At 63.5% G+C, this 68,405-nt stretch overlaps 1 protein-coding gene across 1 annotated transcript; it reads left to right on the top strand.

The window, feature by feature from the left end:
* Window positions 1-34,169: 34,169 nt before the first annotated feature.
* Window positions 34,170-67,534, top strand: ADGRD1 (adhesion G protein-coupled receptor D1; the record flags this gene model as incomplete). The annotated part of the gene is made up of 26 exons (XM_084253160.1): window positions 34,170-34,249; window positions 34,837-34,892; window positions 35,740-35,823; window positions 37,390-37,485; window positions 38,806-38,928; window positions 39,544-39,723; window positions 43,511-43,765; window positions 46,304-46,368; window positions 46,846-47,001; window positions 49,319-49,378; window positions 50,918-51,035; window positions 51,586-51,699; window positions 51,853-51,928; window positions 52,973-53,114; window positions 55,384-55,457; window positions 58,138-58,261; window positions 61,757-61,860; window positions 62,616-62,727; window positions 63,090-63,243; window positions 63,758-63,824; window positions 64,274-64,340; window positions 65,013-65,104; window positions 65,675-65,801; window positions 66,659-66,700; window positions 67,116-67,208; window positions 67,439-67,534. 26 exons carry the CDS (start codon window positions 34,170-34,172, stop codon window positions 67,532-67,534), a joined length of 2,757 nt encoding a protein of 918 aa, XP_084109286.1.
* Between the last annotated feature and the right edge of the window lie 871 nt (window positions 67,535-68,405).

The raw sequence follows: 68,405 nt of genomic DNA, 5'->3' as shown, positions 1-68,405 counted from the left end.
GCGGGACCTGAGGAGGGGTCGTGGGGACCGGTCAGAGGCCAGGTGACAAGCTGGACTTCTCTGGCGTGGGGTGAAGGACAGAGCTGGGGGCAAGCCCTGAGCCCGCGGCTGGTGCTGTCTCTGGCAGGCAGCGTCAGCCGGAGACGAATGCTCGGGGCCTGCGGGCTGCTGGACGGTGTGGGGGAGGCCTCCACACACCCATGGGCCCGGGACCCTGGAACACAGGCCAGGCAGGCGGCGGCGCGCCTCTGATGAGAGCCAGCGAGCTGGCGCTATTGTAAACGCAGGATTATTGTGAAGGGAATCGCGTTCTACATTGACTCTTCCAGCATCTTTGCCACCGGCATGTAAGAGCGGAACCAACTCCTGTGCTGGTGGCTCCACGCCGCACGCGGCCCCCGTTGCTTTCCCTGCTGGGGGACACAGCTGGACACCGGGGTTGTCTGTACCCGTCTTCTGAGCCACCGGCGCAGACACCGCTTCTCCTTTCTGCTCTCGGTCTCGGGCCGCCTCTCGCCTCCCGGGACGCCAGCACGCCCGGCTCACGGCCGCGGTCCCCGCACCTGCTCTGGAGCTTGGGAGTCACTGAAATACTCAGCCACCTGATAGATCCCTTCACCTTCACCGCCATAAAGGGGACTCAAAGTTTAGCAAAGGAGACGTTTAATTTTTGGAGAGATTATTCAGAGCCAGCCGGAGCCCCCAGGCCCGGGACCACATCACGTTTCTCTGGGCGACCGGTCCCCGCCTTTGGGTCAGTTGCACACACAGACAGAACAGCACTGTTTTATCTTTTGAAATTTTCCTTAAAGATTTATTTATTTCTGCACACAAGAGCTGGGGTACAGGCCAGAGGTGGGGGAACGAGAGGACTCCCCAGAGACAGAGTGGGGAGCAGAACAGGTGGATCCACTGAAATCCACTGCTGAGGGGAGCCGCGGGGAGTCCGGAGAGGTCTGCCGCGCCCTGTGGGCAGCTCCCTGGCCTGGGATCACACTCAGGCCGCAGAGGCCGCGGATTGCTTCCCAGTGCTGAGTCTTAACCCCTGCGCCACCAGGGAGGCCCATCACTGTTTTTCCTTAGCAACGGAAAGACTTCCCAGTCGTCCCGTCCCAAGGCTTCTAGCAAACCTAGTTAGTTGCTAAAGGAGGATCACTGCTCCCCACTTCAGAGCCCCCTTGATCTTCCAGAGCCGCTGAGTCTGGGGCGATGTGGGGGCCGGAGGGTCTTTCCTGCTTGTCCCGCGCGCCCGTGGCTGCCGGCAGCCTCTCCCCGCTCCTTCCCCTGGACTCGCCCTCGGCCGCGCTTGGCAGGTAGGCTCTTTGGAGGCTCCCCAGGTCCCGACCAGGAGCGAGAACCCTGGTTCCGTGACTCCCATCCCGGGGAGTCCTGACCCACGAGGTGGGCTTCTCCAGCCCAGCAGGACGGGGTCCCCCCTGGGCCCGGGCAGGGGACGCCCCAGCCTCCCCTTCGGCACAACTCAGCTGCCTGTTGCCAGCGTGAGGACAGTCCCTCGGGGTCTCCGTTGGCAAAGAGGTTAGTGATCCTTATCAAAATGGATTTTGAGTCGTGGTAAGTGATTTCCTGCACCTTTGCAGTCATATTGTTCTTTCACTCTATTCTCTCAACGCGGCGAGCCACCAGTCCATTTCGGATGTCGAGTCTGCGTGGCCAGGAGCCCGCGTGGCTGCGGTGAGGGGTGTGGGTCTTTTTGTGATGTTGTCACACCTCAATAGCCGGGCTGTTACCCGCATAGAGCAAGGGGGTGGTCTCGCTGTTCTGACAGAAGGGGCATCAGTATTGGGTTGCTGCTTCTCGGATAGGTCATGGAATTCTCCAGTGAAATCAGCTGGGTCTGGGTTTTTACTAAGTTTTGTTTTTATACATTCTTTTAACAGGCATCGGGCTAGTGAGATTTTCTGTTTCTTTTTATGTCCTTTTTGGCAGGTCGGGTTCCTGAATTTCTAGATTTTTAACAGTTTTGCCTCCTTTCAAGGCATTATTTGCTATGTGACTTGTTCAGGCGATTTTTGACTCTTTATATCGGAAATTCCCCTCATTCTGTCATTGCATCTCTGATGTTTTATAATTCTAATTTGTATTTTTGGTGTCTTGAATATGTTCAGGGTTTCCCCTAGCGTGTTCTGTGGGGCTCCCTCCCGCCAGCTGCGTGTCAGAGGATGCATCTCCCCGCAGGCCCGCCCTCCCGGCCTCTGCTGCTTGCCTTGGGGGCTAGTTCTTCTGAGCTTCTGGGAGGGAGGGTGCAGCTGGGGCGCTCATGCTGTCTGTCCTGCCGCGGGCGCCTGCCCCTCAGACCCTCCCACTGGGACTGTCCCAGGGCCGCCCTGTGGCCGGGCCGTGCCCTGCAGCTGCCACAGACTGGCGGCCTGAACGCGGGCGGCTCCTACCTCCAGCTCAAGCCTGGAAGTTCCCGTCACGGCTCAGGTAGGGCTGGGCTTAGGTGAGGACTTGCAGGTCTGTGGGCGGCGCCTGGGCCTCGGCCTGTGGAGGGGCAGTTCTTGATCTGCCTCTCCTCATGAGGGCACCAGACCTGTCCCATCCGGGTGCCGCCCCGCGACCTCTTTTAACCCTAATTACCTCCCTTGTGACCCCTCTCCAAGCATGCTACACAGGGGCTCCGGCTTCTAGTATGGGTTTTGAGGGGATGGATGCCCGGCGCTAAGCTTGCGCTGTGTGTTTGGGAACGTTCTGTGTATGTCTTGAGCCAGGGACTCCTGGGGGGCTGTGCGTCCGTGGGGACACCCCACGAGCCTCCTGCATTGGAGGCCAAGGGCCTCCTGGAGGACCTCGGGAGGACACCCCCACCCACCCCAGCATCACAGGCAGGGATGGGTACAGGGCGTGCTGCTCCCTGGCTCGCTCGCCTTCAGCCTCCCGGCCGCGGCTCTGCCGGTCTCTGCAGCGGCGCGCTCAGCCAGACGCCCTGTGGACGTGGACGTTGTTTGGATTTTGATTTTGACCAAGTCTAAGAAAACGGTCACTGGCTAAGCGAGCCAGATGGCTGACTGTGGACGATCCCTGGACGGCGCTGAGGAGCTGCTGTCAAAGCCTTTGGCCTGGTGGTTCTCGAGCGTCCGCCTGCTGTGCAAGCGCTGGTGCGAGGGCCTGGCCCTGACGACGTGATTCGCAGCCAGCGCTCAGTGTTGGGCCTTCGCCCCTGTGTCTGGCACAGAACTCCCGAGCCCTTGGAATGTCCTAAGTGAGGAGACACCGTGGAGTCTCTCGTTAACAAGGTGACTCTGGGCACCGGAGTGGGGACCGGCCACCAGGGGAGCAAGCCGCCCCATCCGCGGGCTGGAGCTTCAGTCCCACGTCCAGACGGCCGGGAGGAGGGAGGGGCTGGGGCCGACTCAACGCTGTGATCGAATCAATCCCGACCTTAATGAAGCCTCCAGGAAAGCCCGAAAGGAGAGGCTTGGGAGGGCTCCCCGAGAGTGCGCGTGCGGGGTTTTGGGGACAGTGGGATGTTCCGACAGAGCCGGGGCCTGGCCCGTGCGTCTCTCCTGTCCGGCTGTCCCTCCGCGTCCCTCCCGCGCCCCTGCACGAGAGCTGGCAGCGCAGGAGGTGAGCTGAGTGCTGTGAGCCGTCCTGCAAATGGATGGAGTTCAGGGAGGGGTGCGCGGGTGGGGAACACCCCACACTACTGGAAATGGGCCCAGGGACCCGCTTACTAATTAGTAAAATCTGCCTCAGCCTCTCACCTTCTGGCGCGAGCAGCGCGGCCGAAACCGGCCTGGCAGCCGGCGTCCCCTGCTGTGGCTCCACCGATGGATGCGTCGTCGCCGAGTGTGACCCCTTCGGGAAGAGGATCTGTCCTTCGGCAATGATTCATTGTCCTGAAACGTGGTGCTTGTGGGACAGAAATACTTGTCCGTCCGCCATGAGCTTTCTGAGTAAGGGTGTGATGTGCTTAGCGACGACCAGCGAGGCTTTGCTTCTGTATGACAGCACGTGCTCTCATTTGGGTGTCTTGGGTGCACCTTGGCAGCCGCAAACAAAAGCGCCCCGTCACCCCAACAACAAACGGGCTTATTTAGAAACAGTAAAGTAGAGGGGGCAGATGAATGTGCTCCCCCGAGCCCAGGGGCGCACCCACCCGCTCCCCTTCCTCCTTCCCCCAGCCGAGGGGCGGGACTGGGCATGGGGCTCGCTGGCCCGGGTGTGGGGTCCTCCGCTCTGCTTCCTCTGTGCTCCCGGCCCTGTGGCCGGACTGCGGTGGAGTGGGGGCCCCCGTGACTTCTGGTGTCCCTCTGGGGGACATGCTGCTCTTGACGTGCTGCTCTGGCAGGTGGGACAGGACACCCAGGTCTTCCTGGCCTTCCTGCTCCAGGCCAAACGTCAGGATTTGTCTGGAAGCCCTGGCTCCGGGCACCAGAGAACGTCCTCGTCACGTGTGGTGGTTTCTGGCCTCTGGGCTCATGGATGAGAGCGCGTGGCCACCAAGAACAAATAAGGCGCCTCTTCGTGCTATTATTTTCAATTAAAAATTAAGAATCTGGGCCTCCCCGGTGGCGCAGCGGTTGAGCGCTGGGTTGCGAAGCTGCCCGAGGCCTCTGCGGTGCCGGTTCCATCCCCGGCTGCTCCCCGGCCACCGGAGGAGGGTCCCACATGGCGCGCAGACCTCTCCTGCCGCCCGCTGCTCCCCTCAGCAGTGTCCTTCGGTCCTTCTGCCTGCTCTGCTCCCCGCTCTGGCTCTGGTGACTCCTCTCACCCTCCCGCGCTTCTGACTGTCCCCAGTGCATGTATAAACAAACAAACAAATAAATAAATAAAACATGCCTCTATAAAAAAAATTAATAAAAAAATATTAAAAAAAATTAAGAATCTGCTGCTTTTACTTCTTTGATTTTATAGGGATGTTCTATGCTGGAATCTTGGTTTTTAATAACATTGCTGTATTCACTTAATGGCTTTACGTGAGCTGTCACGGTTCTAAAATATCAGTGTTACATCACCTCTCAGAACAGCGAGGCTGGGGCCTCCCCGGTGGCGCAGCGGTTGAGCGCTGGGCTGGGAAGCTGCCCGCAGCCTCTGCGGCGCCGGTTCGATCCCCGGCTGCTCCCCGGCCACCGGAGGAGGGTCCCACATGGCGCGCAGACCCCTCCTGCTGCCCGCTGCTCCCCTCAGCAGTGTACCTGGGTCCTTCTGCCTGTTCTGCTCCCCGCTCTGGCTCTGGTGAATCCTCTCGCCCTCCCGCGCTTCTGACTGTACCCAGTGCTTGTATAAATAAATAAAGAAATAAATCTTTAAAAAAAATCTTAAAAAAAAAAAGAAAAAGGAACAGCGAGGCTGAAGAAGTTTAGGATTCCTGTGTGCACCCACCCAGGGCCTGAGTCAGAACAGTTTTAAACTCACCTGAGCCTACTCTGCTCCATGTGGCCATGCTACCAACTTGGCACGTAGCCGGGTTCATTTATTTTAGCCTTTAAAGATTTTTTCTTTTTTTTTTTTTTTTTTTGAGCAAAGAATTTTTTTTTTTTTTTTTTTTTTAATAGAGGCATGTTTTTTTTCTTTCTTTCTTTCTTTGTTTATACATGCACTGGGTACAGTCAGAAGCGCAGGAGGGTGAGAGAATTCACCAGAGCCAGAGCGGGGAGCAGAGCAGGCAGAAGGACCGAAGTACACTGCTGAGGGGAGCAGCGGGCGGCAGGAGAGGTCTGCGCGCCATGCGGGACCCTCCTCCGGTGGCCGGGAAGCAGCCGGGGATCGAACCGGCGCCGCAGAGGCCGCGGGCAGCTTCGCAACCCAGCGCTCAACCGCTGCGCCACCGGGGAGGCCCAAGATTTTTTCTTTTTTTATGTACTTTTTTTTTTAAAGAGGAGACACATTTATGATTCTCAAGCTGGAGTCATTACTGAGGTCGCCATCTTATTTCTGTAGCTTCCCCCTACTCTTTCTCCCTCCTCCCAGCTAACCAGCTTTATTGCTTTGTGGCTCATCCTTCCGCTGTTATTTTCCTGGAGAGGAAAATAAAAATGCAAATTTTTACCTCTTTTGAAAACATCAGCACAGTGTGCATGAGATGGTGCTGGTGCGTGAGGTGCTGCTGGGGCATGAGGTGGTGCCGGGGCGTGAGTGTTACGTCGTGCAGCACCACACTGATGAAGACATGGGAGTCGTGGAGCGGGCTGCACAAGGCAGGATGCTGCTGAGAGCAAGATCCTGGCCATTTTTATTGATAGAATAATCATAGAGCATCAGCTACGTGCGTTAGGAGGACAAGGAGAAAAAGATGGTGAGACTCAGGATGTCATCTAGGGCTTGGGGGACACGAGTCTGCTGACCATGTCATCAGCTTAATGACCAAGTGTCGTCATCGAAACTAGACCCCAGACCCCAGTCCTAATCTTATCAACAAGGCCTTCCAGGGCCTCCCAGGCGGCGCAGCGGTTGAGCGCTGGGTTGCGAAGCTGCCCGCAGCCTCCGCGGCACTGGTTCGATCCCCGGCTGCTCCCCGGCCACCGGAGGAGGGTCCCACATGGCGCGCAGACCTCTCCTGCCGCCCGCTGCTCCCCTCAGCAGTGTCCTTCGGTCTTTCTGCCTGCTCTGCTCCCCGCTCTGGCTCTGGTGAGTTCTCTCACCCTCCCTCGCTTCTCACTGTGCCCAGTGCATGTATAAACAAACAAACAAACAAATAAATAAATAAAATACGTGCCTCTTTAAAAAACAAAAACAAAAACAAGGTCTTCCACCGATCAGCTTCTGGGGTCCCTTGTCATACATGGGTCCTCGGCACCCCGGGCGCCCCAGTCATACCTCGTGATCACACCCTTCCCAGGGGGCTCCGGCTTTCTGCTCTTGATTGATATGGAAGCTGCCTTGTAAGGTTTGGCTCCTATGACTGTGCCGGGACAGTTCTGACCCTTGTATAGGAGCGCAGAACTGCAGGTGACCACACCGGTGGCTGAATGGGCCGCTTAGGTCTGGCAGCCCCGCACGCGAGGTGGTGCCGGGGCACGTTGGATGCGTCTCTGTGCCCTCCTTTCCTCTGTGAAATAGAAGTCTGAAGAGACCGCGGCCCGCTCCACAGCAGGGCAGTCTCTGTGTGTGCCCCCAACACTGCCCATGCCCTTGGGGGTGCCAGGGTTCTTAGGGCCGGGCCCTGTGGGGAGCCGGGTCCTCTGGTTGTGTGTCGGGAGCTTGGCAGGTGGGACTCCCTGTCCGAGCACCTCGGTCAGCGGGAAGGAGAAGAGTGCCCGGCAGGGGCGAGCCCGGTCCCCTGCCACTGCCCGCAGCGCCTCAGGCCCAGGCCCAGGCCCAGGCCCAGACCTGCCTCCATTTGTACCACCAGGGGACCATTAGCCACAGTAGTTTAAAGAAATTCCACGTCTTGGGAAATTCCACATCAACCCTCAGCTTCCACCTCCTCTGGAGAGGGGCGGTCTGGGGTCCCCCTTCCCAGGGCGGGAGGGGCGTCCAGGTGCAGCCCCCCTTGTCGCGCGTCTGGTGGCGAGTTGTCCTTTGGGGGTAACGTTTCATGACCCGTGAGCACGTGTGTGCGCGTGTGAGTGCGGGGTGGGGGCTCAGCACAGCTCCTGCAGCCTTACGCGGTGCAGAAACTCCTGTTGCATCTGTCCATCTCTCTCCAGCTCTTTGCCCGGTGCTATTTTCACTACAAAAACTGAGTCGGTGGGCCTCCCCGGTGGCCAGTGGGTTGAACGCCGCGCTGTGGAGCTGTCCGCAGACTCTGCAGCGCGGGTTTGATCGCCGGCCGGCCAGGGAGATTCCCACATGGCGCGCAGACCTCTCCTGTCCCCCCGCTGCTCCCCTCGGCAGTGGGTTTCTGCTCCCCGCTCTGTCTCTGCTGAGTCCTCTCACCCCCACACCTCTGGCCTGTGCCCTGGTTCTTGTATAAAATAAATAAATCTTTTTAAAAAAAACAGCTCAGAGTGAAGAGTAAGAAAGATTAGGACCTTCACTGGAAAATGAAGCTCAAGATGATGACAAGTTTTGTGTCTGCTGTCGCTGAGTTCCCGGGGGAGCCACGTGCTCCTCCTTGGAGCAAACCCCAAAGAATCCCGCCCGTCGCGGGGGTGCTGGCTTTGCGTGGAGGGCCGAGGCGTCCTCCCAGCTCACCTGGCTTCCGAGCATGAGCATGAAACTGTTTGTGTTAAACATATTCGAGGGCTCCGAGCTTCTCACTCGTGTTCCTCCCCGGCGCGCCCGCAGCCTGCTCACGCTCTCGTCCAGGTCGCCGCCCAGTCCTCTGGGGGTCACGTCCCTGGCAGCTGCGGGGAGCCCCGGCCTCTCACCCGCCTGGTGGCGTCTGACGTCTCTCGCCGAATCGCAGCCTCTCTCGGCTGCGCGTCCTGCGTTCCCAGGCATCAGAGCGGGCCGGGGCGGCTGGAGATGGAGGAGTCAGAACTGATGGCGGGAACCTCCGAAGGGAGTGGGAGGCCGGGGGACGGCGCCCCGGGGGACGCAGGCAGGCGCAGGCGGCGCCCAGCCCGGTGGCGCGCCCACCCGCCTCCGGCAGAGCTGCCACGCGCGCGAGAGAGGACGACTGCCCGCGGCGGCAGCCTGCACCGTGCTCGGGGCCCACGAGGGGAGCCCCCCCGGGTGAGAGGCGGCCCCGCCACGAGCCTCTGTTGCCTCGCCGTGCGGGGTCTTCGTGGCGGGGAGCAAGGCCTCCCCAGCCCCGCTGGTGGTTCGTGCTTCGGGTTACGTTTCCCTCCCGCGAAGGCTGGCGGCGCCGCGCGGGTTGGAAGCGGTTCGCGGGGGCGTGAGGCTCGTGGGCGCCCCGCGCGGTCCCCGCGGCCGGCGACACGCCCGCCCCCTGACGTGGCTGCTGCTTCGTTTCCTTCATTTCGAAGCGTAGATGAATCGGTGGGTTTCTAGGGCATTGGACTCCGGTCTACAAAGGCCTCCCCTCCCGAGGCTGAGAGCCGCTCGGCCGTCACTGTCCCTGTGTCGCCTGGAGTGTCTCCCGCGCTGTCGTGGGGGCTGTTTTGACGGAAGGCGGGAGACCCGGGGCTCCAGCCTCGGCTCCATCCCGCGGGTGTCGGCGCCGCTCGGAGGGGCCGTGGGCTTTCCCGCGGCGGCGTCCTGCCTGGCGCGCCCTGCGCCTGCCGCGGGCCGGTCTCCACGCGTGCGGAGCCGGCCAGGAGGTCTGAGCTCTGATGGACGACGCGGCCCCTCTCCGCCACACGTTTCCTCTGGCCACTCTCTCTCCGCGTGGCTTTGAGACTCAGACACGGCCTCGTCCCGACAGCGCACCAGACCCTGCCTGTGGCCCCTCCCGGGCCACGGGTCCTTTACGGGCCAGCGCGCGGGGCGTCCGCAGATCGGCCCGTCCTGCCTGGGGCCGACTTGGAAGGCTCCGGACTTGTGGTGGGGTCCCGGCCCAGCCCCTGCGCGGCGGACTATGTCCATAGACGGGGCCTTCGAAGGGGTGACTGGGTGAAGCGTGGCCTGGCAGGCGACTCACAGGAAGGGCCGTCTGGACGCAGAGGGTGCAGCATGGGCGCTCGCGGGGACCACGATGGGGAGGGCCCGAACTGACAGTGTCTGCAGAGAGGGCCTGGCCTGGGGCGTGGTGCTGAGGGTGTCCAGCCAGAGGGGCGCGTGCTGCCTCCTCCCCTCCGGGCGTGGGGTGAGGGCGGGAGGCCTCCCCTGCTTCCGCACAGCCCCGCTCTCCTCTGCACACCGGCCCCCTGGAAAAAGGTCGCCCCCGTCTTGAAAGCGCCTGTATCCAGTTGGCCCACTTTTTGGTGGGTCATGGAATGGCAGCGCATCCCAGGAAGACGGCTTCTCTTATTGAAGCTCAGAGGGTGCGTCTCCCGCGTAGCGGACTTCAGTCTCTGAAGTGAGCATGCTGGCCAAGACAAGTTTATTTTTAAATTTTAAATTTTCTTTTTTCTTTTTCTTTTTTTTTTAAGATTTATTTATTTATTTATTTGTACAAGCACTGGGTACAGTCAGAAGCGCGGGAGGGTGAGAGGATCCACCAGAGCCAGAGCGGGGAGCAGAGCAGGCAGAAGGACCGAAGGACACTGCTGAGGGGAGCAGCGGGCGGCAGGAGAGGTCTGCGCGCCATGCGGGACCCTCCTCCGGTGGCCGGGGAGCAGCCGGGGATCGAACCAGCGCTGCAGAGGCTGCGGGCAGCTTCGCCCAGCGCTCAACCGCTGCGCCACCAGGGAGGCCCTAAATTTTTAATTTTCTGATGTCGTTCACTTTCGGTCAGCATCTGAGGGCTCCCCGCAGGGACCCCCGGTTCTCCCACCTCCACACGTGACCATCACCTCTGTCCCTCCCTCCCCTGCTTTGACCCATCCCCCCCTTGTTGGATGCCTCGGGTCTATGGTCAGCTGCTAGTTTTGCCTTTTTCTTGACCTTTTTTTGTCTCTATATTCCATGCATCGGTGAGACCACCTGGTATTTATCTTTTTCCTTCTGACTAATTTTGCCCAGCAGAATCCCTCCCAGCTCCATTCAGGTTGCTGCAGGTGCCATGAGTTTGTCTTTTTGAAGGCTTAGTAGTATTCCCGTGTGTATAGACCAGAACTTTTTGATCCATTCGTCTGTTTGGGGGCATTTGGGCTGGTTCTGTATCTTGGGACAGTGACCAGCGCTGCGGTGCGCGCAGGAGAGCAGGTTTCCTTGCCAACCTGTGCTTCGTGTCCTTCGGGTAGACTCCGAGGAGTGGAACTGCTGGGTCACAGGGCGGATCCATTTTCAGTACTTTGAGGGCCCTCCACTCGGCTTTCCAGGGTGGCTGGACGGGTGGCTGGACGGGTGTGCGTCCCAGCAGCTGTGGGAGAGGCTCCTTTCCTCCGCAGAAAGGCTGTTTCGTTTGCCGAGCGCTTCTGCGCACCTGTGAGGTGACCGCGCGGTTTGTTGTCCAGTTGTTAGCGCATCCGCCACGTTGACCTGCGAACGTCGGGCCACCTCCCGCCCGGGTGAAGCCGCTGCACCGCCCAGTGTGCTGGGCAGTTCCGTTTGCTGGTGTCTTATGAGAGTTTCTGCATCCGTCCGCCCGGGATGTGGGCTCCTGGCTCCTTCTCGGGGGTGCCCTTGTCCGGCTCTGGTGTCGGGGGGTGCAGCCTTGTGAAGTGATTGTGGAGGTGCCCCTGCCCCTTCTATTTCTGGCAGAGCCTGAGCAGAATCGAGCTCTCCATTCAGTGTTTGGTGGGACTCCGCAGCGGAGCTGTCTGGCCTGGGCTGAACCGGCGCCCACGGCCAGTTCCGCCTCCTCCTTACTCCGTTCTGCTCAGATGCTGAGCCCTGCGCCGGGGCATCTGTTCACTGCGGACGTTCCAGGCCCGACCCCAGAACTGCGAGCCAGTTTTTGGGCCCCGGCTCTGGGGATGTGATTAGCAAGCCTCTGAGTGACCTGCCCGCATCAGTCAAGTCTGGAGACCGTGGCCCGATGTGGCGAAGGGGTCGCCTCGCCAGGCGGCTCCTGTCCCCCAGCGGCTGTGCCCTCACGTGTCTCCCCGCCCGGCGCCACGGTTTCCCTGCGCTCAGAAACAAAACTCTGTTAAATAAAAGCAACACTTGCAAGTGATCCTTTGAAAATCTGAATTATTTATATGACCACACTACCTACAACCCCCTGGGAATCAAACCTGGCCTCCGGGTCACGAGCAGCCCCCTCCCCCCAGCACCCCTGGGCCAGCTGGGCCTCAGCCCTGCCAACCCCCACACCTCAGGCCTGGGCTGCCCCGTGTGCTCCCTCCCTCTGGCCCCTTTCACTGGTTAAAAAACCCCACAGAACTCCAAAACGGGGGGCTTGGCAGGGCTGGTTCCTTCTGAGGCTCCCGGGGAGCCTCAGTTTCCTTGCCGCTGGACTTCCAGGAGCTCCTGGACCCTCCTCACAGCTTCTTCTCAGACCCCCTTCTCCCTGCTGGAAGGACCCTGGCCCCAGGTTGGCCCTGCCCCCATCTCCAGACCCTCCTTGGGCTTGCCTTGCGCCCCTTTGCTCCGGGAGGTTCTGGGTTCGGGATGGGGCATCTTTGGGGCCACGGGCTGGGGGGGACACAGGGTATTTGGGGCTGCAGGTGTGGATGGGCAGGATCTGTCCCGCCCCGGGCTCCACTCCCCGGAGGCCGAGGGAGTCGACCGGCAGGCCGGCCCCAGGTCGCCAGGAGGCCGGGGGGGGGGGAAGAGCCACCGCAGCGTGGTGGGCAGGGCGGAGGCCTGTGCTGGGCTCCTGGCTGTCAGGCACTGCCCCCACCCCCGGGCGCTGGTGGGCCGGGCCCGCGGGCTGGGGTGGAGCAGGCCAGGCGGAGCCATCCCCTCCTCGCCACACGGGGGCGCGCGCGCTCCACGCAGCCTGCGCCGGGGCGGCTGGGCGGGCTCCCTGGGGTCTCCTTCTGGGAAAGCGGCCTGGGCGAGCACCTGCTGACGCGCGCGGGTCTGAGGGGCCAGGAGAGGAGCCACGGCAGGGGCCAGGAGAGGAGCCACAAGGCCAGAGCAGACCCTTGGCTCCGGCCGGACCATGGTCTCCAGCGGGTCTGCCCTCCGTCGAGGCCTGGACGCCCCCCCTGGGGCCGGGGCGCCCACCGGCCAGGGCCGGCCGGGAGGGGCTGTGTCTGCAGGGGCAGCGCTGCGGCCGGGAAGCAGGGGCGGGGAGGGGCGCTTCTGGCCAGGCCAGCGCTGCCCGCCGGGCACTTCCGCGGGGCTCCTAGGAAGCTCCTAAGCGCGGGCGCCTGGGGTCCCGGGTGTCTCGGCGCCCACAGGCCAGTCCTGGAGAATGTTAACTCCCGGTGAGGCAGACTCAGCCGATGCTGACAGGCCCGCAGGCCAGTTACCTGGGGGAGCCCCGGGAGTGCCCTCAGCTTGGAAACATTGGGGTGTCCAGGTGGTAAGAGTGTTAGGGGAAAGGATGTCCCGAGCAAACTCCGTGCAGGCTTTGTGGACTGCACCCCCACGCCGGCAAGTCACCAGCAGCTACAAATCCCAGGATCCCCAAAGGGAGGGCTGCGAGGACCTGAGGGTGGAGTTTCATCTCGGGGTTGCCCTGTAACAAAACCATGCTGCATTGGAGCTCCTGGGGCTCAGGGGGCGTCTGGATTCCATCTTGGAGCGAGGTGGAGGCCGTCTGCGCAACTGCGCGCCCGGCGAGAGCCGGCCAGGTCCGCCTTTCTGGGCAGTGCCTGCCCCAGGCCGGGCTTCTGGCCGCACCTGACCAGCTCCTGCAGGGGCGGCACTGCTGGTGTTAAGGGCGGCACAGGGGACCCTGTAGGCTGCCGCCCTCCTCACCTCTGCGGTGCCTGCCGGGCCTCTCTGCAAGACAGCAGAGCGCCCGCCAGTGCCCGGGGGCCTGACCAGATGGTGGCCAGAGAGACATGATGAGTGAACTTGAACTTGGTCCTCTGAAGCTTGTTTCTTAGTTTGGGAGACAAATGGCCTCATAGGTTGGCAGCTCCTGGCTGGGGCATAGAACGGGTGTGTGTGTGCGGGTTCAGACGTCGGGAGAGCAGGGTGCTGAGGTTAGCAGGCCCGGGGGTTCGCTGCCGGAGGGGTGGGGAATCCTGCCCAGGGGCACCTCCTTTGAAGAGCGGCAGGGCCTGGCAGGGGCTGGCAGGGGCTGGTGGTCCTGCTGGGCAGCTGCTGGTGCCCCACACGAGGCGAGGACACTGGCGCGGAGCCCCCTTGGGCGGGTGTGGGGCAGCCTCGCTACGCAGAAGCACAGGTCTCCACGCCTAGCCGGAGACGCGCCGGAGCGGGGCCTCCAGGGGAGGCAGCAGGGGGGACTTGGTGGCTTCCTGCTCGCGAGCCTGCAGGGGAGCCAGGCCTGCGGGGGCAGTGGGACCCTGGCACGCAGCCCAGCCGCTCTCTTTCTGGGTGGCCAGCCTCCTCGGAGCTAACTCTCCCCGCCTGGCTCTCTGCACAGGAGCTGGGGTCCTCCGGGGTCCGGGCAGGCCCACCTCCCACACGAGTGTCTCAGGGGCATCTGCATGCAGAGGGCTGGCCGGGGGCGACGTGGGCTCCTGACTGGGTGCTGAGGGGGCAGCAGAGCCTGGTGGTGGCTTGGGGCGGCCAGCTGGACAGGCACGTGCTCTGGTCTCTAGGCGCCGGTCTGCCCTTTGGGCTCTCTGGTCTTTTCTGGGCTCAGGGACGGTGCTGGCGGCACCCCAACCCCGGGGGGACAGGAGGAGCAGCTTCAGGGGGGCCGACTGCCTGCCTGTACCCCTGTGGAGATGTGGGGGGACCTGCTTGAGTCAGGTCCAGCAAGGCTGTTGTCTTTGTTCAGAGACTGCAAGGAGGCTGGGGTCCCCATAACGCCCGGCTGGGAGTTGCTGCGTGTCGGCGACATGATGGTGCAGAGTGAGGCCCAGCCCTCACCCATGCCTGTGCCCGCCCTGCGCTGAGCTTGGGAGACTGGGGCTGACTGCAGGGGCCGAGAGCTGGGCTGCCGTTGGGGACCCTCGCAGCTGCTATGTGCTGCCTCTCCCCTTGCCTCCTGGGCTCTGGGGTGAGGCCCGGCCTCCCCGGTGGCTGGGATGGCCAGAGGGATAGGCCTGCAGGGGAGCAGAGCTCCCCACGTGACCAGCCACTGCTGGGCCTTTCCACGGCCTGCTGTGAGCCGGGGGAAGGCACGGGTTGGTCGGCCAGTGAGGGCTGCCCGCGGGGGGTCTCCCCTCAGGGAGTGGGCTAAGGAACCATCACCCTGCTAGGGAGAGGGGTGCTGGTCACCCGCACAGGCCCCGCTCTCTTTCCTGCCGGGGTGGGGCGCCCCTGTGCAGAACCCACCACAGAGCAGCTTTGCAGGGCTGCCCAGGTGACAGCTGTGTCCCGGGGCCAAGCCTCAGCTTCCAGATGCTTCCCGGCAGCCTCCGGGCACTCATCTCTGCAGAGCTGCTTCCCGGCGCCCCGGCCTCCTCGCTCGCGCTCCCAAGCCGTGGCTGCACTGGGATCCGGCACCGCTTCCAAGGCCAGCCCTGCCAAGGTGTGTCCTGTGGCCAGAGGATGACCAGGCCTGGCGGTCTGGGCTGTCGTAAATTCACAAAACGTCTCCCGCAGGCCTGGCCAAGGGCGGGCCGCTTGGCCGCCGCTCCCCTCCGGTTGCGGGCGGGGCTGGCCGGCTCGGCGGACGGCGGGCGAGTGTGTGTAAACATTTTTCCCCGCTGATATCAGGTCTGTTCGTCAGGCCCCTGGCCGCCAGCTGTTGTCCTGCTCCCCCTTTCTATGTGAACGGGAAAGTTTGGGAAAGACGTGTGGGGTCTGCTGCTTCTCAGGGTCTGGGGGGGCAGCCTGGGAGACCCCCGCAGCCTGCACCCCCCGGCGGGCGCGAGGGCAGCTTGCCCGGCTTGCTTGGTGCCCCAGGAGAGGCCCCTGCATGGGCAGGCATCACGGCTCCCCCGACTGTCTCCTTCCTCTCCAGTGTGGACAGCACCACACGCAGGCGCCTCCCGGGCGGGGCCCTGCCATGCAGCGCTTCAGGGTCCAGGCCCGGCCAGCCCGGGCCGCAGCAGTGGCAGAGTCCGGGCCTCCCAGCAGAGGAATCGCCTGGATCCGGGTTCTGAGCAGCCCTGGTGGGGCCGCAAGCCCACGTTGGCGGGCTCACTTCTGCTCACGTCCCCCGACGGTGAGGGGCTGGCACACCCCGGAAGGCCGATCACAAGCGCTGGCCGCGGAACCGCCCAGGCCCTGCTGGCGCGTGGGCACAGGGCGGGAGGGGAGGCCCTGGGCAGACAGGCCCGACTTCCAGGTCTGGGGCCCACTCGCTCTCCAGGGAGGTCGGCGCGGGCTGCCGGCGCTGTCACGCCTCAGGCCTCCCCAGATGCTGTCTCGCTGTATCGCCCCAGATGCCAGCCCTCCCTGCACAGAGGAGAAGGCCCCGCCGCAGGCCCAGGGAGCAGAGCCGCATGTGCACCTGCGGCCCCCTCCAAGCCCTCCCCCTCCCCGGGACTCCCCCGTTCCAGGGCCTGGGCTCCAGGCTGGACTAGAGCTGGACCCCTCCTGGGAGGCCCCTCCGCCCGGCTCACGGTGCCCGGCAGTGACGGGAGCTGAGGTCAGGCAGCAGGGCGTCGCCCTGGAGGGGCAGTTTTGGGAAAAGCCATGAGGTCTGGAAGGGGGGGGGGGCTTGGCTGCAATCCCCGTGTTATCTTCGTCAATATTCGCCTAGTTGCAGAAAAAGCAGAGGGGCCGGGGGAAGCCAAGAAAAAAATGCCAGCTCCCTGGGCGGGCCCTGGCAGAGCAGACTCGCTGGATCAGTTAGAGAGGGAAGGCGTCGCCTCCCCCAGCTGCCAGCTTTTATCTGTGTCTGCGGAAACCCCGCATTTTGAAGGGAGCAGAATTAACTGAAGATGGTGATTTCGCATTTTGAAGGGAGCAGAATTAACTGAAGATGGCGATTTTGTCTCTTAATTGCTTTCTATTACAAATCTAAGCAGCATTTAGCACCACTAGGGAGTGCGAAATTATCAAGGAAGCTCAAAGTAGACGGTGTCTTTTTGCGAGCTGAGTTGTCTTCCTGGCCGAGGAGGGGCTTGACTTTCGCAGAACCCACTGGAATCACTTAGCGAGATTGTGGGAGCGTGAAGGCAGGGCCCCCCAGGTCCCCGCTGGCCCGAGCCAGCCCGGGAGGCGTGGAGGTGGCTGGGTGGGGCAGCTTGAAGAGAGGATGACTCGCCAGTGCGGAATGGGGGGCGAGGTCCCCTCTTGGCTGGGAGGACGTTGCCCCAGCTGCTCGGAGTTTCTTAAATCCCTCCTGGAAGTCAGTCATCGCTGTCCACAGACCCCCGGGCTTCTTGGCGCACGTCTCCGCGGGACGTCGGCATTAGCTGTCAGTGTGGAAAACCGCAGCGTTTACAGTGTCACCTTCTCTGAGAGGCCCGGGGAGAATCTGGAATCTTGCAAAACCGAGCTCTTTCCTCTGCCGCCGAGACCGTGTGCCCACTCCCACACGGAGGGCCCTGGGGACGCTGACCGCTGCCCTGGCGGGGTCCTGCTGCGGCCTCCGCCTCTGGGGTGCCCGTTTTGTGCCTCTCTGCGGCCCGGGGCGCGTGTAGTAGGGGAAATGCCGGTTAAAGTCAAGTGATCCTGTGTGCTCGTGGGACGCGTCCACTCTTCTGTCACGCGTCCTCTCCCAGACACGGCCTTCGACGTTCCAGCTCCTTCCTGCACCCCAGAACTAGCCTCCGAGCCCCCTCCCAGGAACGTGGGCCCCGCGGGGCAGCCCCTCTCCCCCACAAGCCTGAGCCGGCTCCTGGGCCCGCAGCTGGGTCGAGTGGCTGGGCCGTCCCAGCAGCCGCGGGCCTCGCGGATGACCTGGGTTTTGCACGGCTGAGCCGCTGGGGGGCTTGGGGAGGGTGGGGCAACCCCGACTAGCACTGGGGCTGCGTCATCGTGTGGGGCAGTCCGAGGACTGCCACCTCCACAGACACCCTTACAGCTCCTCCGTCCCCGCGTCCCTCTGGGCCTTCCAGGCACAGACCAGGGGCTCGAGGGGTGGGCACGGGCGGGTGGCCTGGCTCCTGTCTGAGGGGCTCACGTCGCCATGGAAGCCGGGAAGCTTTGGGAACGCGCCCTCCCGCCTGCTGGCCTCATCTTCAGACCAGAAAAGGATGGTCTTTGTTCCTGCTTCTGAGCCAGTGGAAGCCGCGAGGCTGGCGGTGTGGTCTGGGAGGGTGGCTTGGCCCGACCCCGGGATCTCAGACATTGGGATCACACGACGGTGCGGGATCGGTGGCCTCCCCCTGCGGGCCTTAGAACCAGAGGCCCTAGTGTGCGCTGAGCCCCGGACCCAGAACTTTGGCCGTGGACCGGACTTCTTGTGAGGAAGCACATCCCGCGGAGGGGAGAGGTTTCTGGCGTCCAGACCTCCCTCCGATCATCAGAGGCATCTTCTCTTCTGAGCTTGCTGTCTGTCCTTCCAGAACCTTCCTGTGCCTCGCCCTACATTTTAACAAAAAGCTTTGCTTACTTATACAAGACCTGGGGTACAGGCCAGAGGTGTGGGAGGGTGAGAAGATTCACCAGAGACAGAGCAATGAACAGAACAGGCAGACTGACCCAAGTACACTGCTGAGGGGAGCAGCGGGGAGACAGGAGAGGTCTGCTGCACCTGTGGGATTCTCGCCAGCCAGTGGGGATTGAACCAGCCCTGCAGAGACTGCGGACAGCGACACAGCACTGCGCTCAACCCGCTCTGCCACCGGGGAGGCCCTCTCTCCCTATATTTTTATGTCCCCAGAGAGAACGTGGCATGTGTGCGCCCATGTTGCGCCGGCTTCCCGTGTCTCCAGCAGCTCTGTCACTTGTCCTGCTCACGTGTCATGTGGGCGACCCTCTGTGGCGGGGCCTGTCCGTCCTGACCTCCCCACGGCCCTGCAGAGCATGTCTTAGCCACGTCTGCAGCATTGGGGGAAATTCTGGAGCCCCCACACTTCATGCCGTTTGGCAGCTAGCTTCTGTTACCAGGAAATACGTGATCTTGGGTTTCTTTACGCTTCCTAAAAACCCTTATCATTTTCAGGATTTCCCCTGACTCGGCAGCAACTCAGGGCTCCTCATGGGGAAGTGGCAGTGATTCCCCGACAAAGCCACCTCTCCTGTGTTCATTTGCCTGAATTAATTGGTCACTTCCCCTATCCTTGAGAGCGGAGCTTAAAGCGATCGCCACTTTTCAGCCGTGTTTACTGAAACTGGTGTGAAGAGCCATCACAGTGACTCAGAGAGGAAGCGCAGGCCGGGTGGTGAGCAGTGTCTCGTGTCTGTCCCTAACAGAGAGGGGCTGAGAATGAGGCCAACCCTGGGAGGGTCTGCTGAGGCTCGGGCTCCATCCGCGGGCCTGGATCCAGCCGTGCCTGCAGCTGGCCCTTCCCTTCAGTGAACCAACACATTTTCCTTCTGCTCCCAGCAAGGGCCGGTCAGGCCGTGGTGCTCGCGGACAGGGCTCCTGCAGCAGACTCTGTTGCTATGCTGGTTTGTTTATTTCTGGTTGCATTTTCCTCCCTGGACGCCTTCCTTCTCTCTTTATTTCAAAAGACCAAAAAAGTCAGCTGCCGCTGCACAGCCTAAGCCACCGCTTGCGTGGCGACAGGCTGGTCGCTACGTGGACCTGTGTGCTAGTTCCCACTCAGCTCGGGCCACGAGGCACAAATGTGGATGCTGCTGGCTTTCTGGGCCCCGCCTGTCCCCTGGTGCTTCGCAGACCTCCACTCCGGGGGCGCCGTGGAGGAGGGGGCTGTGCCTTGTCCCATTTACAGTCTCCTATTTGTCATTCTCGAGTTCCTGCCAGGAACTTGCGTCTGATGGCCTCTCCATCACTGCTTGGCAGATGGCAGCCCGCGCGCTCTGTGAATTGTTATGAGCACTTCATTGCACATTGATTTTGTTTTCTTGCTCCACAAGGACTCACAAATTTTAAAGTCTTATTTCAGGCACAGCAAGTGTGCACGGACCTGTTTCTCTCTGGTGAGAGGACGGGCGTGCTGGCCAGCCAGCTCATGCTCTGCTGCCGTGGTGAGCAGGAGGGGATGTTGTCGGCAGCAGCAGCGGGGTGACAAGAGGTTCTTGTGGGTTCGAGAAAGAAACATTCTCTTGAGAGGAAGGTGCTAAGGGCGGGGAAGTTTCCAAAGTCTTTCAGAGCTCATGTCTCCATGGTAACTTAAAAACAGCCGCCATGTGCACGTGAGCATGAGCCTGTATGCACGTCTGAGACTCGTGTGCGAGAGCACGAGCTAAGGGTCACCAGAGGCCATGTGTGGGGCTGCGATGTGTCTCTGCGCACGAGCAGAATATAGTGTCAGGAAAATGAGCATCATTTCTATAAAACGCTTCTCTTCTGCAAGGTTCCGAGCACAGCCAGGCTGCGCGGTGCGGGGTTCAGCTCGTGCTGCTGGGTAAGAGCCCCTAATCCGCCCACTCCTACACGGTTTGACTTTGGGGGACTTACCTCCCCTCTCTGAGCATCATTATCTTCGTGTGCAAGGCAGAGATTAAAAATAGCACGCGTCTGCTGGGGTGTGGAAAGGGCTCGGTGGATGACTGCAGGTGGGTGCTGAGAACCCCCTGCGGGCGCTGCTTCCAGGAGGATGGTGGGCACGAGAAGGAAGAGGATGGAGGTGCTGGAGGCGATGAGGGAGGTGACGGTGACTGCGACGGTGAAGGCGACGCTGATGAAGACCGTGGCGGTGATGAAGGAGGTGACGGTGAAGATGGCTGCCGGGGAGGGGTGATGATCGCGTTACCCGGCAGGCGGCCTCGAGGCCCTCACTCTGTGAGCACAATTATCTTCTTTGGGGTAAAGCAAGATGGAAAGGGCACATCCCAACCCTGAAGAGGCGACCGTGCCAGAGCAGAGTTAATGGGTTCCTGCCCCCCACCCCACCCCCGGCGGGTGGCCGGGTCTCAGGGCCTGCAGAATGCCGAGCGCCGCCCCAGGCCGTGCTAGCGCTGATGTGGGGCTGGCGGTGCCCTCGGGTCTCGGACAGGGGAAAGGAAGACACGTGTGTTCTGGAAAACGAGCAAGGAAAACAATCGGGAAGAGAAGCCGGAGGGCGCTTCCTCCTCGCTCTTGAGTCACCGTTAAGGAATTGACCGTGGTGTCAGCTGCCTCCTCCCTGTGCTGTTCCAGCTCCCTTGGCAAGGGAGGCGAATTCCACGGACACTTAGCAAAGCCCCACACTGAAAACAAATAAATAGGGTGAGCCTGGGATGGGGTGAGGGAGCGACGGGGCCGAGAAGGGGTCTGGTTACCCCCCCAGCGCGGCTGGGGGGAGCAGTGGGCCCTCCGCGGGAGGGAGAGGCGCGCGGTGCAGACGCCGAGCGCAACAGGCCGTGTCTCCCGCGTAGGGACAGGCCCAAGGCAGACGAGGATGCTCCTGGTTATGCTTGTGCGGTGTGAGGTGATTCCTCTGGCCAGGGTGGCTTCCCAGAAGCCTCTAGCCGGGGGCCAGGGGGAAACCCCTGTGGCCCACACATCCCTCCTCCTCACGGCCCGGGTGTTCTGGGTCCCGGAACGACTTGTTCCCAGCAGTGTCCACGTTCCTGAGTCTTCACCATCCCAGAGAGCGTCCTTGGTCCAGTCCCCTCCGAGGGTCCCGGCATGGTGGCCTCCAAGGGGCCCCCGAGGAGCCTGCGCCATCGGGGAACAGGGGTCACCTGGGTCTGGAGGCCCTGGGCCCCATGCCCCCGCACCCAGCCTGCTCCCCGAGTCTGAGCTGACCACTTCTCTCCACCCTTCGCCTGGCACCCGGCTCCAAGCCGCCGTGTCCCTCTGTCGAATGTGCCCCAAGCCTTCTAACAAGACGTCCTCCTGTGGGGCCTGCCCTCGGGTCACTGCTGTCCCCGCCACACCAGCGCGGCCCCCTGAAGACACAGAAGGCCCTGGAGGCGCCTCCCTGACCCCTCCCGCCGCGGGCGCCAGTGCAGCTCAGTGCTCTGCTCCCCGCACCCCCCTCGGGTGCTCCCTCTGCCCACCGTGTCCGGCCTCCCCAGCTTTCCTAATTCCTGTGAGCGCCAGCTCATTTTTGCCTTTGGGGAATTTGGGGTTCTCACCTGGCAAGGCCTCCCGTGGAGCTGTGTGTGCCTGGGCCCCTCTGTCGCTCGGGGCGGTGGGGGTTCACGGTCCAGCAAGGACGGACTCTCACGGCGGCAGCCTCCGCCCTCCCGTCTCGCTGGCCGCGCTGCTGTCGCCTCAGAGCACTTGGCACGAGTTGCATTTTCCTGACTTTCTGTGGCCTATGCGTGGTGTCTCGGGCCTTGGCCCTCAGGACCCTGGGGAAGACCCTGCTCTCCCTGTCCGGCGTGGAGGACGGCAGGTTGGGCGGGGTCTGCGGGGCCGAGGGCTCGTGGGTGCTCGTGGGGTGCGTGGGCACCTGACCGAGGTCTCCAGGATTTTAGGGAAGTCAGAGAGTTTTCTGTGCTGGAGAAGGCTCAGCGTTGCCGGCACCGAAGTTCTTCCCGACCCCGGGACGTGAGCCCCTGTGCTGGCCGATCCCTTGTCGGCTCCCATGCCGTCAGCTCCCACATCGGCTGGGCCCTCCCAGGTGCTAGCACATCCTCTGGGCGCATCTGCGAGGGGGTCTGGGCGAGTGGATAGGCCCAGCGAGCAGATCACCCCCCCCCCAGTGCGGGGGCACCTCAGTCTGCGGGCCTGGAAGGAGGGAGTTTGTCCCCTGGCCCTGTCCTGGGAGTGGGGTTTACCCCACGGCTCCCTGGCTGTCAGGCCCCCGAGCTGGGCTGCAGTCACACCACGGTCTCCTCCATCTCTAGCTTGCAGGAGGAGGCTGAGGCCTATGCATTCCGCGTGTCCGTGCATTGGCGCTGTTCCCTGGAGGCCTCACTGGCTCCCTCGCCCTCCCTCTCGCCCCCCCACGGACATGCATCAGGGCTGAATTTGACCCAGGAGACAGGGGATATGGCCTGGGAATATGATGCACAAGAGAGCTCAGGTAAGGACACACACTCAGAATCCAGGGTGCGGTTTAGCGCGTGCCGTGACAGCGTGGAGCGGGCCTCGCGGAGTGTGGGCAAGAGGAGGCGAGACACACTGATTTGCTCTCCTGTTACTACTTGCGTGATCTTAGGCAAGTTAATTCATGGCCCGTGCCTCAGTTCCTTCTGAAATGCAGAAAGAGTGCCGACGTCATGGAATCGTCAAGAAGATTAGACAACATAATGCACATGAACCGTCTAAAGCTGCATCTTTTATTAAGCATTTACGATGCAGGGCGGAAATGGAGGCCCTTTGTCCAAGACGGGGTGGGACGAAGGTCAGAGGATGCGGGCGAGGAAACCCCAAGAGGGTCAGTGGGCTGGGGGGAGCGCAGAGAGGGTGTGTGGGAAGGCGAAAGGGAAGGAGAACGTGGTCAAGCTGGGAGCTTAGGTGGCACGTCATCGAGAAGAACGTGACTCTATGATGGCAACGAGTTACATGTTACCGGAGATTTCTAAGCAGAGACATTTTTGAGATTCCGTAATTAATTAATTAATTAATTTTTAAGATTTATTTTATTTATTTATGCAGAGGTGGGGGTGTGAGAGGACTCCCCAGAGACAGAGTGGGGAGCAGAACTGGCGGATCCACTGAAACCCACTGCTGAGGGGAGCAGTGGGGAGACAGGAGAGGTCTGCCCCGCCATGTGGGTAGCTCCCTGGCTGGCCGGGGATCGAACTCGTGCTGCAGAAGCTGCGGACAGCTTCATAGGTTGCGCCCCAACCCCTGCGCCACCAGGGAGGCCCTCATACGTTGTATTTTCATTCTCACTCAATGCAAGATATTTTCTAATTTCCCTTGAGAGTTCCTCTTCTAACCATGGATGAACAGAGAGTATGTTGTTGAATTTCCAGGTGGTTGGAAATTGGCCTGTTATTTATCTGGGACCGATTTCAGTTTCCGGATGCGCAGGGCGCATCCGTTGTATGTGTTCCCTTCTACTGGTGCGGACTTGCTCCGTGGCCTGGAGCTGGCCTGTCGTGGCGACTGTCGTGGGCGCGCGTGAGAAGAATGTGTGTCGGCTGTGGTTGGGTGGGGCGTCCCGGGGTCGATGAGATCCAGATGGCTGATCGTGTTGTTCATTTCTTCTCAGTCCCTTGCTGATTCCTGTTTCCTGGTTCTCTCTGGTCAGAGAGAGCAGTGTTGAGGCATCCAAGTCTAATCGTGGGTTTGTCTTTCTCCTCTCAATTCTGCCAGGCTTTGCCCCGTGTGTTTAGAAGCTCTGTCGCTAGGTACAGACACATGTAATATTGTTACGTCTGGGGTGAACCGACTCTTTTATGTATGACTTTTTCCGTTCTATCTTTGATAATTTTCTTTATTCTAAATCTGTCTTTTCTGATATTCATATAACCAGTCTGGCCTTTTTAAAAATATCTATGCTTGCCTAGATAAAGAAGAAATAGAACACCTAAACAGACCAATTACAATTAGCGAAATTGAAATGGTAATCAAAAACCTCCCCAAAAACAAAAGCCCAGGACCTGATGGATTTACAAATGAATTCTACCAAACATTCAGAGACAAATTAGTGCCTATCCTTCACAAACTCTTCCAAAAAATTGAGAAGGAAGGGACAATACCAAACACGTTCTATGAAGCCAACATTACACTAATACCAAAACCGAACAAGGACAACACAAAAAAGGAAAACTACAGGCCAATCTCCCTAATGAACACTGATGCAAAAATCCTCAATAAAATTTTAGCTATCAGAATCCAACAATGTATCCATAAGATAATTCACCATGACCAAGTTGGATTCATTCCAGGGGCACAAGGATGGTTTAACATCCGAAAATCAATCAACGTTATCCAACACATCAACAAAAAGAAATATAAAAACCATATGATAATATCAATAGATGCTGAGAAAGCTTTCGACAAAGTGCAACACCCATTCATGATAAAAGCCCTTGAAATTCTTGGGGTACAAGGAACATACCTCAACATCATAAAGGCCATCTATGACAAGCCAACAGCCAGTATCATTCTCAATGGTGAAAAGCTGAAAGCATTTCCATTAAGATCTGGAACAAGACAAGGATGTCCACTCTCACCATTGCTTTTCAATATAATACTGGAAGTCCTAGCCAGGGCAATAAGACAAGAGAAAGACATCCAAGGAATCCAAATAGGAAAAGAAGAAGTCAAACTATCACTATTTGCAGACGATATGATATTATACATAGAGAACCCCAAAAACTCCACAGAAAAGCTAATTCAACTCATCAATCAGTTCAGTAAAGTGGCAGGATACAAAATCAACACGCAAAAGTCAGTAGCCTTCCTATACACAAACAATAAATCTGAAGAAGAAGAAATCAAAAAGACCATCCCTTTTGTTATTGAAACAAAAAAAATCAAATATTTGGGAATAAATCTAACAAAAGAGGTAAAGGACCTATACAAAGAAAACTATAAAACACTGTTAAAAGAAATAGAAGAAGACACAAAGAAATGGAGAGACATCCCCTGCTCATGGATTGGAAGAATAAACATTATTAAAATGGCCATCCTTCCAAAAGCAATATACAGATTCAATGCTATTCCAATCAAAATTTCAATGTCATTCTTCAAAGAAATAGAACAATTATTGATGAAATTCATATGGAATCACAAAAAACCCCGAATAGCCAAAGCTCTCCTGAAAAAAAAAGAAGGGAATGGAGGCATCAGACTCCCAGACTTCAAACTATACTACAAAGCCATAATCATCAAAACTGCATGGTATTGGAACAAGAACAGACATACAGACCAATGGAATCGAATAGAAAATCCAGAAATAAACCCACAGATTTATGGTCAAATAATCTTTGACAAAGGAGCAAAGACTATGCATTGGAGCAAAGAAAGTTTGTTCAATAAATGGTGCTGGGAAAACTGGGTCGCTACATGCAAAAGAATGAAGCTTGACCACCACCTCACACCATACACAAAAATCAACTCAAAATGTATTAAAGAACTAGACATAAGACCTGAAACCATAAAATATATAGAAGGAAATATAGGCGAAACACTACGTGATTTGCACATCAAAGACATCTTTACAGACACATCACCCAAAGCAGTGATAGTGAAGGCAAAGATAAACAGCTGGGACTACATCAAATTAAAGAGCTTCTGCACAGCAAAAGAGACAATAACAAAAACAAAGAGAAACCCCACCAACTGGGAGAACATTTTTGCACCCAACACTAATGATAAAGGACTGATCACAAAAATCTGCAAAGAGCTGATGAGACTCAACAACAACAAAGAAAATAATCCAGTCCAAAAATGGGCAGAAGAGCTAAAAAGAAACTTCTCTGAAGAGGAAATGCAAATGGCCAACAGGCATATGAAAAAATGTTCAACATCACTTGTCATCAGGGAAATGCAAATCAAAACTACCATGAGATACCATCTTACACCAGTGAGAATGGCACATATTAAAAAAACTAGCAACAACAAATGTTGGCGAGGGTGTGGAGAAAAAGGAACTCTTCTGCACTGTTGGTGGGAGTGCAAACTGGTCCAACCACTGTGGAAAGCTGTGTGGAGATTTCTGGACCTACTAAACATAGAGCTTCCATATGATCCAGCAATTCCACTCCTAGGTATTTACCCAAAGGACACAGAAACATCAATTCCAAAGAGCACCTGCACCCCTATGTTTATAGCAGCACTGTTTACAATAGCTAAGCTTTGGAAACAACCCAAATGCCCAAAAATAGATGACTGGATCAAGAAGATGTGGTACATATACACCATGGAATATTACTCAGCATTCAAAAAAGATAAACACATGCAATTTGCTGCAACATGGATGGCGCTGGAAGGGATCATGCTCAGCGAAATAAGCCAAAAAGAAAAAGAAAAATACCGGATGGTCTCACTCATAGCAGGAATCTAGAAAACTTAAATAAGGGACCAGGAAAATGAATAACTATAAGAAAGTGAAAATCAAAATCAACAAAAAACTATGAACCAGAGACACTTTTAGGGGGGCGGGGGCGGGAGGGGAGGGATTGGGGTCAGAATGAGGGGCTGCAATTGTATGGGGAATGTAACAATAAAATTTATAAAAAAAAAAAAATAAAAATAAATAAATAAAAATATCTATGCTTGCATTATATATATGTTCCCATTTGCTTACTTTTAACTTAGCTATATCATTGTGTCTGAAGAGAGTTTCCTGTAGACAGTGAAGGTCATTATATACAACCTGACTGACGATGTTTGCCTTAGAACGGAACTGTTGTATTTAGTTTAGTTCTTGATAATTTTGGGAGTTTGGGTTTAAAGCTATCTTTTTTTTCTGTTTGTTTCATTTTTAAAAATTTATTTACTTATTCAAGAGCTGGGGTACAGGCCAGAAGCGCGGGAGGGTGAGAGAATTCACCAGGGCCAGAGCGGGGAGCAGAGCAGGCAGAAGGACCGAAGGACACTGCTGAGGGGAGCAGCGGGTGGCAGGAGAGGTCTGCGCGCCATGTGGGACCCTCCTCCAGTGTCCGGGGAGCAGCCGGGATGAAACTGGTGCTGCGGAGGCTGCGGGCAGCTTCACAGCCCAGCGCTCAACCACTGCGCCTCAGGGGAGGCCCCTTACCTTATCATTTTGATTATATCACTTTGCATAATTTTTAGTGGCTGCTCTGGAGACTACAAATTACATTCTTAACTTTTCGATCTATTCAGAATCAACAATTAACTCTTGAAGCGAATGCTGTGGTCTTGTCATGCTGTGGTTCCGTCCCCCACCCCCCACGCCCTTCGTGGCTACTGCACACACCTGAGGGCCCCGGGCGTCCACAGTCCTCCCTTATCTCCTGCTCCACTTTGCCTGCCCAGCTGCCTGCCGTGAGCTGTGTCTGAAAATATGATGGACAACAAAATATTTTTGGAGAGAGAAAACGTTCATGTAACTTGTGTTATGGGCAATGTTACAGTTATCCTGATTGATAGTTAGCTATTGTTGTAATCTCTGACTTGCCTAATTCAGAAACCAAACGTCATAGGTGCACAAGAAAGGACAGCACCTTTAGGCTCAGTGCTGCCCCTGGGCTCAGGCATCCCCCTGGGCTCTTGGGACGTGTCCCCTGGACAAGGGGGGACCACTGTATGTTTGTGGACATTAAAAACGCCAGTCAGGGCCTCCCCGGTGGCGCAGCGGTAGAGCGCTGGGTTGCGAAGCTGCCCGCGGCCTCTGCGGCGCCGGTTCAATCCCCGGCTGCTCCCCGGCCACCGGAGGAGGGTCCCACATGGCGCGCAGACCTCTCCTGCCGCCCGCTGCTCCCCTCAGCAGTGTGCTTCGGTCCTTCTGCCTGCTCTGCTCCCCGCTCTGGCTCTAGTGAGTCCTCTCACCCTCCCACGCTTCTCACTGTACCCAGTGCTTGTATAAATAAATAAATAAATCTTTAAAAAAATAATAATAAAAAAATAAAAATAAAAATAAAAACGCCAGTCAATGTCATGGGTGCATTTATTTGTTTGTTTGTTTGCTTTCAACTGTCAAGCGTGTTTCAAAGAACTTTGGAGGGGAGGAGAGCACAGTGAGTTTCCCACATGTCTGCTTCTTTTCCCGCAGGAGACACCGGCAGGACAGCGTGCTCAGAAAGGAAGCAGAGACTGAGAAATAGAAACTAAACTCGGGGTGACACTGGGTCCTGCAGTAGCCAGGCCATCCCTGGAGTTCCAGCAGCTTGAGTCGACACAAGGCTCTCCCCGCTTTGCCCCAGGCTGTCTCTGTCACCTGCAGCTGACAGGTCCCCGAGGGCCAGGGAGGGGCGAGGGAGGCCAGGCTGATCTCTCGCTGGTCATGGTTTAAGTCATATGCCAAGTTCAGAGACAGAATTGTCAAATTCAGTGGGATTTCAAGTCCAAGCACCTTTCTTTTCGGTTTTTGATCTCTAGGTTAATTCCATTTACAAAGTCACGACGACGGGCAAGATTGGGACGCTTGCTGGTGGTTCTCCCCAGAAGCCCCGTGCCAGGCAGCTCTGGCACAGAGCAGGTGCCACGCGGCCCCCTGGGCTGTAGTGCAGTTCTGTGTAGTCGCTGGTTTCACGGCAGTGATGCCACAGGGCCTTCTCGCCCGAGCTGCCAGGGAGTCGGTGGCCTCTCTTTGCAGGCGATGTCGCGTCTACATGACACCTCGTGTTGTTTGCCAGGGACACACTCGTGCCTAGTGGTGCCGCAAGACCCTTACCCGGCTCCTCGGCACCTGCCGGCCACATCTCCTGACGCCTGGAGCTGTCCCCTCACCAGCCCCCGGCGGGTGAGCCCAACCCGCAGAGGGAGGAGACCAGCTTGGGGCGTGATGCCCGCGCTCTCAGCAGGGACAGGACAGAGCTGGCCTGCGGCACCCCCGCCTTGCAGGAGAGTCCTTGTGGTTTCCCCGCGTCTCGGTGAGTTGGGGGGCCATCTCTCCGCATCACGCAGCGTCTCGTGCCTGCTCCATCTGGCCTCCGGGCGGACCCGCCTCTCCCCGGGCTCCTTGGGGGCCACAGCACATCGCTCGGGTCAGTGTGCGGGCGGGGGCGCAGGGGAGGCTGTCGGGGCACGGGGGGGGGGGGGGCGCTGTCGGGACCAGCCCCAGTCACGCTCTGCGGGCTGCTCTGGGGTTGGGGCCGGGTGAGCCCAGACTGCGCAACACGAGGGCGGCGGGGGGAGCCCCAGTGTGCTCCTACCTTTGCTACGTGCACATGTCTAGGGGTGCCGGGTGCTGCCCGGTCACCCTCATCCTGGTGTGGTCACCACTCCCCCCCCGTGGCTCCCAGCAGCCCTGGGGATGCACCGGGCCGCCGTCCTGCTCACCGAGTGGCCGTGTTTCCCGCCACTCCACGGCGAGGCCCTGGACTCCCTCTGGCCGCCCGCGCCGCCACCCAGGGCTCTCCATGGGCCGCGCCCTCTCTGGGCCGGGCAGGCCTCGTGTGCCCACACCCACTGGTCCTCGTCCTCGCTAGTCCTCCCGCCCGTCCCAGCTCGGTGCCCCGGGGCCCATCTGGCTGGCCGGGCTCCCCCAGGCCCCACCTTTGCGCAGACGCCCCGCCCGCCCGCCCGCTGCGTCCGCGCCTCTGAGCGGGCCTTTCCTTGTCACAGCAATGGACACTGGGGCCAGCTGCCCGCCTGCCCTGCCGCCTCTGAGCGCCCCGGCCCCGCCCCGCGAGCCTGACTCTCGTCTCTCGCGTCCGGCCGCCACGCAGGCGCTCCCCTGCCGTTGCCTGAGGCGGAGCCCGCTCCTCCCGGCCCGTGCGGCTGACCCTCGCCGTGGCCGGGTGTGGGCGCCCAGCGAGCCCCCCGGCCCCCCAGCCCTGCCGTTCTCTCTCGCACGCGCAGGCCAGGCCTGGGCTTCGGGCGGCCGGGACCTCGCTCTGACCCAGGAGCAGTGCTGAGCGCTCCTGGCGAGGAGATGCGCACCCTGCTCTCGCGCTCAGGGACTTGGGTTTCCTCTCACTGCCTCTATGTGTGGGGTGTGTGTGGTGTGCAATGTGTGGTGCGTGTGATGTTGCGAGGTGTGTGGTGTGTGGTATGTGGTATGTGGTATGTGTGGTATGTGTGTGATGTTGTGGAGTGTGTGAGTGGTATTGTGTGTGGTGTGTGTGTGGGGATTGCAGCGTGTGTTTGGTGTGTGTGGTATGTGTATGTGGTGTGTGTGATGTCGTGGGGTGTGTGTTATTTGTGTGCAGGGTTGGTGTGTGGTGTGGTGTGTGGTATGTGTGGGGTGTGTGTGTGAGTGGTGTGTGGTATGTGTAGTGTGGTATGTGTGGTGTGTGTGTGTAGTGTGGGGGTGTGTGTGTGGTGTGTGTGTATGGTGTGGTATGTGTAGTGTGGTGGGGTGCATGTAATGTGGTATGTGTGAGGTGTGTGTGGTGTGTGGTATGTGTGTGGTGTGTGTGTGTGGTGTGTGGTGTGGGTTGTTTTGTGTGTGTGGTGTGTGTGTGTGGTGTGTGTGTATGGTGTGTGTGGTGTGTGGTGTGTATGTGTGGTGTGTGTGGTGTATGGGGTGTGTGGTGTGGGTTGGTGTGTGCGTGTGGTGTGTGTGGTGTGGTGTGTATGGTATGTGGTGTGGGTTGGTGTGTGTGTTGTGTGTGGGGGGTGTATGTAGTGTGTGGTGTGTGGTGTGTGTGGTGTGTGTGGTGTGGTATGTGATGTGTGTGTGGTGTGTGGTGTGTATGTGGTGTGTGTATGTGGTGTGTGTGTGGTGTGTGGTGTGTGATGTGTGTGTGGTGTGTGCTGTGTGATGTGTGTGTGGTGTGTGATGTGTGTGGTGTGGTATGTGATGTGTGTGTGGTGTGGTGTGTGTGGGGTGTGTGGCGTGATATGTATGTGGTGTGTGATGTGTGGGGTGTGTGTGGTGTGTATGTGGTGTGTGTGTGTGGTGTGTGTGTGTGGTATGTGGTGTGTGGTGTGTGGTGTGTGATGTGTGTGTGGTGTGTGCTGTGTGATGTGTGTGGTGTGGTATGTGATGTGTGTGTGGTGTGGTGTGTGTGGGGTGTGTGTGGTGTGGGGTGTGTGGCGTGATATGTGTGTGGTGTGTGATGTGTGGGGTGTGTGGGGTGTGTGGGGTGGTGTGTGATGTGTGTGTGGTGTGTGATGTGTGTGGTGTGTTGTGTGTAGTGTGTGGGGTGCATGTGATGTGGTATGTGTGTGGTGTGTGTGTGTGATGTGTAGGGTGTGGGGTGTGCAGTGTGTGTGGTGTGGTGTGTGATGTGTGGGGGGTGTGATGTGGGGTGTGTGTGTGATGTGGGGGTGTGTATGATGTGGGGGGATGATATGTGTGATGTGTGTGGTGGGGTGTGTGTGATGTGTGGTGTGTGGTGGGGTGTGTGTGATGTGTGGCGTGTGATGTGTGGTGTGTGTGGGGGTGTGTGTGTGAGGTGGGTGTGTGTGTCTGAGCAGGGTGGACGAGCCCTGGTCTTGGTAAACTGAGGCCGGCGGGCGCTCACGTGGGGCTCCCCAGAGGAGCCTGGGCGGGCCCTGGCCTGCCCAGCGTGGGGTGCCCTGGGCCTGGAAGGGTTAAGAGACGGGGCGCCTGCGGGGGCGGGAGCCCCCCTCACCAGTCTCCGGGCCAGGAGGCGGCGGCAGCAGCGCGTGGCAGCGTTGGTCCATCTGTACGGGGCGAGGGCCCCTGGCCGGCCGTCTGGGCGCGGGGAGGGCCAGGCGGGGAGGGCCGTGGGGCGCGGGGAGGGCCGTCGGGGTCCCCGCCCGAGCGGGGCGGGTAAACTCCGAGTGACCCTGAGTCCGACCACAGGGCGGCGCGAGCAGGAGGAGCCCCTCCCGCCGCCTCCCTGCGCCCGCCCGCCGCCCCGGAGGAGCCGCAGACTCTGGGCACGGAGGGGCCGCGGCGGCCCAGGTCTGAGACGGCCCCGGCCCTCGCCCGCCTGTGAGGGGGCGGCACGGCCCGCCTGGGCTGGACGAGCACCCCGCGGCACAGCCGCCCCGGCCGAGGGAGCCCCGGGCCCGGCCATGCGCCTCTCCCCGGGCGGCGGGAGCTAGCGGGACGCGGGCTCGGGCGCGGCCGCTCGGCACCATGAGGAGGCTGCTGGCCGCCTGGCTGCTGCTGCTGGGCAGCGCCCAGGTGAGGCCCGCCCAGCCGGAGGAGCGGGGCCCCCCGGGGGCGGCCAGCGGGCCCGCTCGCCCCACGCTGCTTCCCGCGCAGGTGCGCGGAGCCCCGGCCAGGCCTCTCGCCCACCCAGGTAAGGGACGCGGCGCGCTGCCCTCCGCTGCCTTCCGGCGCGGCTGGGCCGTCCGGTGTGTGCCCAGCTGGGCGGGGTCCCTCCCGGCCAGACCCGGGGCTGCCCGGCCGCCCGTCGCCTGTGAGTGCCTGGGGTCCCGTGCTGGGGTCCCGTGGCTGGGGAGACACGGGGCCCGGCACCCACAGCCCCGCCCACGGCCCCGGCAAGGGACTGGCAGGCGCTGGGCGCTACCCCCAGGGTGGCTTGGCCGGTCCCCGCGCTCGGGTGGGGTCAGCCCCTGCCCACACTGGGGAGGAGGCCCCCTGGGCCCTGGCCCGGCCCTGCCAGCGGGTGGTCTTACCTCCACGGGGTCCTTTCTGGGGTGACCAGCACGGGCCAGGACACCCCGCAGCCCCCTACCCGCCTCCACAGAGAGGGGGCGCTGCCCCAGCGCACGGCCAGCACGGGAAGCAGGGACTCCGCGTTGCGGGGCAGAGGCCGGGGCTGCCCGTCCAGCCCAGGGGTGCTCCGGGAGGGAGGGGGGTGTCATTGATGGGCCACAGACACAGCCCGTGTCCTGGAGACCCTGGCCCTGCAGCATGCTCACGCCCGACGGGAGCTGGACCTTGGGGGCCCCACACCCACACGCGCACACGCGGGCACACACGCGGGCACACACGCGGGCACACGTACCCACACCATGCCCAGCCCGTGCCCTCCGCAGCCCACGTCCAGGAGGTCGGGCTTCGGTTCCCAAGGGAACTGGGGTGGAACAGACGCTGCTCGGCGTCCAGCCCCTGGGAGGCAGGCGGCCGGGGTGGCAGGGCGCGAGGACGGGGGCGGCAGGGGCCGGGGCTCCCCCCGGGTCCACCGTCTCGCCTGTCCAGCCCCGCCAGCTCCTCCACCTGCCCACGTGAATGCGGCCCTGTGTCCCCCTCCGGCCGCCTCCGGCCTGGCGAGGCTGCGGGAGACGGCCTCCCCGTGGACGTGGGCCCCGCGTCCTTTCTCTTTGCTGCCTGCCAGACCCCCCCTTGCTCTTCTTCCCTGACACCCTCTCCCTCCCTCCCCGACACCCCTGGGCTCACCTCCTCCCCGTGGCCCACCAGCCTCGGGGCCCTGTGTCCGCCTCGGCCCACTCCGGCCCGGCTCTCCCGTGCTGGGTGCTGGGGCACCTGCCGGGCGGGGTGCGGGCCCCGGGAAGCGAGCCCTCGAGACAGCCGAGGGGCCCGAGAGGTTCCGGCTCCCGGCCGGCTGCCTGGGCCGTCCACGCCGCCGGGGCTCACTCTCCCCCTGCGGCCAGCGCCTGCTTCTGCGGGTGGTTCTCAGCCGTGCGCTGGCGCCTGGGGCTCCCGCTGCCCTGGACGGGGCCTTCGTCCTGGGGCTGTGTGGTAGCAGGAGGGCAGAGGCGCCCCCATTCACAGCTGGCGAAGGGGAGGGGAGCGGGGCTGGCAGAGTCTGCATCCCCCCAGTCACCTTCGTGCCCTGGGTGGCCCCTGCCGGCCCTGTCCCCCAGAGGATGCAGGACGCGCGATGGGACACCAGCCCGGGGTGGGCAGTGCCGGTCGCTAAACAGCCCCACAGTGAGTGGCTTCCGTGGCGTCGCTGCCAGGGGTCCCCGGGGCGCCTGGCCCAGGGCGAGCACCCCATCCCCCCGCCGGCCTGCGCCCAGGGCGTGACGGGCACGCGGGGCACCGAGCAGGTGGGCAGCCTCCACTCCCCGGGGCGGACGGGCTGGCGGGGAGTGGACGTGGGCAGGCCCGCACCAGGCGGGGTCCTCGGGCAGCGGTAGAGGCTCTGTTGTGCCTCCTGCTCTGGCTCCGCCTACACGGCCTGGAGGGCTGCAAAGCTGGACGTCTGAGGGGCACGCTGGGCACGCCCGCCTGCTAACTTGCACACTCACGTGTGCAGGGGCTGTCTGGGTGTGGCTGTGGCACAACAGCTGACTGCACGCGTCCACGGGAGAATCACCGTGGGGACGGGCGGCATTCCAGGGCCGGGCCCGGGCGCCCGCGGGCTGAGACCCCTGGCCTTGCAGTGGGTGGCCCAGAGCCCAGGCTGGCAGGTGGGCGCGGGGGCGAGGGCGCTGCCCACACGGTCCCGACATGGCCCTCCAGCGGCAGGACGGCAGGAGGGGCTGGGAGGAGCCCCGGAAGGAGGAGGCGGAGGGCTTGGCGGCGTCTTTGTGAGTGTCCACGGCCCCGCCTCTCAGCGTCCAGCCTGACTGACCACCCCCGCCGCGGGAGGGATGGTTCTCCCAGAGCCACTGCGGCGTGGGGCGGGCGGCAGGGGGCGTGGGGGCGGGGGGCACCACTGGTTCGGCTGGGCCTGGTGCTCCACCCGGAGGAAGCCCCCCCCCACCCCCTGCAGACCCCAGTCCTAGTGCTCACCCCGTGGGGGCCGCGCCCAGATCTCGGCGGCCGCCTCTGGGAAGATGGCAGCGGGGAGCGCGTCACCGCCGAAGGCTGGGGGGCCGTGTCAGGGAGTCGGAAACGACTGGGTGTGAAGGACGCAGGGATGAGGGGTCGGGACCAGACTCGGGGTCCTGGAGCCCCGTGCCTGAGACTAGCTACCGGCCTGTCTCCTGCCGTTGAGTCACGCTCACGGCGATGGCGCCGGCTGCAGCAGGACACATGCGTCCCTCGAGCGCACACAGGCCAGGACGCGGCCAGTGGGCAGTGAGGCTGGGAGGATGCACGCCCGGTGCGGCCCGCCCCCCCCAAAGCCCCCCATGTGCCAAAGCCCCCCAACAGCTCTGGTCTTCCTCCTCAGGCCACCAGCCGCTCCGGGCCGGCCGGGACGTGCTGCCCAGCCTGGCGCCAACGGGCGTGCGTCCACTGCTGGTTTTCTCTGGTTAGGAGGTGTCGCCTGTTCTGTTGGCGCGTGCGCCCCTGGAGGAGACGCACCCCCGTCTTTGGTCTCCTGCGAGCTCTTTGCAGCCTGCTGTGCCCTGAGCCAATTCGGACGCCTCGCGGCCTCCGCGGCTCCTGCTGTGCGTGGCAGCCCCGCGCCCGCTCTCCTCCCCAGGGCGATCTTGTAACTGGGGCTGAAGCCAAAGACGGTTACAGGGCAGGGGGAGGGGCACCCCAGAACCCCCCAAAAAGCCAGTTTACAGCTCTAAATAAGTTCTGTCATCCGCCACTCAAGACAAAACATGCTCAGTGCGTGTGCGAGGCCTTGAACGGAGAGGAGCTGCAGCACAACGGGCGTGCGGCAGAGACGGGGAGGGACACGGTTTCCAAATCCAGCCCCGAAGTCTCCCGTCCCCCGTGCGTGGACGCCCAGCCTGACATGGGCGGCAAAGCAGGGCCGCTGAGGCCCGAGCGCTGCCCCCGGCAAAGGCCCCTCTGGGGGGGGCCGCAGGAAAGGGGCAGAGGGCCCCGGCGGGGCTGGGAGGAAAGGAGCAAGATGAAGACCCAGATCAGCGCTGCCGGGGTCACCTCCACGGGCCTCCCCCCGTCTGCTTCGCTGGTCCAGGACCAAGACCTGCTCCCTGGCCTCCCCCAGGCTCCGCCTGCGTCCCCTGCTCCTCCTGCCCTCGGCCCCCTTCAGGCTCCTCTCTGGCTTCCCGCCCTCCAGCTCCACCCTCCTGGGGTGGGGCAGGGGACCTGGAACCTCCCCTCGTCCTGGGGACCACCCACTTACAATTTAACATTTTTATTCTTTTTCCCCAAGGGTTTGAGGTCTTGGCTTCGGCCTCCCACTACTGGCCGCTGGAAAACGTGGACGGGATCCATGAGCTTCAGGACACAACTGGAGGTAGCGGGCGGCGGGGGCCGAGGCCGCAGCTGGGGCTGGGCGCAGGGTGGGGCCGCAGCTGGGTCCTGCGCCCGCAGCTGCCCGTCAGGGGCGCGTCCGAAGTATCTCACCAGGACGGGCCTCCCACACAGGGAGGGTGGGTGTGGCTCCGGGCCTTCCGGGGCGTGCTCGGCCCAGCAGCCTTTGGCAGAGGCAGGGTTCTGCGGCACGGGTGGGCCGACCTGTGACTGCAGGTGCACCATTTCCGGGGGGGGGGGGCCTGGCTCCACTCCCGCCCACGGCCGCTGGCACCCATGCTCCCACCAGCTGCCCCGCTTCACACCTCACTCTCCCCACCAGCAGGGCCTGCGGCCACTTCAATCTGCATTTCCTGTGACCCCTGGCGTGAGAGACAGCTGATGCCAACATCGGCATTTACAGCCGGCGCGTGCTCCAAGCTCAGCTGTCTCGACCGCCATGGAGTCTTAAAAAAGACCCACAGGGCTGACGGCGGCTTCCACAGCAGCTGCTGGGGTCCTTCTGCCCCGACCCCGCGTGCTGCCACAGGCCCCCCTGAGTGCTGTGAGTCGAGAAGTGTCCGTGTCGCTGCGTCCCCCGTGGGCTGGTCACCGGGCAGCCGAGCTTCTCTCCCCGGGACCAAAAGGCCCCTGTGGGGCCTCGGCCGCAGCCAGCTCAGGCCCATAAATGGCCTCCCTGGTTATGACCCGGTTGCTTTTCTTGGGGCCTTTGTTTTCGAGCCTTTGGAATGATCCTCCTTCGAGGGGAGACGCCTGCGGGAGAGCTCGCTGCCCAGGGCCAGCAGCTGGACTGTGGCTGTCTGGGGAGCAAGAGCCCGATGAACCATCGGTGTATCCCCCCTCCCGCCCTGAGCCCAGCTCGCTCCTGTAGAGTAAATCAGCACTTGCTGGTGTTTTGGCACGCGCCACCTGGGGGCTCTCTTCCCGTAGTTACTGGGGCACAACTGCGTTGCGGCTGAACCTCGCTCACCAAACACGCCGACTTCCCGTGACGCTCGCAGCGCAGCCTGCCCCGCGTGGCCAGCGATGGGCCCTGCGCCCCTCTGTTCCCGGGGGGCGTCCCTCCGGCCGGGCTCTGCCGCACGGCTCGGCCCGAGACCGGCTCCCTCAGGAAGACGGAGACTGGACCCCGTCGGCCCGCGCTGCGGGGAAGCCCGACGGCCGGGGAGTCATTTCCCGCGTGTCAGCTTCGTTATTTGTTGCCAAAGCCTCTGTCGCACGTCCGTCTGTGTCCGCGTCACACGGTGTCTCGTGCCTGCTCCATCCGTCCTCGGGACGCGTCCAGCCTCCCGCGGGGCCCCTCAGGGCCGCAGCACATCTCTCAGCTCAGTGTGCGGGCAGGGGTCGGCACAGGGGGCGCCTTCGGGGCCAGCCCCTAGTCTCGCCGCTCTGGGCCAGGGCCGGGCGAGCTATGATGGGCTGAGCCAACACGAGGGTGGGGTGCGGGGGCGCCGCCGGCGAGGGGCCGCACACGCTCAGTGGAGAGATGTGCGGGCGTCTGTGTGTTGTCTCACTCACGTGTCCCGCTTTCTCTTGTCGTTTCACCCAGTGTCACGAACCCACCACCTCACTGTGCTCCCTCCCCATAACTCCACCTTTGCCCTGGCCGGCGGCTCTGCCTACTCAAACCTCTCTGCAACTGTCGGTGAGCACCGCCCCTGCTCCGCCTCGGCCGCTGTGGCCGCCCCGCCCAGGCCGGTCGGGTGGGTTCCGTGTGAGCTCACGGGAGCTGGGCCGCAGCGAGCCAGTCCAGGAAGGGGCAAGGCCCGGGGCTAGGGGACTGCCCGGGGCTCGCTCCAGACGCGGCCCCGGAGCCGCCCGGCGGAGGTGGACACGCGACCCGGCCAGCTGCTTGCCTGCAGAACCAGACGGACAGCAGCGCGCCCCGGGCTGGAAATAGCAGTTGTTTGGATTTTAGAGCGGATGCTACTCTAGGGGAGGACAGCGTGCCCTCTTGGTGGAAAACTGAGGTTATTTCAAAACACCTCGTCAGAGCTATGGTTTCTCACAGACCCGGAAACCTGCATTTCTTCTGTGGCTGGGATTTATTTAAACCGTGGAAGCTGGTTTGTACCAGACACTCCCAGAGTCACTTAGCACCTCCCAGAGTCCCGTGGCGCCCTGCTCACTTCAGAGCAAGAAGGTGGGGCCTCCCTTTTGGGGTGGGGGTGGGGAGGGGGCCGGGCCTGGGGGTCGCCGGGAGGCAGCTCAGCTCCTCCAGCCGGGCCTTTGCCCTCCCAGGCAGCCTGGCGTGGGTCTGACCTGTCTGTTCAGTTGGGCAAAAGTGAGGGGCCCGAGACGGCGAGGATCGGGGCCCACCTTGGCTCTCCAGTGACTGAACCGGGGGCCTGGGCTGGGGTCTCAGGCCAGGGTCCGGGCCAGCAGCACATGGCAGAGGATGTAGCTGGCGACTGGCCCCAGGGGACACACGTGTTCTGTGGCCTTCACTTCACAGTCCGCTCTTGTCTGTGCTGTGAGCCACTGGCCAGCTCTCCGCCATCACCGCTGCCCGTGGGCAGGAGGGCTGCAGGCCGGGCTGTGTGGACCTTCCCTGCGCTCCCTGCTGGAGGCGGAGGGCAGCCCTGCAGAGTTGCGGCCCCACATCTCGGGGTGCTCGGGGCGGGTTCCCGCTCAGACACGCGCCCACCTCCCTGGAGCGTGATGGCCGCGGGCTCCGAGGCGGGAGGCGTGGAGTCGGGGGGGAGAGGTGGTCGGCCCCTGGGGAGGCCACTGCCCCGGACCCAGAATCCCCCACAGGGACCAGGTCATGGCGCCTCCCCTGCCGCCCAGCACTCAGGCGAGCACGTCGTCTATGACTCGGCGTGAAGGGCTGTCGCACCTGACGCTTCACCACGGCACCCCCACGCCCGCGGCCCGAGCCGGCGCCTGTGCACCCCGGGGAGCGGAGCGCGAGTCCCCCCAGCGTGGCCGCCTGCTAACGTGTGCTCTCGGCTCTCCCTGCCAGACATCGTGGAGGGGAAGGTGGACAAGGGCATCTACCTCCAGGAGGAGAAGAGGCTGACGCTGCTCTACTATGGCCGCTACAAGACGTCCTGCATCAGCAACCCCGCCCGCTGCGGGCCCCACGGTGAGCAGCTCCCGGCGCCTCTGGTCAGGGGCTCGGCCCTGGGGTGCAGGTGTGGGGGCCTCCCCCAACCTGCGGCAGGGCCCCAGACTCGGGGTCAGACAGCTGACCGTGTAAGCACCAACCTCCATGGGGGCGTGTGGGCTTCAGTGTGCGCAGCAGTGAGGCCGGGCCCAGAGGGGCCCATGCGACCGGAGCGGGAGCAGAATGGAGACATCAGACCTCCCGCAGGCCGAGTCGGGGCCCCTGAGGCCCAGCCGAGTGGCCAGTGCGGCTGCCACGCAGGGAGAGCCCTGGGGCTCTCCACCACCAGAGCTGAGCTCCAGGCTGGGACGTGCGGCCTGAGCCGATGTCTGCGCCTGAGGTCAGAGTTGACCTCGCGCCTCAGACCGGGCTCCAGGAAACTCCTCTGCGCCAGCGTCTTGTGATTTTCTGCATGGTGGGTGATAACAGGCGCCAGGGAAAGGCGAGGGCACCTTTAGGACGCACAGGAAAGAGCCTGGAGCTCGGCGGGCCCATGAGTGTGGCTGGGCCGCTGGCTGGGGGCGTGCGCACCCGAGAGCAGGGCATGCGGCTGCCCCTCTGCACGTCAGCAGTGACCATGCCTTCCTCCCTCAGGCGTCACCTTCTCCTTCTTCTGGAAGACACAAGGGGGACATTCAAGGCCTGCCCCATTGGCCTACGGGGGACAGGTCATTTCCGACGGCTTCAAAGTCTGCTCCAGCGGCGGCCGGGGCTCGGTGGAGGTGTACACGCGGGAGAACTCCCGGACATGGGGGGCCACCTTCAGCCCGCCAGGTAGGGGCCTCTGCGGGGGGGGGACTGCTGATGGGGGACCACCAGCCCCCAGCTGGGGGCCTCCGCGGAGCTCCCTGCCCTCGGGACCCCCAGAGGGCTTGCCCTGGCCCTGGCCCATGCTCCCACTTCAGGGGCAGCAGGGCAGGGGCTGTGACTCCCTGGCCCCGGCCCTCCGGCCCGAGCCAGCCTGCACCACGCAGGTCCCTGAGGCACAGCCTGGGGTGGCAGGCCTCCGGGGTGGCCATGCTGGACACGGCTAATGGGCTGCAGCAGGATGGGGCTCGAATGGGGGTGCCCCTCCTCCCCGCACCTCCTGTCCTTGCCAACTCCTCCTCCTCCCCTCTGTGGTGCACAACTCGAAGATGTTTGAGACACGACATGAGAAAGCTTCCGGGCAAGGAGGTGGGGCAGCCGGGCTGGAGGAGGCCGGGTACGGTGCGGGGGTGCTGGGCCTGGAGGAGGGGGTGGAGGGCTGGCTTGGCAGGAGCTCTGAGGACCCCTCTCTCCTGATCACCTCTGGTGTGAGGTCAGAGGTGATGGGTAGGCGGTGGGGAGAGAGTGGAAGCGGAGCCTGGAGAAGGGGGCGGCAGAGAAATGTATTGGGGTAGCACTGAGGCCCCTTCGGGCTGGAGGCAGAGGGCAGCGGGCGGTGCAGGGCCGATGGAGGCCTGGAGCAGCCTCCTCCGGGTGGGACAGGTCCGCGGTGTTTGTTGATGAGGGACTGGAGCCCAAGAGCTGGGTGTTGGCTGCGGGACCTTGGGCCCCTGACGTATCCTCCCATGCCTCAGTTTCCCCCTCACCACGTGGGGCTGTTGGCAGTGCTCCCACAGGAGTCCAGGCGCGTGAGGAGCTGGGCGGGCACCAAATGGCGGTTGAGCCTGGAGGTGTGTGGGTGGCACCATGGGCTCACTGCCCCCCACTCCCCCGGAGAACTCACGTGTCCCCTGCGTCCCTGCCCCACGGACCTGCCTGCCCCGTCCACGGCTCTCAGCTCCTCCTTAAGCGGGGTGGTCTCCGTGCTCGGCTGGCGCGCCACACGGCTCTCTGGAGGCCCGATCTCATTTCCTCTGGATGGGTATCCCGCGAGGATGGGCAGCGCCCATGGCAACCGCCTCGCTGCTTCCAGAGGGGCCTGCAACAGTCACCTCACCTCCTCGCCAACAGTTGTTCTTTCCTCTTTCCCGCAGTAACCACTCGAGCAGGTCCCAGCTGGTTGCATTCTTAACATTAGCTGCTGATCAGCTCCTGAATTGAAGATGTCTCCTCCACCCCATAGGTCGTCTTTATTTTGTTCATTCTTTCTTTCGGTGTGTAGAAGCTTTTTGGTGAGATGTAGTATTGCTCACTAATTTTTGAATTTTTCCTTGTGCTTTTGATGTGATATCAAAAAAACTCATTGCCATGACAATTAGTTGGGTTTATTTCTTGACAATTGCCATGACAATTAGTGGTTTTATTTCTTGACTCTCAGTTCTGTTCTATTCATCGATGTGTCTGTTTTTATGCCAGCACCATACTGTTTTGATTACCACAGGTTTGTAGTATAGTTTGAAGCTAGGAAGGGTGATGCCTCCAGCTTTGTTCTTTCTTGGGATTGCTCTGGCTGTGGGGCTCTCTTCGTGTTCCACGTAAACTCTGGGATTGTTTTTCTTCCTGTGATACATCAGCGTCTTGTAATTTTCAGTGTTTAGATCTTCCACATCGTTGGTTAAATTTTTCCTAAGCATTTGATAATTTTTGACGCTCTCATGAATGGGCTGTTTTCTTAGTTTCATTTTTTTTGGTTTCTTTTTAAGATATCTCATTGTTAGTGATTCCAGGCAAAACCACAGGGAATGGACACTGATTCTGGGTGAAACAGAGGCACACCCAAGCTATTGGGGGGGGAAATCCACTCCAGGGGTTCTTGCCGCCAACACGCATAAAGGCACAGCAGTCACGCTCCAGTGTGTGCCGAGGTCTTTAACTGGTGAAAGGGCAAGAGAGAGAAAAGGTTTAGGGGAGAGAAGGATTTGAAAATACAGATTTCCAGTCGCTCCAAAATCATCCACCCCTCATGGGCCAAAGTTCAGTCAAACAGGCAGGCCCAGAGCCAATGGCCCTGGTCCAGAGGCACAGCTGCCCAGAGGCTGAGCCCAAGGCCTCTCCCAGCAGGAACCACACGCAACGGGTTAGGCAGGCCCCAGGGAGCTTAGAGCCAAAATGTACCTCCCAAGCCAAACAGAGGGCCATGCCGGCGGCCGCCACCGTCTGCAGAGAGCCAGATCCAAGCACCAAAGCCACGGAGAGCCGTCTCCCCCTCCCCACCCACCACGTGGCTGCGCCCCTCCCCCTCCCTCCCGAAGATTCCCCCCCTCCCCCCCGCCAGAACCTGCTGCCTGCCGTGCTGGGAACTGCGGTGTGGTGGCTGAAGACTGGAGGGGTCCCGGGGGGCCGCCATGCCTGTCCCCTACCAGCCTGGACTGCAGCCGCTCCAGCTGCTCCAGGCTGTGGAGCTGTAGCCACTCCCTGCACGCTGGCTGTGTCCTGACACTGGCTGGACCCCCCGACTTGCCCCAGCAGTGGCTGTGGTGACGTGTCAGCATCTTCTCCAGGCTGCGGCCGCCGTAACCCCAGGCAGGGTCTCTGTATTGAGCTGAATTGTAAGTGGGTGTGAGGTCTGAGTCTAGAGGGGCTGCGTGTGGGTTTCCCGCTGTCCCAGGGCCATTTGACGGAGTTGACTGCTTGCCGGCCTATTCTGGCCTCTCTATTCCTTTCCATTCACCTGTTTGTTCTTTTGTCAGTTCCACACTCTCTTGGTCACTAGCGCTTCATAGCGAGTCCTGCAACTGGGCCGCGTCCGTTCTGATTTTGTCTTCCCTGTAATACCGTTCAGCTATCCTGGGTCCTCGCCCTCGCAATACAAACTTTAGACCCATCCTGCCCAAATGCGGACATCCCCGGCTGGGGCTTTGTCGGAGTCATGTCGGCTCTGCAGATCGAGTCGGGAGAACTGACTTGGCGACAATCTCAAAGCTCCCAGCCCCCGGGCACGGCCATCTCTCCATTTATTCAGCTCTCGTTTAATTGTTCGCCAAAGCCTTGTAGTTGTTTTCATAGGGATCTCACATCTTTTTACTAGAGTAATACCTGAGTTTTAATTTTGGGGGGTGTTCAAGTAAATTTTATGCATTTTAAGTCCAAATGCCACTTGTTTGTTGCAGCCAGATGAGAGAGTGGCCAAGTCTCCTGAATTATTTCTCTTCTCTCCTGCAGCGTGGCTGGGACTGCCTGTTAGTTCCAGAGACTTTTAAAAATAGATCCTCTCAAGTTCTCAACATAAACAGTCATGTCATCTGAGAACAGTTTTATTTCTTCTTTCTAAATCTGTGTAGTGTCTCTCTTTCGGTCGTACTGCACTTTCCGGGACGTCTGGCACCGAGCTGAGAGGGATGGGGGGACCTCTTGCTCTCGCTGCTAGCCGTGCTGGCTTCTGCAGCTGGGCTTGTGGTTGGTGCTTCTATCCTGCTTGCTGCCACATATTCTAATTATCGCTTTTGCCTCTAGCATTTTAATTTGGGCATCCTAATTTAAAATAGTAAAGTGTCTCTTTGAACTGCTTTTGGAATTTCGGGGTGGAAGCATTTTTTTCCCTGTGCTCCAGGGCCCTGAGGAAAGCCAGCTCTGCGTTCGGACGTGTGTTAGGACTTAGCCATGTGGGCGTGACCCGCTGCCTGGAGGAGGGAGGGGGCGGCCGGCAGGGCCACCAGCCCGAGCCCCTCCCACATGCGACCCTTGCTCTCCCCAGGCCCCTACTGGACGCATGTCCTGTTCACGTGGAAGCCCAAGGAGGGCCTGAAAGTGTACGTGAACGGGACCCTGAGCACCTCGGACCCGAGCGGCAGCGTGTCGCGCGTGTACGGCGAGCCCAACGGCAGCCTGGTGGTCGGGTCCGAGCAGGACCAGGCCAAGCGCTACGAGAACGGCGCCTTCGACGAGTTCATCATCTGGGAGCGCGCCCTGACGCCGGACGAGGTCGCCATGTACTTCACCGCAGCCGTCGGTTAGTGGGGGCGTGGGTGCCCCAAGTCCCGCCTGTCCCCGCCCATCACCCCCCACCCCGGTACTCAGCACCGTGGTCCCAGGCAGGTGCCGGGGAGCCCAACCCTGTTCCCAGAACGCCCCTGGAGAGCTGGCAGGGACGGCAACCCCACCGCCGTGTGAGGTGTGTGGCGGCTGCGGGCGTGCCGGGCAGCACCGGGCGGGGCGCTTGGCCGCAGGTGCGTCCTATTGCTCGTCCCCAGGCCAGACTTGCCCCCAGGAGGCGCCCCGTGCTCAGGGCGGGCCTGTGGCACTGGCCGCCTTGGGCCCGGGCTTGGGAGTCTTTCCCTTTCACGATACCAGATCCTTAGCTCAGCCACCCCGGTGCGTGCAACCCCGCGGCCCTGACCCCACCCGCGCACCCTGCGGATCACCCGTGCCCGCGGCACTGCCTGCCCCACTGCCCGCTGGGCCTGCGAGCATGTCCTGTCTGTGGCTTGCTCCTCTGGACACCCCACCAACGTGGGGGCCCTCACACGGGCCCTGAGGTCAGTCTCTCCCCATCAGTGCTCTCCGCTGACCACGTGAAGCAGCCGCCCGGCATGTGTGAGGGTGGATGGCTCGGGGGGTGGGGGCAGGTGCCTCTCAGCCGCCTTTAGGCCTGGTCCTCTTTCCTCCTGCAGTTCTGCTTTCAGTCCGCTCGCGTACAGGCGCAGTTTCTCTGTTTTCACATTCGCCTGCCGAGAAGACAGGCCTGTGTGGAGGAGCCCGCCGGGGCGGTTCTGGCACTGAGGCCCTGGCGCTGAGGTTCTGGCGCTGAGGCCCTACAGTCACCATTTCCGCGTCCGAGAGCCACTGAGCTGGGAGGGCGCAGAACGTGCTGCTGGTGGAGCTGGGTCCAGGCCACCCCAGCCTCGCCCAGTGCAGAGAGAAGGAGGCCAAGAAGGACACTGGGCCGGGCCGCAGAGGGGTGCTGTGCAGCCCCCTGTCCCCCCGTCGGTCTCTCCCCGAGGACGCATCCTCATTCACGGAGTGACAGAGGGTGAATGCCATGTCCTTTGAAGGAGGACACCCATCACCGCATTTACCGCCCCGGCCCAGAGGTTTGTCCCTTGGAGAACAAGATGCACCTGAGCTGGGAGGCCCGGGCGAAGCTGCTGCCTCACCACTCACTGATTATCAGCGCCAGGCACAGCAGGCCGGGTCGCCACGGGCAGGCTGCGGGACGTGGAGCGCATGGAGGCCGCTGCCTGAGGCCCTGGCAGGCCTGGGGGCGTCTCACGCCAGCGCCAGGCTAACCAGCACCGGCTGAGGTGTTCAGACAACTGCACTGAAATCTGCTGCCTCGGGCCTCTGGGCCCTGTCGGCGCATCGGGGGCGGAACCAGCCTGTGTCTGCGGAAGACCTCTGCGCTGGGCCTCATGCGGGCTGGGCGCCGAGGCCTGCTCTGGGCCAGCTAGCAGGGGCGCCTCTTCCAAGCCAGTTAACCGGGCAGATGGGCGACCTTTCTCGTCCCCCCAGGGGCAGCGCTGGCCCCTCTGCCCGCCTGTAGACACCCGAGGGAGCTGCAGCGACGCCCGAGCCGTGTGGTGTGGCAGGCGCCTGAGAAGACGAGAGACCCGCATGGACGGTCCCCATCTGGCATCAGGAGGCCTGCAGCAGGCCCGCCAGCACGCAGGCTGCACCTGCCCCCAGCCTCCGTGGCCGTCGCCCGGGCTGCTCTGGTGGCCGGGCTGACTGTCGCCCTTCATCTGTGGCACGCTGGAGCTAAGCGGCGTCTTCGTCACACTGTGGCGCTCGGGAGTGACTGTCACCCCGGCTTGGACACAGAGTGTTGGGGCTCCAGGGGCGACACCCCTGCCTCACACCAGCCACCCAGCCCTGCCCCAACCCAAGGACAGTGACTCCTGCAGTGACGAGGGGTGACAAGAGGCCCTTTCTCAGCTCGTCTAAAGCGCTTGCAGGGGCCTCCCGAGGAGTGGAAGGTCGGGATAGGCCTGCATCACTGGGAACCACCGAGATGAGGTGTGGCTGGGCGGCCACGGAGGGAGGACGCGTCGTGGCTCGGCCCTGGGCCTGGGCGTCCTCGCTGTTCCTCAGCGGCGTCTCAAAGAGAAATGACTGGAAGTGTCAGGGTTCAAGGGCTCAGGGCGACTTCCCCATCACTCTCTGGGCCTGTGGGATGGACACCGGTCCGGGCTGAACACCCACTGCCTCTCTCCACACGGTCCAAGGCCCCCGCAGCCACTCTTTTGGTTTATTACTTATTTGAAATTAGCAAAAGTTGGTATAAAATCGTCTTTCGATGATGATTTGCATGAAGAGTGTTCCACAGCGGTTTAGACTATAAATGGAAAGATAATTGACCTGGGGAATCCACACCACCCGCTCTCTAAGCTGATTTACCGGCCCGTTATCTTCGCGGCCACATTCCCACGTGACCGTTCTCGAGTCTTCCTTGGCGCGTCTGAGCTGGTCAAGTCTGGAATCAGGCAGATCTTCCTCAGGGTGAAAGGTGACCGCGTTTTTGTCCCTAACCGAGCCTTCTCTGTGTCTCCAGGGAAGCACGTCCTGCTGTCTTCCACACCAGCAGGCATCCTCGTGACCCCCACGGCAGACACACCGGTGAGTGGGTGCTTCTGCCATCTTCCCGCGGCCGCCTCACTGCTGGCCGGCCCGCCGGCCCCAGAAACACCACAGCCGCCCGCACTCCCGGGGCGCCTGGGAGACGGAGGCGGAGGAGTTCTGACCACGCTGACTCCCCACGCCCCGCGGTGGCAAGGGCCCGCTCGGCTGCCGTGCTGGCCTCCAGCTGCAGGAGTGAGGGGCACTTCCTGGGATGAGCGTGCAGGGCCCTGAGCCAGCTGGGGGTCACACCCCAGGCTGGTCGCTCTCTGTGTCTTGGCCTGGAGCCAGCCCCACGCACCGAGGGCTGTGTCCCGCGGCGGCAGGAGCGCGGGTGAAACCTTCGCCCACTGTGGCGGGCGAGCGGGCAGAGCTGGCTGCCGCTCTGGGGCTGTGGCCGAGGCCCAGAGGACTCGCTGCACTCTGGGCCGCCCTGGCTTCTTTTTTGGTGGCTCTCACGTGGCTCATTTCTTCCAGATGCCCACCGATGCCTACCACCCCATCATAACCAACCTGACGGAGGAGAGGAAACGCTTCCAGAGCCCCGGAGTTGTGCTCAGTTACCTGCAAAACATGTCCCTCAGCCTCCCCAACAAGTCGCTGTCGGAGGAGACAGCAGCGAACCTTACCGAGGTAACACCCTTGATGCCGTGCCGGCGAGTGGGGCTCAGCCACCAGCCGCCAGGGCCCTCGGGGGGCGCTGGGCCTCGCAGTCAGAAGAACCAGGGACTATACGTGAACGTGTGGGTTCCAGGCTTCTCCTGGACATCCTGGTGAACAGCCCCCGTGGGGGCACCGGTCAGCAGAGTGCATGCGGGCACGTGAGGATGAGAGTGGAGGCCTGAGGGGCTGCCTCAGTGGGCCCAGAATCCGGCAGGGTGGGTGGGAGGTGCTTTCTTTTCAAGCAAGGGGGTTTCCTGTTGCCTCATGGCTCGCCTCTCCCCTCAGGACTCCCACACACGGGGGCCAGAGAAGGTGATGGCTGGCAGGGTCACAACAGGGGGGAGTGGAGACTGCAGCCAACTCGCAGGCACTGGCAGCCCAGAGCCACTTGATCTTAGCCTTTAGGGTTACCTGAGAATCAAAAAGTGGGAAGGGGGAGATTTATTCCTTTCCTAACACAGAAATTTGAAGTGTTTAAATAAAAAAAAATTTGAAAGTGGACAACTAACTTGAATCTAACACCAGTGAAGAGCTGACATCTGTGGGGCAGGCCCAGCCTGTGGCTCGGCGTGAGGCCCCTGCTGCAGGCAGGTGGGGGCGCCTGACCCGGCACCTGCGGAATTGCCCGCAACCCCACACAATCAATCTCATGAGAAGTAGAAATCCTTGGCGTCCACTCCCCAGTGCCCACGATGTCCCGGCTCCTCAGCTCCGGCAGCTGCACAGGAGGCCCCCGGCCCTGCCGGCGCTGACAGGGGCGGCTCACGGCGCCTGGCTCTCGAGCGTGTGGGCTGCAGAGCCAGTGGTGTGAGTGATTCCCAAGACTCCGTACGAAGAAAGAATGCAAAATGAGGAATTGATCATTTTTGTGCTGCTTGTTGACGTGATCATGTTTTAGATCTATCCAGCTAAGTAAAATATGTTTTCAAAATTAATTTCACCTATTTTCCTTGAATATAAAAAATGACAGCTCCTCAGAAATTTAAATTACAAATGTGGCTCCCGTTTCTAATCAACGGATGCGCTCCCGGCTCAACACGCTCTGCCCCAGCCGGGTCTGCGGCCTTGCCTGGCCTGTTGGTCCAGCTTCAGCGGGCGCTGCCCGTCCACCTACGGCCGTCCGCGGCTGCTTTATCACGGCAGGGTGGAGCTGAGCGTTGGGGACAGAGCCCTGTGGCGTGTGAGGCTTAAGCACTTCGCCAGCTGAGAATTTTGGGGGCTGACCTATGCTCTGGGCCCTAAACCTGCCCGCCACACCCACGCCGGCGAGTCCCAGGCCCGAGGCTGATCTGTTCACCTTTAATTTTTAGGCTTTGCGCGTCAGGGTCTTAATCGGATAAACAAGAAAGTGAGGCGTCCTGATGGTGTGTTCCCTGACTATTTAGTGCCTAAAAGTGTGAGGAAGAATGTGATTTTTCTAGCGATGGCAGTTTGGTGGAAACAGGAGATTTAGGTTAAGCTTTAAGTTTAAATCTGGTGGGCCTCCCTGGTGGCGCAGCGGTTGAGCGCTGGGTGGCGAAGCTGCCCGCAGCCTCTGAGGCGCCGGTTCAATCCCCGGCTGCTCCCCGGCCACCGGATGAGGGTCCCACATGGTGCGCAGACCTCTCCTGCCGCCCGCTGCTCCCCTCAGCAGTGTCCTTCGGTCCTTCTGCCTGCTCTGCTCCCCGCTCTGCCTCTGGTGAATCCTCTCACCCTCCCGCGCTTCTGACTGTGCCCAGTGCTTGTATGAATAAATCTTTAAAAAAAAAAAAAAGTTTAAATCTGGTATCTGTGGCAGGAGACAAATAATTAAAAGCCGTGAACACTATAAATAAGTGAAACAGGTAGGGGTAAGGCAATACGGAGTGCTGAGGACTGGGGTGAACTAGGGAATACATGCCCGTCTAAGGGGGGAGCTGGACCCTAAATAACTTTTGCTCTGTAGAGAGGTAATTTCCAATTGACACAAATGGTTTAAGGTCTGCGTGGCTTCCCACGGTGAGGAAGGCGTGTTCAGCGGCTAGGATCTGCTCATCTGGTCATTCACTTAACAGGCGTCTCCCGGGGGCTGTTACCTCTTCCAGGCCCTGTGCTTCAGGCCTCAGCCGCAGCTGAGCAGGGTTCGCGCTGACATCTAAATGCTTGTCACTGGCCTTAAGGGCTGTCACGTGGGACAAGTGGGCCTAGGAAAGGGCTTGGTAAAATGTCGCCTGGCGTGTTAACGTGAGCACTTGGCAGAGGTGGGAAAGCCGGAGGTCTTAGGGCTTTGAAGGGTCCGCACTGAGTGGTGTCGCTTGTCTGCCTCTAGACCTTCCTGAGAGCCGTGGGCGAGGTGCTCCTGCTGCCCAGCTGGACTGACGTGTCAGAGGTAAGGGAACCCGGCTCCCCACAGGCGGGCCTGGAGGGACGCGGTGCCTTCCCCGAGGGGCACCCGTGCAGCCCAGCGCGTCTGCAGGGGAAGCGCCGAGTGCCTGAAACCTGGGGTGACAAACGCGTCTCTCCTTTCTCTTCCGAATAATTTGAAAGGAGACTAGGAGAATTTCCATTTCTTTCTAAAAGTATCTTTATTGATTGTCCTTGTTTAAAAGATAAAACAAGTGAGTACGTTGTGGAGAAGCTGGAACCTGCAGAGTGAAAACACGTCACCTCGGAGTGCCCCGGGATCCTTGGGCGAGGGGTGCGGACGCCGTCCCGGGTCTGTCCGGCCCGGCCTCCGCTCCCTCCGCGCCACGGGGCTGCGTCAGCTCCAGGGCTCTGGGCGTCCTTCTGTGGCATGAGGGCGGCGGCCGCCCCTCAGGTCAGAGGAGCCGCTTCTCCGCCCACGCCCGGTGCTGGCCCTGCCACGGCCTGGGCTGCCGCCTGGACACGCGGCGCCTGAACCCGCCCGGCGGGCAAGGGGAGGAGGCGTCTCAGCCCCTGTCCCGGAAGGCCACAGACCCCGTCCCCGGGAAGGTCGTTCTGCCGAGCCTGATGATGGGGGAGATGTCGCGCTCCCCACCTCTCTCCCCCTTGTTGAGATTGCCCGCGGGCAGGCTTGGCCGCTCCATCCTAAATGGACTCCTTTGCGTGCTCTGCCCCAAAACAGGAATAATCGTGAGACTCTTCAGCCTCAGCGGGCCGAGTGTGCGTCAAGGAGGCGCGCATCGGCCATCACCGGACACGCCCAGCACAGGCCGGCGGCGCACAGCTGCACTGGGCACGGAAGCCGGGCCACAGGGCTGTCCTAACATGGGCATCAGTGCTGTGTCCAGCATTAGGGTTTCTGCGTGTGCGTGTGTGCGTGCAGTGTGTGCACAAGTGTGTGCGGTGCGTGTGCCCGCCTGGTGAGAACGCCGAGGTCTCCCAGCAGCAGACAGATGCTTTTCCGAAAGGCGGGGAGTGGGGCGGGTATGGGGCGGGTACGAGGCGGGGGAGCGGCCTGAGCTCCCGGGGATGGTGCGGTCTGGCCCTGGTGGACGCGTCTGACGAGGGCGTGCCCTGGGGGCCCTGGCTCCTTGGGGGTAGCGTCCCCTGTCGGCCTTGAGGAGCAAGGAGGGGAAAGGAGCCCAGGAGTCTGGCGGACCAGGGTCGGGTGTCGGCCCCTCCAGGGCTCCCGCCCCTCAGGGGGACGGCTGGTGACCTCATCCTGGGGCTGGGCGGGGCCTCTGCTCAGGGTCAGCTGAGCCAGGATGGGTCTCTGAGCCCATGGCCCTCATCTCAGCACGGAGGCCTCGGAGCCGTGCCGGCGATGGCCCAGCCTGGCAGGGCAGGAGCTCAGCGGTCGCCCCTCTGTCTGGAAGTGGGTGGCGTGACCCCTCTTGCAGGTGGGGCTGGCCTCTGGCGGAGGCTGGCGCGAGCACTTCCGTGCGTCTGGGGACTGTCCGTCCGCCTGTCCATGCTCACGCTCCTCCGTGTCCTTTGTTCTCAGGACAGCTCCGTGGTACTGGGCTTGATCGACACGGTGGATGCGGTCATGGGCCACATCTCGTCCAATCTGCACCCCAGCGCGGCCCCAGTGGCCATTGCGGGCCCCTCCTCCATGGCAGGTAGCCCGCCAGGGCAGGCGGGCGGGCGGCCTCGGGTGCATCTTGGGGCACCTGACTCACCCCCACAGAGCTCAGAGACCTCTGCGCCCCCGAAGTGCCCCCTTGCGCAGTCCCCCAGAGAGAAGCAGTAACCCCGGCTCAGTGTGCCAGGCCGACCCCAGACGCAGTGGCCCCCGGAGAGCTGTGGGGCCCGAGGGGCAAGCCCAGGCCTTAGAGGCAGCCGGCGGGGCTGGTCTGCCGGACCCCGTGCCATCCCGGAGCGGCCACAGCCCCTGTCTGGACAGCATGTCCAGTGGAGGGACAGCTCCTGGCCCCGGCTGGTGGCAGTTTGTTGCCAGGACAGCTGCCCCCTGGGCGCCGGCTGTGTGACGAGGCTGCTTCGCTCTCCGGGGCTGTGGGGCAGCCACCCGCGGGGTCCGCCTGCTCATGGTCAGGGCGGGGGTGGCCCGGGGCGGCCAGTGTCACTTCTGCACTGTAGGGAAGGCGGGTGGGGGGGCTGCCTTGCCTCCGCGCGGACGCCCACCCTGCCTTCCTCCTGCTTTGCTCTCAGACTTCTCCGTGGCCCAGCTGCGGCCCAGGACCTTGAACTCCTCCCACTACCGCTTCCCAGCCCGCGGGCAGAGCTACATCGAGATTCCCCACCAGGCCTTCCGCCGCAGCCAAGGTGAGCGCGGTGCCCGGGCCACGCTGGGCACCCCCACCCCCGGCAACCCGGGGGACCCCAGCGTCCTCGGGGCACAGGCCGAGGGCACGCCTGACCCGGTGACTGTCCTGCGGGTCGCTGGAAGGCTGACGGGAGCCCTCTGCTCTCCCCCAGCCTGGACCACCGTCGTGGGCCTCCTCTACCACACGCTGCACCGGTACCTGAGCAACATCCAGCCGGCCAGCACCAAGTGAGGACCCGCCCGCCTCCCGCCACCACAGCCGGGCACGCCGCGGGGCTGAGGGCTCAGGCGCCCACACCCGGACCCTGTCAGAGCGGGAGGGCACTGCCCGTGGAAGGACACGCAGGGCCTCCTGCTTTGGGCGCCGTGTCAGTCCGCCTGTAACCATCATGCTGAGACGCAGTCGAGGGAGCCGCCCGAGCCTCGGTGTCGCGCTGTGGGTGGGAAAACAGCGCTTGCCGGCCGCCAGCTGTGTCGGCCACGCCGGCCTGAGCGGAGGACCAGGGCACTCGGGCTCACAGGACTGAGGGGCAGGAGGGGCCGGCCTCAGGCATGGCTGGATCCAGGAGCCGGGGGCGCCCTGCCGTCCTGTCTCCACCTCTGCTCTCCTTTGCTTGCCTCGTTCCAGGCAGGCCCTCCGGAGGGTGTGGCCAACCCTGGCAGCCTCTGGCCGCCTGGTGGGGTCCTGGGATCTCAGGAGGGGTCTGTTTCCTGAAAGCTCCCGCGCGAGTGCAGGGGGCTGTGGTGGGCCCGTTCTGGCCACGCGCCCGTCCTGATCCCCAAACGTGGTGACCAGAGGACCCTGCTCATGGGACACCCCAGCTTGGGGTTGGGACAACTCACTTGGGGCCCTGGAAAGGGGCTAGATCCCCCCAGGGGCGAGCAGGGAGGGATGCACCCTCCCCTTTCAGGGGGCCCCGGGGAGTGCAGGGGCCAGAGCCCAGGGCTGGGACAGAGAGCACCAAAGTGAGAGCCGAAGGGGCATGTCCCGCAGCGGGCATCTCGGAGGTGAGGCCCTTGTGACGCCCCAGGAGAGCTGCAGAGGCTGCCAGGCCGGCCTGGCCAGGCATAGCGCCTGGCCCAGAGTCGGGTCCCGGGACAGGGCCCGGGCAGACAGACATCTCAGAGTGGGCCTCGGGTCCTCCGTCGGAACCCGGCCGGGCTCTGCCTTCCTGCCCCCGGGGGGCCGGGGTGAGCGCTGGGGGGCTGCGGTCCCGCCACCGGCTGTGCCTCCCGCCTGCTTCACTCTGTTACGCTTCCCTTCTTTCCGAGGATCGCGGAGGCAGCGCGGTACCCGGGCTGCCTGCTGTCTGCCGCCAGCCCCCTGATCTCCCTGGAGGTGTCCCCGCCACCCGTGCTGTCCCAGAACCTGTCGGGCTCGCCGCTCGTCACTGTCCACCTCAGGCACAGACTGGTGAGTGCAGGCGCCACCTCCTCCTGTCTGTGGCGGCTCTGCCTGGGAGACATGCTTGTCCCTGTGGCTGGGGGGCAGGGCGTGGCCCCCGTGGGGGGGTGGCAGGCGTGGCTGGTGTGGACGCTGTGTCAGGGCCTCTGGGCCTCAGGGCCTCAGGTCATGTGTTAGCAGCCGGGGCCGAGGAGCCTGCACAGGTCCCCGGCAGAGGCACCAGCCTCAGTCTCCAGGACGGCCTCAGAGGGGAGGCTTGGTCCTGGGAAGCGCGCGCTGGCCCCGCGGCCCTTGGCTCCTGGCTCTGATGACGGCTTCTCCGGTGTCCACCTTGGTCAGGTCAGACGAGGCTGCACACCCTGGGCTATCAGCCGCGTGCAGGCCTCATCTGGGCTGGGTGGGGGGTGTCCCTGCTCTGCCCCACTGGACACCTGCTGTGCACCAGCCCCGGCCTGTCATCGCAGCACCTGGGAGGACGTGGGTGAGGCAGGCCTGTCCCCATGTTTGCTCCCTGGGGGACGGCCACACCAGCCCCCCAAGTGTCAGGCCAGCACCCAGAGTTTGCCAGTGACTGTGCCTCCGCCCCGCCCCGAGAACCAGGAGGGGGTGTGCGGGCGGCCCTGTACCCCAGCGGGCTCTGGGCGGGGCTGCAGGACCTGCGCTCTCGGGTCCTGGCCGCCTCTGGCTGCACCAGCTCAGGGTCCCTCCCGCAGCCGGCGCCCTGGCCCGGCTCTGCCTCCTGCCTCTGTGAAGGAGGAAGGTGCCAGCTTGGAAACCAGAGAAAAAGAAAGGGTGGATTAAAATGCAATCCCTGTTTAATGGCTGGTTACTGGAGTTATTTTTAAAAAAGAGAGTTTTGAGTAGAGAGCCTCGTCTTGAGGACAGGCGGAGAGGGGTTTTTATCATTCCAGAAGCAGCTGGTAATTGACGCTTGTCTCAGCCGGGCGCTCTCCTGGGTTTTGGGGTTTTTCTTTTGAAGGTTGATTTTACATTTCTGAGGACGCTCTGGAGGCGTGCTTCTTCGAGTTAAAATCATGGGAACTGTCTCTCGTGGAGGCTCTCACCGAGGGGTGGGGGCTCAGGGGCACCCCCTATCGTGGTGGGGGGCAGCCTGGCGCAGAGGCTGCAGCATCTTATTCCAGCAGTGGGAGGCAAGGGTGTGAGGCCCAGGCGTGGGCACCCGGCCTGGCAGAGAGACACGGGCCTGGGGGGCCTGCAAGGACAGCGCTGGCCCCGGCCCGTCCGGAGGCCTTCGGGGCACTGAGTAACCTGGAGTGGGAGTGGCACTGGCCCCCTCCCCTTGTACCAGGGAGAGCCCTCCCGGGGCCGGGCCCCTCTGCCGGGCCTGTGGCCAATCGCCCGTTGGGCAGCGGGGCACGTCCAGTCCTGACCCGGACTCGGCTCGGGCTGTGAGGAGCCGGGGCAGGCCTGGCGGGGACTGTCCCGGGCGCTCCAGAGGACTCTGCTCGGCTGAGGCGTCCCTCGTCCGCTGGAGCATCCCTCCTGATGACCTGGGCCCGAGTCACCCCGTGGCGGTCAGCCAGGCTCTCTCCAGAGGGGCGTCAGCACCTGGAGGGAGCGGGTGCGGCCCACGCTGCAGCCTCCGAGCCCACGGGTCCTGGCGGGACCAGCTTGTTTGGCTCTGCCGTGTCGACGTGAACCATCTCCTCTCCCGCACCCCTGATCCCGGGGTGCAGCCCGCTCCACGCACTCTGTGCCTGCCAGGATGGGCCACAGCCCTCGGGCACAAGCTCTGGCGGTGAGGCGGGGCGGCCGGCTGCTGGCTTCCAGCCTCTTCCCTGACGGGGGTGTCCCCTCCTTCTTTACAAGAGACACCCCTCTCCTGGAGGGCCGGGCTGGGGCGCCCATGCAGGGGCCATTCCATGAGAACTGTGGGCGAGAGCGGGGTGGGAACCCTCGTATGGTTAGAATCCTGCTGGAAAAGGCGCTCGGCAGAGGCTGCGGCGGGCGGGGCGGGTCTGTGGAGGCCGGGGCGGGTGCAGAGGCTGGGGCAGGCCTGGCCTGGAGCGGGCTGGGAGGGCAGACGGCCACCTCTGGGGGCTCCTGGCAGCAGGACGGTGTTCCCCACGGGCTGAGGCCGTGAGTCCAGGCTCACGGTGCCGCAGGGCTGGGTGTCTGGGGTGCTGGCAGCATCTCTGGCCTCCGGCTGGCGGGGCCTTTCCACGGCTGGGTTGGCCGCCTCCCATGGCCATGGGCGCCCCCTCTATCCCGGGCCTGCTTTTCTGCCCCTCACGCCCTCACCGTCCCTTCCTTTCAGACGCGCCGGCAGCACAGCGAGGCTACCGCCCAGGGCCACCGCGTCTTCCTGTACTGCGCCTTCCTGGACCTGAGGTACAGCGGGCAGGAGGGGGACGCAGGTTGGGGGGGGCGCCTGCGGGCCCCGGTGCTTGGGCCCAGCTGGGGCCAGGGTGCTCTGGGGCCCCGTTTGGAGGCGTCACCCTTAGATGCCGGGAAGGGCTGGGGCCAGGCAGGATCCCGGCAGCGGCCCTGCTCTGGAGCTGGTGGAGCCGGGCAGTCGGCACGGCGGCCGTGGCCTGTGGCCTGCGCAGGAAGGCCGGCATGTCGGGGCCCGCACCGGGGCCCTTGGTCCGCCCGTCCGTCAGCGCCCGCGGCGCCCGTGCCCGCCAGTCACTCGCCAGTCTGCGTGGCTGAGCAGGGACCCCTGGGCGCGCCGTGTGCTGGTCTGCTCCCCGGGGTTGGACCCCTCGCTGCCTCGGGTTCGGGGGCCCGGCAGAGCCAGTGTCCTGCCAGCTCCGCCTTCCCGGGCCAGCCCCCTCGCCGCGATGCGCCATCTCTTCGTCCTTTCCAGTTTTGCCTGTTGAATTTGACGTCCAGGCCCCCGAGGGCCGGCGTGTCTGTGTCCACGGAGGCTGGTCTGTCGTTCCTCTCCTTGTACTTCCCTGGCTTTGAGTCCCGCTCATGGCGCCTTGGCGAGGGCCTGGGCTGGAGCTCGCCTCGGCCAGCTGCCGCTGCCGCTGTCCCACGGGGGCCTCTCCTGCGGGGCCCGCCCCGCCCGCCCCAACCAGCCGGCCCCAGCCCAGAGCAGACAAAAGCCGTGCCCTTGGGGTCTGAGCCGTGGGTGCATTTTTAAAGAATTTGTTCGAATCGTGTCTGCAGCACGGGCCTGGCCATCTGCCTCCCCGGCCCCGGAGTCCCCCAATTGCACTGATTTTTTTTGCAAAGAAACCTCTGGGTTTCCTTGATTTTACTTTCCTGAGAGTTTTTTTCCAGTTTCACTGGTCTGCTCTCTCCCGTGCTCGGCGTGTCCGAATAATGCGCCGGCTCCGACGTGGTGGGTTAAAACCCGCCATTGCAGCCGCCTCCAGCCCTCCCGTGGCTCCTGCTCGTGCCTGCTCGCAGATAAAACCGCCTTTGCCTGTACCGTGGCGGCCGCGTGTGTCTTGAATTCCCCCCGTCTGCTCAGGGGCTCCCCTGCTCCGCTCTGAGCTCCGCAGCCCCCGCCCCGGCGCCGTCTCGTCCCACGTGTCACCCTGCAGATGCCAGAAGCGCAGGGCCCGGCCGGCATGCTCTCCCCCAGAGCCGTGGAAAGCCAGACAGCCGCGCAGCCCTCCGCCCCTCCCCTGGCCAGCGCTTCCCTTCCGTGCGCGGACCCTCCCCTGGGCTGGGGTGAGTCCGCCCGCGCCAAGTTCAGTTTTGTCTGCGAGTCCTTGGTTTTGAGAGATGTTCCTGCTGAGTCGCTGGTTCCTGGACGAAGACCCGACAGCAGCGACATGACACATTTGCTTCGGGGAGTGCGAGGTGGCACCCAGGCTCTCCCGCCCCCCGTTTCTGCCTCGCACCTCAAGCTGTCCCGCTGTCGGGTTTCGCACATGGGTGTCTGTTCAGGAGCAGCCCGGCCGCCCCTGACACTGTCGCTGTCACCCTGGAGGGGCCCGGCCCGACACACAGGGCTGGCGGGCGCTGCTGCAGCCCCGGGGCAGTGTTTGCGGAGGCTCAGGGTCCGGACACCAGGCCCGAGGGGGAGGGCAGGAGCCACCTCAGTCCCGTTGGTCCTGCTCTTGGCGGGCTTGTTCTCTGACGGTGCCAGGCCCAGGCTGTGCTCTCCGGGCTCTGCCCAGCGCCCACCTCCCTGCTGCTTCGTCACCCATCTCCGCCTCCAGGCTGATACCCCGAGTCACCCCACGTGGCCTTCCGGAGCCCACGGCAGGCACCCAGTGCCCAGGCTGGCCAGGGTTCCCACCCCACCCCACGCCCTCGGCCTGCGTCCTCCCTGGTTGCGGGGCTGCCTCCTCCTCGGGGCGAAAACAAAATGCCGCCAGTGTCCCCCTCCTTCACGGGACGCTGGCCAGAAGGGGAGGCCCGGTCTGTCGCCAGCCCTGGGGGCAGCCCCCTGCAAGGCCGCGCGAGGGCACGGCAGGCCCGGACCTTCCTCACTTTGCAAGCACCTCCCCCGAGGGCCGCGAGACATTTTCCTCCACTGAGCACGCGGGAAAGCTCTTAGGCATCCCCTTGGAGCTGGAACATGGAGGAACGCACGGAAGGGAGCTGCCAAGTCCTCACCACCTGGACCAGCCACTCACGCTGGACCCCTGCTCCGGGCTGCTCTGCGAAGGCTTGTCCTGCAGGCAGCTCTGTTGGGGCACAGCAGCCTCCTGCTCCAAGGCGCCCGCATCCCCACATGCAGGGCGCCCCAAACACGCCCCTCGCGCTCCCATCACGGCCGCCTCCACCTCATGTTACTGGGGCAGCGGCTCCAGCCCACACTCCCTGGCCTGGATGGGCACCCAGTGGCTTCCTCCTGCCTGTGGCGCTTTCTTGCCCGCGTCACTTGCGTGGTGCCCTGCCCGGGCACGGTGGCCCCGGTGCAGTCTGGGTCAGCCCACCCATTCCCTGCCCTGCACCCGCCCGGCCAGGGCCCAGGTCCCAGGAGGTGGGTGCTGCTGCACGACACCCCCCCCCAGGGCCTCCCCCCGGGCAGCGCCTGCTCCAGAAGGCCAGGCCGCGCCCCCTGGCCCCACCTGCACCCGCTGACCGTGCCCCCTGTGCTCAGCTCTGCAGGGGGGATCTGGTCCAACGAGGGCTGTGCTCCAACAGAGGGAAACCTCAGCTACTCCACTTGCCACTGCACCCACCTCACCAACTTCGCCATCCTCATGCAGGTGGTCCCGCTGAAGGTAGGAGCCAGCCCGGCCCACCCAGGCCCAGGTGCCCCCACCCTCAGGCTGCAGCATCCCCAGCTGGCCCCGGGGACCTGTGCACACAGGGCGGCACCCCTGCTTCCCTGCCTCGGCGCTGGCCGTGTCCAGCTCAGCTGAGTGTGGCCCTTGACTGCGGCGTGGGGTGCCGACGTGCTGTTCCAGGTCACAGGCCTGTGTCTGTGGGGACTGTGGCCTGGCACTGCGGAGCGGGGCCGGGCTGGGATGCAGCAGCTGTTTTGGAGCCCCCAGAGCTGGCAGGGGTGGGGGGGAGGAGGGAGGCATTCCAGCAGCCCCGGTGTCCTCTCTCCAGCCATGGACACCTGCCCTGAGGCTCAGGTTGGCTGCTGCGAGGCCTCTGCTTGGGTGTCTCTGCTTCAGACCATTTAATTTACTCTCTGGCTGGGCTTCCTGGTCCACCCTCGCCCTGGGGGAGAGAGTCCTTTCTCTGGCTTAAGGCAAGTCTTGTTCGTGGGAGAAGAACCCAGGGGCGGGGCCCTCCCAGCATTGAGCCCCTGAGCCTGGGTGAGAACCACCTCCTCTGCCCCCAGGCCCGGGGAGGCGGAGCTAGTGCAGGGGGGACGGCAGTGGGGAGGCGGCCCCCTGCGTGTCTGGCTGGCCGGGGGCTGCTGGTCAGGTGTCCACGGCAGGAGGAGGAGGCACCAGCTTCGGGACCAGAGGGGTGGCGGGCTCGGGTCCCGCCGGGGCGGAGCAGCTGGGCTGCCCACCAGGACCAGGGAGGGCCAGGTGACTCCCTGGCTCTCCCGGAGCGACCTTAGTAGCCGCCCGCCCAGCAAGGCTAATGGGAAGGGAAGCTGAACCCCAGGACCTGCGGGGAGGACGGGTGGAGGCTCGAGGGAGGCTGCACCCTGGGAGCCTTCGGGCGATTTGGGGTCCTGGGCTGTGGAACTGTTATAGGACAGGGAGAGGGGCAGCCCAATCCCCGCAAACCTGCCTGCTCTAAATGGGTTCTGCCATCCGCCGCATCCACACAAAACATAGGAGACTTTAATGGGAAGGAACTTTAATAAAACTAGGAAACAAGACAGGAAAGGCAAAGAGTCTAGTTTCTAAATGAAGCACCCAAAGTGACCCGTCCCCTCGTGGGTAAAAGTCCATCCAAATGGGATCGGCCCAGAGCAAGGCCCCAAAGCCTGCCACGAGTCTAAAGCATCTTCCAGTGGGGACCCTCAGAAAAGGGTCACAAACAACCAGACAAGGCCGGAAGGAAAAGAGCAAAATCAACATCAAGATAAAAGCTGCCATGGTCACCTCCCCACGGGTCTCACCCACATCTGTGTCACCCCGTCCACGCCCACAAGACAAGCGCAGTTTCTTCACGTGTCTCTAGGCTCCACGCGCCTCCTCCGGGTCTCCTGGCTCCATCCTGCTTCCTTCCTCAGTCTCTTCTGCAGCTTCTCCTCTTCCTGCTCAGCTCCACCCTCCCTTGGGTGGGGCAGGGAACCTCCCCCTTTCCTGGGGACCACCCTGTTACAGAACGGCTGCTTCTCCCCAGGCCCCGCCACTCCCTGCTGCCTCCCCACCAAGGGGAAGACGGAATTGTTTCTTGTTCTCCCAGGAGGGGGTGACACGCCGCTGAGAGGGACTAACTCAGGGGACGCCTCCCCCAGGACAGGCCCCGCTTGCGCTGGGCTCGCGCCAGCTGGCTCTGGGGCGCCGAGTTCGTGGTCTCTGACTCACAGGCCTCTACGTCCCGGAGCAAACTCGGGCTGTTCTGGACACTTCTAAATCTAGCTGAGGGCACGGCTGGGGCCGCCCTCCGAGGCTGGCACGGTGCGGGCCCTGCCTTCACAGCCCCCCCAGCGGACGGGCTGGGGTCAAGACCGGACTGCCGGGAAGTGGTGACGACACCCCTCTGTGCCAGGCTGTGCCTGGGGTGTCTCCACCCCCTCTGCGCCCACCCGCTGTCGGGAACCAGGCTCCCCCCCACCTCCCGTGGCTGTCACTCAGGGTCCCCCCCAGCACACTGCAGCCTGTGCCTCAGCACCGAGCCCCACGAGCTGGCCTCCCGGCCCGGCACTGAGCTCCCGGCAACAGCCTAGCGCCCGGTCCGAGCCCGGCTGGCTGAGGGTGGCCTGGTCAGCGCTAGCCTGAGGGCACCTGGGTCCGGCTGGAGTTGCCACCTGAGCCTGGAGCGGGCGGGGGCTGCGCCGCTGGGGTCTGAGTGGGAAGCGCTCCCAGCCGCACCCCTCCGGCCACCCCTCCTCTCACAGGCAGAGCAGGTGACCTGTCTCCCTGCCCACCTGGGGAGCGGGGGAGGGGAGTGCTAGGGTGGCGCCACCTCTTCCCGTGGCCTCTCTGGTCCTGGGGGCAGAGTGAGGGGGGCAGGTGTGGGGTGCTCTCCTGCTCCCCCAGGAGCTCCATGGTGGAAGGGGTGGGCCCTGTCCTCAATGCCTTCCTCAGTGCAGGCTCCAGCCCTGGCCGCGGCCTCAGGGACAGGCCCTGGACAGGTGGCTCCCTCTCCACCTCCCCCCGCCCCTGACACCTCACTGAGCCCTGGGGTGCAGGCCCACACCTGCCGCCCTTCCTGGCTCCCAGCAGCCTGAGGACAGGACCAGGGGCCCTTGCAGAGATGGGGCGGGCAGGCGGCGCATCCAAGGCAGAGAGCAGAGTGGGCAGCGGGTGAGCTGAGCGTGTCAGGGCCATGAGCGTGTCAGAGCAGGGCCGGGCTGTGAGCGTGTCGGGGCCGCGAGCATGTCAAGGCGGGCTGTGGGTGGGCTCACGCTGGGCGTGCCTGGCTGTGTGCTCTCGTGCCCTCTCTGCCTCTAGTTCCCAAGACAACAGCCTCCTGCTGTGATTCAGTGATGGGGATGGCTGACCCGCAGCCTCTCCCCCTGCCCCTGCAGGCCTGTCACGCGCCCCCACCCCTGTGGTGCCTGCCTGAGCGCCCCGCAGGCTGTGGGGCTCTGCCTGAGCCCGGATAAGGGCACGCGGTTGCTGCTCCCTCTGGCTCTTGGCGGGCCTTGCTCTCCCATCTGCACGTGCCGTGGGGTGGCTGAGGGTGCAGCTGGGCAGCCACTGGGGCCGGATTGTGGGCCAGGAGGCGCTGCATGGCATGGGGCCCCCCGGGTGTGGGGTGCAGGGCATGGGGGCCAGGTCTTGCTGAGCGAGTGAAGATGGGCTCAGGACGCAGTGGGGGACGGGAGGTGGAGAGTCGGGCAGGGGCTGTGGACTTGGGGAGAGAGCCAGGGATGTGGGTACGTGGGAGCAGAGGACCAACAGCACCAACAGGACCCAAGGCGGCAGGCGAGGGTGCAGGGTGAGCTGCCGTGCCTACTGCATTGGAGGAGCACTGGGGCACTGAAGTGTGCAGGCTCCAGGGCTGACCCCCAGGACCGGCCCTCCCCTGGGGCAGCAGAGACCACCGTGGGCAGCGGGACAGGGGATACCACCCCTTTTGGGACAGGATGGGCCCCCACAGGCCGCAGCACTGACGCGCCGCTCCCCGCACAGCTCGTGCACGGACACCAGGTGGCGCTCTCCTCCATCAGCTACGCGGGCTGCTCCCTGTCCGTGGTCTGCCTGGCGGCCACGCTGGCCACCTTCGCCATGCTGTCGTGAGTCGCCTGCCCGCTGCCCAGTAGCCTCCTCGTGGAGATGCTAGTGCCACCCGCCCGCCTCCTTCCCTGAGAGTGGAGGCCGCTGGCCCACGAGCCCCTGCGCGTCCACCCCAAGGATGGCCGCATCCCGCTCCTTCCCGTTCTGAGATTTGGGGTGTCAGAGGGGTCGTGGGGCTGCTGGAGAGCGGGGAGGAGGAGGCAGGGGGCCGGGGTGCGGCTTTACTTAAGCTGGAAAGAGCTGGAACGCCCGCAGCCCGGGGCTCTCTGGCCCTCAGGACTGAGCTGCCCCCGCCCCAGGGTATCCAGGCGTTGGGTTCCGAAGGGCCCCTGGGAGGGCAAGGCTGGGGTGGGGGAGGCTCATGCCCCGTAGCACCCCCTCATCCAGGCAGAGGCCACATTGTCTGGTCAGGCCTCAGAGGGCCTCTGTGTCCTGGGGGGCAGCCACTTAGCCCACCTGTGGCCCTGTTGACAGAAAACAAGGCGGCTGTGGGGCGCCTTGTTCCCCTGGGACACTCCCCTATCTGCCTGGTAACCCCAAGGGTCACCAGGGGGTGAGCTGCCCCTCCTCCCTGCTCACTGTGCCCGTCCTGAGCCTTCTCTCTGGGGAGGCCCAAGGAGTGTTTGCAGGGGAACAGCCGGAGCAGCCTGGGCGGTTGGCAGCAGAGGGCACAGTGAGCGGGGAGGCGGGCAGGGCGGCTGGCAGCAGGCAGCGGCCACAGGGCCTTTGCACAGGCTGTTGCTTCTGCCCACAGCTCGGTGAGCACCATCCGGAACCAGCGCTACCACATCCATGCCAACCTGTCCCTGGCCGTGCTGGTGGCCCAGGTCCTGCTGCTCATCAGCTTCCATTTCGACGCCGGCACCGTAAGTAGGAGCACCCCCACCCCACCCCGCCAGCCAACAGGGGCGCTGGGTGCACTTTCTCCCGCTTGTTTTATCAGCTGGGAATTCAGAGCTGGCCCAGAGACGCAGGCGGCGGCCCCCAGGGGGACAGGGAGGTGGCTGCCCCAGCCCCACTGCTGGGGAGTGCAGAGTAGGAGTGTCCAGGGGCAGCGCGGCCAAGCCCCAGGCCACTGGGCCGGGCGCCAGACACTGGGCAGGCCGCCAGCTAGGGCCCCAGCACCCTGAGGGCTGGGCCGCGGCTCCGGCCCTCCCGAGGAGTGAGAGCCCGGAGCGGGGGGCAGGCGGGTCCAGCTGCCGCACCCCAAGAGCCTGTGTGTGCCCAGGTGCCGTGCCGCGTGCTGGCCGTGCTGCTGCACTTCTTCTTCCTGAGCGCCTTCGCCTGGATGCTGGCCGAGGGGCTGCACCTGTACAGCATGGTGGTCCAGGTCTTCGGCGCCGAGGACAGCAAGCACCTCTGCTACTACGGCATCGGGTGGGGTAGGCGGGCGGGGGCGGGCGGGGGGAGGGGAGGTGACGTCACCCTCACGCCCTCATATTGTGTTTCTGCGCCCGAGAGGCCAGCTGAGAAGAACCATGAGGCCGACCACAGGCCCCGCGTCCCCCCGCGTTCCTGACTGTTTTGTCCATTGTGAGGGACACTAGTGGCTGCCGTGGCTTCTTGTGCCTGTCCTCCCGCTGGCTGGGGGCCCAGCGTGTCCTCCCCAGCACGCTGGGTAGAGGCGGCTGGGGGCTGCTGTCCACGCCCAGCTGTCCTCACCGCCTGTGCTGACCTCCATGGGGGGACAGTGGGGGGACACGGCACCTCCCTCTCGGAGAGCCCTGGGTCGAGCAAACCGCTCGGCGGCCATGCCCGCCCCCGTCAGGGAGCGTGTGGTCACGTGTGTGCAGCCGCAGTGCTGGGGCAGAGGCGGGCGAGCCCACTGTGCGCTATCAGAGGGGCCAGTGACCGGCCGGGAGTGACTGGCCGGGCGCCCCGTCTCGCTTTCTGCAGGCTGCCCCCTGCTCATCTGCGTCATTTCTGTGTTGTCTGCCACGGACAGTTATGGGACCAGTAACAAGTGAGTGGGGGCCCTGGCGCTGCTGTGCGGGGGGCTTGGCGGGGAGGCCGCCTCCTGGCTCGGGGGGCGACGGTGGGACTCAAGGGCCGGGCCATCAGCGCTGCCCTGGGGGACGGCTCCTGGAGCAGGGTGGGGGCACAGGAGTCCTGCAGGGCGCCGCCTGCTCTGGGCCCTGGTGTCTCCATGGGGTGTGCGGGGGGCGGGGCTCTATGCTGTGTCCCTGGGGCCCAGGCTGCTGGCCCAGGCTGCCCCCCTAGAGGGGCGCCCGAGGGCTGGCTGGTTTCTCACGTAGCCCAACTCGGGCCTGGGCCATCCCTGAGCTGGGCCGGGGCCTGGGAGTCTTTCTGGAACGTGGGACAGACAAGCCCGGGCCTCCGGGGGAACGTGTCCGACGGCTGCCTGCCGGCCTGCGTGCCAGGCAGGGCCAGTAACCGTGCGCTCCCCCACAGCTGCTGGCTGTCGCTGGGCTCTGGAGCCATCTGGGCCTTCGTGGGCCCCGCCCTGCTGGTCGTGGCGGTAGGTCCTGTGGGGACAGGGCTGGCGTGGGAGGGGCTCCAGGCTTCACAGACTGGGGACCCCTCACCAGTCCCATGGTGCCTTTGGGGACGGTCCCCCAGGGTGTCTCGGTCCAAAAAATGCCTGGGGAGGGGCAGGCGGGTCCTCATGCTTCTCTCTGACCCCCGGGAACTGGTAGGCGCAGTGGGCAGGTGTCTCCGCCCGGAAGGGCTTGGGCCCTGCCCTCACACCCGGGCTGGGGGGCTCCTTGCACGAGGCTGGGAATGATGCTGGGTGGCCTGGGACCGGGCTTTGGGGTCTAGGCCTGTCCCCTGCCCCGGGCCGCGTGGGGCCGCCTGCTCTGGCCTTGAGGGGCCCCACTCCCAGGGTCGCCGCCAGTTGGGGCGTGTGTTTGCCGCCTCTGCTGTCACCCACAAGGCTCCGCTCCCTCCAGTGGGGCCGGGATGCCCTGCGGGTGTCATAGTCCGTGTCACCTAGGGAAACTGAGGCTCAGAGGACCTCAGTCAGTGCCCTGGGTCACAGGGGCCTCTGCCGTGCCCTGGGGTTGGCGGGACCTCGGGGCCTGGAGCCCGTGCTCAGGGATGCGCTGCCTGGCTCCGGAGCCTCCGGCTCTGTGGGGCTGCTGGCCGGGCAGGGCTGGACACGCTACGGCCCCACGCATCTCTCCCCCAGGCCAACGCCGGCATCCTTGTGGCTGTGACGCGGGCGATCGCGCAGATCAGCACCGGCAACTACAAGATACACGGGGACCCCAGTGTCTTCAAGTAAGCTTGGCCGCCCCGCAGCCGCCCTGGGGGGACCCGGCACCGGCTCCTGGCCGGGTCGGAGGGCTCCCCGCGGCAAGCGACGCGAAGCCCACCGGAGGGGGAGCGGAGGGGCTCCCTTCCCGGCCTGCTCGGCGGGGCTGGTGCGGCGGGAGAGGATGGTCAAGGCCCCCGGGGTGCCAGCCTCTGCCCTGCGAGGCGGGTGTGGCTGGGTCGCCCGCTCGGCTCAACAGGCTGCCTCAGGCTCAGGCGGAGCCCAGCATGAGCAGCGCTGCCCAGGGTGGGGGCCGGCCTCGGCCCCCTGATGACCCGGCCCCGGCCGCCCCGCTCGCCCAGCGCCGCGCCTGTCTGCCCTGTCTGCCGGCTCGCCCAGCGGCCCTGGGCCTGCGCCTCCGGCTGTGTCCCGAGGGGGGCGGACCCTGGGCCGCTGCAGCAGGGGAGGCCACGCTGCCCCGGCTCGGACTGCCCGCAGGCCGGCTCACTGGTGACTCGGGGAAGGTGAGGCCCCTCCGCCGGGCCTCTGCTCCTCAGGCCCGTGCGCTGCCCACACCCAGGCTCCGTGTCTTCCAGGTTGACGGCCAAGGCCGTGGCCGTGCTGCTGCCCATCCTGGGCACCTCGTGGGTGTTCGGCGTGCTCGCCATCAACAGCCAGGCCGTGGTCTTCCAGTACCTGTTTGCCATACTCAACTCCTTACAGGTAAGGGCCCGGGGCAGCCGCCAGCTTCGATGAGTGGGGGTAGGAGGAGCGGGGCCCCACAGTGGCAGAGGAGCCCTTGCTTCGTCCCCTACCCCCCTGGAGCCCATGGCGTGGGGTCCGGAGCACACACCAGGCCTGGGCAGCACGGCTGGCCTGGGCCTCCAGCCGGGACGGCAGGGTGGTCCGCCTGGGGGTGAGGGGCACCTCGGGTTCTGGGCAAGGGGCGGGGAAGAGCTACCAGCCTGGAAACCAGAGACACGGGAGGCCGGGCCTGAAGCCCGGGGCAGGCGGAGCTGGTGGCCCCGTGGCTGCGGCGGGCCTAAGCCGGTCCTGGAGGGCACAGCCCCCGGCCTCGTGCCTGCTGGCCGCGGGTGCTCGCCGGGGGCTGCTGCTCACCTCTCCCGGTCCTGGGCCTCCCCTGGCTCTCCCCTCCGCCAGCGTCCTCTTCCGTAAATTGGGGAGAGGACAGGCCCCCTCCGGCTCTTGCGCCCGCTGACATAAGGCAGGGGCAGGCCCAGGCCTGATGCGGAGGGGCCGAGGTCGCTGACTCCTCGCTCTGTCTGTGGCCGCTGTCCCCCGAGGCCCACAGGGGCACCAGGATCGTTAGAGACGCCGTGTCCTCGCCGCGTGGGCCCAGGCTGCCCCCTGCCCCGTCAGGCCTGTGTCTGCTGCGGGACCCTGTGCCCCGGCCACGGCTCGCCCTCCCCGACGCCCGGCCCTCCCGGCACAGGATGCAGGGCGCGCCCGCCTCGCGGCTCAGTCCCCGGGAGCGCCCCCGCGCCAGGGCCCAGGCCTGGACGGCCCCCGGGGGCGCTGGGCGAGGCCAGCCACTGAGCGGTGTCCCCGCCCCCCTCCAGGGCCTCTTCATCTTCCTCTTCCACTGCCTGCTGAACTCCGAGGTGCGTCTGCGGCGCTCGGGCTGGCGTCTGGGTCCCCGGCCGTGTGCCGAGGGCCGGTCCCTCCGCCTTTCCTCAGCCTCCCGCCCCGACCCCACATGGCGCAGACTCTTGAGCCCGAGGCCGAGGGGCCGGGGTGGGCGGAGGGGGGCTGCTGTTGGCAGAGCGGGGTGTGCGCCGGGTGGGCGGGCAGGGGGAGGGTGGCTGGGGCCAGCGAGTGCTGGGGTGGCGCAGGAGAGGGCCACGTGGCCGCAGGAGTGGGGGGCGGCCGGCACAGGGTGGGCACAGCCCCGGGCAGGCTGACTCGCTTGCTCCAGTGCCACCGCCCAGCCCTGCGCCGGCCCGTCCCCTCCCACGGCCGCTGCCCCAGACACAGGCCCCAGCTCCTGGCGTCCCCTGAGCCTGCCCCTGCCCTCAGGTGAGAGCCGCCTTCAAGCACAAAACCAAGGTCTGGTCGCTCACGAGCAGCTCCGCCCGCAGTGGCCAGGCCAGGCCCTTCAGCTCCGACACTGTGAGTGGGTCCCGCCCCCCCCCCCACCCCTCTCTCCTGCTGAGCCGTGCTGAGCCTCGAGCCGTGGTGCCTGCTCTCTGGCCTGTGCCCGCCCGCCCGGGCTGTCACCGGCTGCCCCACACCTGCCAGCCCCGCGCCTGTGCTCGAGTCCAGAGCACTGCTCCTGCGGCAGCCCTGGGCGGTGCTGGCCTCTGCAGGGCGGCACTGGCCTCAGCGTCCCCCGCGCGCAGGTGCACGGGACCCGGCCGGGCGCCGCCTCCACCAAGCTCAGCCCCTGGGACCCGAGCAGCCGCTCCGCCCCCCGCGTGGACCTGTCCGCCGTGTGACTCCGCGCTGCGCTCACGGCGCCTGACCAGCCTCCCTGCCAGGGCCCCGCTCCTCGTGACGACTGGACAGCCATGGAGCCCCAAAGGCGTCCTCGACGCAACACTCCCAGGGACGGAACCCCGCTCAGCTCACGGCCGGGGCGGATGGCAGCCTCCGATCTGGCCTTCTGGGGCTGCGCGTCCACCCCTGCGGCGCCCCGGACGCCTGCTGGTCCCGGGCCCAGTGCCCCTCCCTGCAGGGGACACCAGACCTGCCCCATGGGCACCAGCATCCAGCTGCTGCGCCTCCAGAGGGGCCTGCTGGCCCGTGGGGGGTGGGAGATGCTCTCAGCCTGCAGTACGCCCCCCGCGGGCTCCCGGAAGCCAGGTCTGGACCTTGCCGCTGGTTGCTGGCCTGAGCTGGCCCCTGGCTGCTGCCCTGGCTCTTGGCTGGGGCCTCTGGCTGCTCCCCTGTCCCCACCAATGTGAAGGGCCCATGTGGCCGCGGCTCGGCCAGCTCTTGACTGCCAGGGCGCCCCCAGCCCCTCCCCGAGAAACCCCTCCTCCAGCGCCCCGCCCCGTGGTGTCGCACGGCTGTGAGCTGCCCGCCTGCCTGCGCCAGTCCCCGTGTCCGGGGGCCCCGAGGAGGGCCCTGTGGCCTGAGCTGGCTTCCTGTCGCCGTGAGCAGAGCGCGAGACCCTCAGGCCTGTGGGGCGGCAGGGGCGTGGCAGCCGTGTCTCCCAAGAGGGCGTCATCCAGTGGTCCTCAGCCCTCCGCCAGGTCACAGGTCCGCGGGGGCTGCGTCCGGGCGTCTGCCCCTGGTGTGGACCGGGCGTCGCTGGGCCTGGGGCGCGTGGTGATGTCGGGAGCTGTGCAGGTGCCAAGGCCAGAC

Source organism: Talpa europaea (genome assembly GCF_964194135.1).
Source record: "Talpa europaea genome assembly, chromosome: 14".
NCBI lineage: Eukaryota > Metazoa > Chordata > Mammalia > Eulipotyphla > Talpidae > Talpa > Talpa europaea.
This window is presented reverse-complemented; position numbering and strand designations above follow the sequence as displayed.